Below are 72089 nucleotides of genomic sequence, written 5' to 3' on the forward strand. Positions count from 1 at the left end.
GAAGGAAAAGCAAGCCCTGTCAATACAGGAATGGTTGAGGGAGGTAGAAAGGACAAGAAACATGGAAGAGGAAATATCCCAATATAAGGAACCTAACCAGGAAGAGGTCGGGACTGGGAGGGGTTGGGCAGAGTTTAGACAATCCCAGGTTTATGTAGATTACATGAGCAGGGAAGAAAATACCTAGGGAATTTTGGCTTGTCTAGTTTAAACTAGGTATAGTGGGCTCCCTCTTCCTCGGGGGGGGGGGGGGGGGTATTGGGGGTGGGGTTCTTTTATTTTTTATTTTTTTCACAAGGAGATTTTGAGGCAAAAATGGGATATGTTATGCCCCCTCTAAAACAGAAAAAAAATGTTTTATATATTTTTGGGGGATATTTATTATAGCAAAAAGTAAAAAATATTATTTTTTTTTCAAAGTTTTCGCTCTATTTTTGTTTATAGTGCAAAAACTAAAAACCGCAGAGGTGATCAAATACCACCAAAAGAAAGCTCTATTTGTGGGAAAAAAAGGACGCCAATTTTGTTTGGGAGCCATGTCGCACGACCGCGCAATTGTCAGTTAAAGCGATGCAGTGCCGAATCGCATAAAGTGGCCGGGTCTTTGTCCAGCAATATGGTCCGGGAGTTAAGTGGTTAAAGGTCCAGTTCACTTCTAGTCCATTCACATTGTTTTCAATCAAGCCCTGATGAAGATAGCATTTTTTTCAAATGCCAAATTGCGTTAGCTACTCTTAAGCCCTGTATACACTTTGTTTTCCCTGACGAGATTATTGGCAAGAATCTCTTGCCGCCCAAGTGTACAGACTCTCGTTTCAAAAGAACCGCGGTTCTCTTGAAAGGAAAGAATGCTGTGACGTCATCACGTACGACTAGCATGCGCTTGTCACATTCGATGCCGTCGCCGCCATCTTGCTGCACCCTACCTAAAGTCATTTTGAGCATGTGCGGGTTTCCACAGGACAGGTAAGTATACACACTCTTGGGTTTCTCGGCAAGAAAACTGCAGAGAAGCTCACGATGAGAAAAATAGAGAACATGTTCTCTATTTTTCTCGTCGAGATTCTGGGCAGATTTCCAGATGAGAAACCTGAAAGCCTTGTACACACGCTCGGTTTACTCGGTTTACGAGTGTGTGTACGAGGCTTCTGGATGTAACTTAGATTTTTATTGGAATAAAGTTTTATCTTCAGTGTTGTGGCGCTTCAATTTCTATTTTATTTTTCTTAAGATTCTGGGGTTGATATATTAAAGACAAATAAGTTGCTCACTTTGCAAAGGAAGTTGCGCTGTGCAAGTAAATTTTCTCCAGCGCTAAGTAAATGTGGTGTAATTTCACTTTGCAAAAACTACCCAATCATATGCAAGGAAAAAAAAACAGCAATTTTCTTGTACTTGATTAAATGATGTTAGTCAGCAGAGGTTCACTCCTTTCACTAGACTAATCTAAGAATAACCCTACTTGCAAAGTGCAACTTTCTTTGAAAAGTGAACAGTATTTTCCTTTAATAAATCCACCCTACTAACTCAGTGGCCATCAAGAATAAGTATAAATAAGGCAATACATTTAACTTATCAATAGGTCAATCAAATTGAAACAGGGTGAAGCCCCTTTAGTGACATTGCTCTCGACCAAAAATGGAGTGCCCTTTAGGGAGGGAACCCAAAGTTGAATATTCATGCATATAAAGTCTAATGAGAGTACCAAACAATTAGTCTAGGAACTAAAGGTCTTTTAAAATTGATAATATTTTAAAACAAAGAATCATAAAATAAGCAACACTTTTCAGGAGTTTAAGGATGTCCCCCTTCTTTATGACTATAAAGCAGATTTAGAAGGGATTGTAAACATATTTATTCCTATTTTGGTTCAACTGATATATTTTAATTCATAAATAAATATATAGATATAAGACATGATAAAATATGCTAAAACAACTCAAAAACATATTCAATTGTAACCAATATAATACAGAATAAATCAAAAATAGATACCGGTACTTATAAATTGTATAACAAAATAGATTTCTTGAAAAATTGAAGATTTAAAATATAATGTTCATTCTGAAATATTTTATTTCAAACATTTTAATTAGATCTTTTTGTTCTATTGCCTGACCATCATACTATTTTACTATAACAAAGTGGGATAATGAATGTAAATGAAGGCTTTTTGTTTTTTTTTACAGGTAAAGACCAGGGCTCAAGTCCTGCGGGAACGCGTGGGAACGGAGTTCCTGCACTTTTTTCACAGCAGGAACGCAGTTCCCTTTGCAGGACTAGAGCAGCCGAGCCACTCGAGCCGATCCTTCACTAAGCGGCGATGCCCAGCTCGAGTCACTGTCAGGGGCAGGCGAACCTTAGTAATCCTTTATGTTACTGGCCGCTTCCTGTATATGGATTCCTCGGGTAGTGTGCGGGTATTCCGTCACTTCCTTGATGCCGCAATGTCTCCTGGGAGCTTTTGTCATTGTTCCCAGGAGACATTGCGGAGGTCTGCTGCGAGTTATTGCGGGATTTAGAAAGAACTTGCGTTTTTCTGCGGTTTAGTAATTATGCATATGAGAGTTATCATTTATTTATTTTTTTGGTGGGGGAGTGGATCTTGGGTGGGAGTTCCCACACTTTTTTCCCCAGGACTTGACTCCTGGTAAAGACAATCTCTCCGTCTGTCAAGTAGAGCACTGTGAATATTCTGACAAGTACTGCATAAACATTAAGTACTAATAAAATCAACCTTCACCAGATTTACCAATCAATATATTAAAACCAGAAGTACTGTAACGCTCAATAACCATTTTCCCCATGTGATCTATCTACAGCAATATATTTTGACAATGAAAGTTTTAGTACAACAGACAAGTTGCAAAGTAAATGGATTTTGATTCTTCTTTCTTGTTTAATGTTTGTACTGCAGCAGTAAATCACAGTTTCCCTTGATTTATAAAGATTCTCTTTCTGCCTCTTCTTCCTTATCATATGATTAGAGGAATCCAAAGCTTTTGATGTGCTGCTTCAACACCTTACAAGTGTACTGATAACCCAGTTCCTCTTTCCTGGTTCCTTTTATCTGGACTAAAATATTAAGGGTTGTCAATATTTTATATTTCCTGCTAGTTTTAATTTACTTTCTACATTCAATCACTATTTTACCCTTAAAAACAAATACACTAAATCTGCCTTTAAGCATGAGCATTTTATTCCTGTAGGCAAAAACAAACCACTCTAGAGCCAAACTTCTCAATGGAGGAAAGCAGGGGTGATAACATTAACTAAATAGGAAGAGGGCAGAGCTCGTTAACCCCTTTCATGCTGACCATGGGGCCACATATTTGATCTAGGTCAGTGTCAGTGTTAGTGTTTGGGTTTAGGTCTGGGTCAAAGTGATATCACTGTGATCACCAGGAGTAGGAAAATGTATTTTGGGCTGTTCTTTGGTTATGGTAGTAGCAATAAATACATTTTTTTTTACTATTTTGAACAGTTTTCTTTTGATAATAGAAAAAAATCAGGAGATATCCATTACCATTTACCACCAAATGAAAGCTCAATTTGTCCTGAAGAAAAAGCAAGGTATAATTCTCCTGGATGCACAAAGTCGTTGTGATGAAATGTACGGTTTTACTAACACATATCAAAATTGCAAAATTGGGCTAAGGCATTTAGATTTGTTTTACCCTTAGGAGTGAAGGGGTTAATAACAGGGAAATAACAGAAATCATGACAGCTTTTAGATTCTGTCTCATTGCCTGTTTCTTTAACAGCAGTCAGCAGCATCAGAAAGAGCCACCAAATATAATACTGCTGATTCTGCCAGTCTTTCTACCCTGACAAAGATCAAGCTGTCCAGCAAAAAGTTTAAAGCTAAAATCTAGACAGCCATAAAATATAAATAGTATGTGTCCCTGTACATACAGTATATATATATATATATATATATATATATATATATATATATATATATATATATGTATATATATATATATATATATATATATATATATATATATATATATATATATATATATATATATATATATATATATATATGTATGTATGTATGTATATATATATATATATATATATATATATATATATATATATATATATATATATATATATATATTATATTAACAGACAGGTGAACTGCATATGCCACATACAGTGGGGAAAATAAATATTTGATCCCCTGCAGATTTTGTAAGTTGACTCACTTACAAAGAAATTAAGGGTCAATAATTGGTATCATCATCGGTGTATTTTAAATGATAGACACAGAATATTAACCAAAAATCCAGAAAAAAAAACACTATACAAATGTTATAAATTGTGTTGCAGTTCAGTGAGTAAAATAAGTAATTAGTACTTGGTGGAGAAACCCTTGTTGGCAAGCACAGAGGTAAGACATTCCCTGTAGTTGGTTACCAGGTTTGCACATATCTCAGGAGGGATTTTGGTCCACTCTTCATTACAGATCTTCTCTAAATCCTTAAGGTTTCTTGTCTGTCGCTTGGCAACTCGAAGTTTCAGCTCCCTCCATAAATTTTCTATAGGATTATGGTCTGGAGAATGGCTAGGCCACTCCACGACCTTAATGTGCTTCTTCTTGAGAAATCTTGCATGGAGCTCCAAACAGAGGGCGATTTATTGTTATTTTGTATTTCTTCCATTTGCGAAAAATAGCTCCAACAGTTGTCTCCTTCTCACTAAGCTTCTTGCTGATGGCATTGTAGCTCATTCCAGCCTTGTGCAGGTCTACAATCTTGTCACTGGCATCCTTTGACAGCTCTTTGGACTTGCCCATGATGATAAGGTTTGACTTGAAGCTAGAGATTCTGTGGACAGGTATCTTTTATACACAAGTTGTCATTAGGAGCACCTTCTTAAATGTACAGGACTAATTCATGTACCACATAAGCACATACTGTAGCCAGTCTGTGGGGGCCAGAATTATTGTTGGTTGGTAGAAAATGAAATACCTATTTTACTCACTGAACTGTAACTCTGTTTTTTCAGGATTTTTGGTTGATATTCTGTCTCTATCGTTTTAAAATACACCTATGATAAATATTATAGATGCTTAATTTCTTTGTAAGTGGGCAAACTTACAAATCTGCAGGGGATCAATAATTATTTTCCCCACTGAATATATACAGTATAAAAGAATCAAAAGCGAAAGCACTCCACTATAATTTATTCCACAAAAAAAAAATATGTACAGTATTTTAAAAGATTCAACAGTTTTGGGTCAATATAATGATCCCTTCCTCAGGCATGAAACACAAGTCTATATAAACGATTGTAGAGTGCTGCAGCCCATGGGCTTTTGCCATATTACTTTTTGCCTTATATCTACTTTTACTACTATCATAAAATTATATGAAAGCTTTCCATGCAGTAGTACCTAGGCAGGGACACATTTTATGTGAATATTAGGGGGTCTTAATGAAGTATTAAACCCACAAGGAAACATTTATTATATTGTAGCTTACCCATTTTTAAATTTTATGGCTACATTGGTTTTATTTTCTTTAAGCTTTCTTTCGTTTATTTTCAACCAGATTATCCAGTCAGTAAGTCTGTTGTTTTTTAAAAGAACAAGCTCTCTTCCAAATGTATCAGTTTACAGGGATTAAACAAACCATGTAAAACTGGCAAAGTGCTTACAATGATCAGCTTGTATTTATTCATGTAAAGTCTTTATCACAAAACTGTTGCTTTAACACTACCCCCCCCCCCCCAGGCTGACAATGCTGCTGTCTGCTGTGCCACTCTGTGCTCATTCATTCAGAGTAGGGACCCTTTACTACAGGAGGTTTGTTTTACTGTCACCGGGTAACCTGCAATAAGTAAGTAAGCTGCAATAAGTTAATATTTTGGTTTGACTTTAAAGCAGTTGTATACCCATTTTTATTGTATATCTTTACCTACAGGTAATCCTATAAAAAGGCTTACCTGTAGGTAAAAACCTGTATGGTTCAGGAGATATTAATTTTGCATGAAGCCGCTGATGTCGGCGCACTTGCTGTGAATGCCGGCTGAAGGTCCGGCAAACGCTGATGGACCTTCCTGGGAAGAAGACTCCTGCTCTCATGAGCGGGAGTGACATAATTGCGGCTCTGGCCACTCACAGCACCGGAGCCGCAAACCCAGAAGACACGCAGAGGGCAAAATGTCAGCTCCCTAAGCATAGACCGGGATTTGATACCGACGCCTCGTTCTAAGGTAAGTATTTAATATTAAACTAGTATGCGGTGCATACTAGCTCATTATGCCTTGGCCTTACCGTTTTTTTTTCTGCGGGTATACAACTGCTTTAATACTACTTTTTTAATGGACCCCAAATTTTTCTAGTAGTTTCTACTCCGGTGCAGATTAGGAACCAAGAGCACTGTCTGGCCTGCTTGGGAACCTTCTATTGGCCATAAAAGGAATAATCATGCAGAAAACTTGATCAGTAATCACTCCAAGTGATTATCGATCAAGTATCCAGGTCTTCCACAACAGATTGCAGCTCCCACCTGGAGATTTGAATGATAGACAGAGAATTTTGCAGCTGCGGAAATAAAACATATATGCATTTACTCCTAGCAAGGAGCACTTGATGAGAGGACATTTATGTACAAATTTCAGGCAGAAGGGTGTGAGATGTGAAAGTATAAATGGGTTATGAATGTTAAAGAATGTCCATCAGCAGACATAGTTCAGACTTTCAGAAGTACATGCCATAGAACTAATTATTTTAGACTGTATCTAGGGAAAGTTGGAAGTAAAACTTTTCACTAAGCACCCCCTTTTAACTTCCCTATGTACCTAATCTGCCTTATACAGAAGTGATAGTTAAACAACAGCAATGTTGACTTTCTAAAAGAGTCTTCATATCAGTATATCAGTAACAGTTCTAAAGGGCACCAACCTAGTAGTGTGAAAAGATGAAGAATAATGAAATATTGCTTTATTTATTTAACAAATCAATAGTTACTGAAAGGTCAGATAACTAAGGGTTTATTTCTCATGGTTTAGCAATACAAAAAAAAGAAGGAAAAAATTGTCTAGATTTATTCTTGATTTGTAAGTGTCAGATTGAGAGAAGTAAAGCTGAAAGTGATATTATACTAGCAACATGTTCTTGCTTTTACAGAAGATTGCAACAAGTAATGGACATTCTATTTAGGGCCTATTCAATCTATGAGTAGTTATCTGTGTTTTTAGCTATGCTTTTTTTACTTTGCACATTTGTTGTTATGCGTTTTTTTTTTTCACATTACCAATTTGTCATGTCCCTAGTAATCACTCATAATATATATGAGTCAACCATCATGTTTTCATTTAATTTAATGAATCAATCTTATGTAGTATTCACAGATACTCACATTTAATATATCTTTCTTTTTTATTATTAGTTTTACTTTCTAATTCACAATATAATCATCTAGGGAGGTGTTACCTGCCCTAATTAATTTATTATTGTTAATATTCAATACGCAGCATACATTGGTCATTACTTTAACTCACACTATGCACATACAGAAAGAATCAGTTCATTATTTTTATAAGATATATAGGATATGCTAGGAATTTTAATATACTATACTAATCTGGGCTTGCCTTGATATATTATCAACAGCTGGAAGAATTTTTGCTGGTGCCGTGCTTTTTACTTTCCTCTTTGGGAAGGCATAGACCGTGGCTTCTTGCAAGCCTTCTGGGCTGAGCTCTTTCCCTCTCCGGGGATGGTAGTAAAGTCCACCAAATCATCCAACTGATTTTAGATTACTAGCTCTGAGGCTATCCATTCCAGCTTTTAGCAGTAAATATAGCAATGTCCATGTACATGTAAATTGGTGCATGTTGAACATTTCAAATTTAATGCATTTTTGAACATTTCAAATTTAATGCATTTTTTTTTTTAGAGCAAACTAGAAGAAGACCATGACCAAATATGTCAAAACGTGTCTGTGTTTCTGACTTGGCAATTAATGTAATGTACAGTAGGTGACCGCGATATTGTATCAATCTCGCTCCCTTTCTCGGCAAGATTGACCACCTACGAGCCCCATCGCGGGAGCCAGCGCCGAGCTGGCTTGCCGCGATGGAGACAAAGCCGTCATAGAAGTGACGGGGATCCAACTTGGATTCCCGCCAATTCTAGCTGCGGCATTTGGTATGTATTCCCAAGAGGGAGAACTCCACGTCAATTTTTTTTAAAAAACCGACATGGGTTCCCCCCCCAGGAGCATACCAGGCCCTTAGGTCTGGTATGGGTTGTAAGGAGACCCCCCCCCCTACGCCGAAAACCCGATGTAGGGGGTCCCCCTACAATCCATACAAGACCCATATCCAAAGCATGCTACCCGGCCGGCCAGGAAAGGAGTGGGGACGAGCGAGCGCCCCCCCTCCTGAGCCGTACCAGGCCACATGCCCTCAACATGGGGGCATTGGGTGCTCTGGGGCAGGGGGTGCACTGCGGGGCCCCTCCCACCCCAGAGCACCCTGTCCCCATGTTGATAAGGACAGGGCCTCTTCCCGACAACCCTGGCCGTTGGTTGTCGGGGTCTGCAGGCGGGGGGCTTATCAGAATCTGGCAGATACTGGCCCCCCACCCTAAGTGAATGGATATGGGGTACATCGTACCCCTACCCATTCACCTGGAGGCAAAGTGTTAAAGTTAATAAACACACGACACAGGGTTTTTAAAATATTTTATTAGTCTGCTCCGGGGGCCCCCCTGTCTTCTTTAGCTCTTTCACCAGGGGGGGCTTCTTCTTCCGCTCTCCGGGGGGTCTTCTGCTCTCTGGGGGGTCTCCTCCGCTCTCCAGGGGTCTTCTCTGCTTTCTGGGGGTCTTCTCCGCTCTCTGGGGGGTCTTCTTCTATCTTCGTCGCTCTCCGCTATTGTCTCTGCGCACCCCGGTTCTTCTCCCGCTGTCCGGTGCCTTCTCCTTCAGGGCTGGCCGTCGCTATCCTCATGTGTTAGCTCAGTTACTAGCGGCGGCCAGCCCGCTGTTCTGTGACATCTTCTTCTTCTCTTCTCTTCTTCTCCTTTCTTCCGATGTTGACCCGACGCCTCTTCTCGCTGCAATGACAGGTGCGCGGTTTGCATCCGACTTAATAAGGCCTCACAGTCCCATCATGCTCTGGTACCTACCCACGTGTTTAGGTACCACGTGGGTAGGTACCACGTGGGTAGGTACCGGAGCATGATGGGACTGTGAGGCCTATATTAGTCGGATATGTTGAGGGCATGCGGCCTGGTACGGCTCAGGAGGGGGGGCGCTCGCTCGTCCCCACTCTTTTCCTGGCCGGCCGGGTAGCGTGCTTTGGATACGAGTCTGGTATGGATTGTAGGGGGACCCCCTACGTCGGTTTTTCGGCGTAGGGGGGGTCTCCTTACAACCCGTACCAGACCTAAGGGCCTGGTATGCTCCTGGGGGGGAACCCATGTCGGTTTTTTATTTAACAATTGGCGTGGAGTTCTCCCTCTCGGGAATGCATACCGAATGCCGCAGCTAGAATTGGCGGGGATCCCCGTCGCTTCTATGAAGCGCTCGCTGGAATGTGCTTTGTCTATTCCAGCGAGTGTGAGATGTCGGCACCATGTCGCCGAGAATCAGCGCGATGCTGTCGTGCTAGAAACACATTCTCGGCAACATCTACTGTAATGCTCTGTAATGTATATTTGCATTGCTGCATTCTGGAATATGGCCCTTGACCAGAGCTCATATTTTAAGGTTCAACATGTGATTCCAATTCACTTAATAAAGACTTTTTATACATTAAACAATTTGGATAGCATCATTATTGTGATATTGTATACTTGTTTTCACTTTACACAGCCTAATGGTTGTAGATAATCATTGGGGTTACCTGTTCACACGCCTGCTTTTGGTGAAACTGTATTACAGTATAAACTTTTAGCATCACAGAAAGTCATTACTGGCAGAATTAATTTCAGTGATCTTAATCTTCACTAATACTGTACATGTAAGATTCTTTGGGAGCAGTGATTTTAATAATGCTTAAAGTGAAACAATAAAAGTGAAATATTCTTTTAAATTTCGTACCTGGGGGGGTGTCTATAGTATGCCTGTAAAGTGACGCATTTTCCTCGTGTTTAGAACAGTCCCTGAACAAAATGACATTTCTAAAGGAAAAAAAGTCATTTAAAACTACTCGTGGCTATAATGAATTGTCGGGTCCTGACAATACAGATAAAAGTAATTGAAAACAACGGCATGGGTCCCCACCCCAGTCCATTACCCTGAATCAAAATCCCCCAAAAATGCATGGGGGTCCCCCTAAATTCCATACCAGGCCCTTCAGGTCTGGTATGGATATAAAGGGGAACCCTGCGCCAATTAAAAAAAAAATGGCTTAGGGGTCCCCCTCAAAATCCATACCAGCCCCTTTAGGTCTGGCATAGATTTTAAGGGGAACCCCACCCCAAAAATCCATACCAGACCCTTATCCGAGCATGCAACCTGGCAGGGTGCAGGAAAAGAGGGGGTATGAGAGAGCGTCCCCTCCTGAACTGTACCAGGCCACATGCCCTCAAGATGGGGAGGATGTCCCCATGTTGATGGGGACAGGGGCCTCATCCCCAGAATCCTTGCCTGGTGGTTGTGGGGGTCTGCGGGCGGGGGGCTTATTGTAATCTGGAAGCAAAGGGGACCCTCAGATCCCAGTCCCCATGTGAACTGGTAATGGGTACATTGTACCTGTACCATTTCACGAAAAAAGTGTAAAAAAAAAAAAAACACACAGACACAGCTTGGGACAAGTCCTTTATTAATACATGTCCCCTGGGGCAGGACCCATGTCCCCAAACACTTTTTATGACAATAACTTGCATATTAACCTTTAAAATTAGCACTTTTGATTTTTCACATTTGTGTCCCATAGACTATAACGGTGTTCGCATGCTCGAACACATTTTTTACCTGTTCGCATGTTCTGCTGCGAACCGAATCAGGGGGTGTTCGGCTCATCTTTACTCCTGATGAAGCATCTTGGACCGCAAAACACGTAACAAGAGCTCGTCAGTGACCCTCTTCTGCTCCCTCTTTGTATAAAATTTAAGTAGTATAGTAAGTAGATTATGACTGTTCTTTGTCCTTTTCTCCTCTTGGTCTACACAGGAATCTAGATAATTCAGGGATCACAAGAATGGATCTATTAAGTTATACTGTATTTTGTTTGGTGATGGCTGTATTTGTATTAGATCCGACAGGCATACGTCTTCGTACGCCGTTGGATCTTAGATGCAATTTTTTAGCGTCTACTAGGTGGCGTTCACGTCGTAATCCGCGTCGAGTATGCAAATTAGCTATTTCCGACGATCGACAAACGTATGAGCGGCAGTCGCATTTTTTTACGTTGTTTCCGTTTCGCCTTTTTCTGGCGTATAGTTAAAGCTGCTATCTGGTGGCGTACTCAATGTTAAGTATGGTCATCGTTCCCGCGTCTAATTTTGAAAATTTTACGTCATTTGCGTAAGTCGTCCATGAATGGGGCTGGACGCTGGACGTTCACGTTGAAAACAATTACATCCTTGCGACGTCATTTAGCGCAATGCACGGCGGGAAATTTTAGGGACGGCGCATGCGCAGTTCATTCGGCGCAGGGACGCGCTTCATTTAAATGAAACACGCCCCCTACCCGCCCAATTTGAAATCCGCCGCGAGAGATACACTACGCCGCCGTAACTTACGGCGCAAATTCTTTGAGGATTCAAACCAAAGCCAGGTAAGTTACAGCAGCGTAGCGTATCTCACATCTGCGCCGGGCGCAGCGGAGGTACGTGGATCTACCCCAAAATGTCTATTCACAAATACAAATTAACAATGGAAAATCACAGCATCCATCTAAACTACATTACAAAAACAGATGTCATTTGCACACTATTAGGAAAAATCAAATGCACACTCATAAGATAAAACAAGTCAATCTGGCAACTACAAACATAGTAACTGTTCTTAAGTAGAAATGTTCACTTGTCATAGAGTTTGAAATGACAATGCCAGAAATGAATTGCAGCCAGATCCAGCAGGGTTTACTCTTTGGTTAGAATTGTAATTCTTTGGCAATCATTATATTATCTGACTTCCACTTCTTTCTTCAAGGCTTCCTGCAATCTACTTTGAGTCAATGAAATCCAATATTTTTTTGGCTTTGTGTAACTAAATTGCAGAGAGGCTATACAACCATAATTAGTTAGTGATTGGTTATACATGCATGATCCAATCGGCCAATGATTGTTTTCTAATTATCTTTCCTCGGATAACCCAAGTGTAAACTTCTTATCTTGGGGAATTGGCATTGATTATCCAAAATAATTCAATTTGACATTAAGCAGGAAATTTCACCATAGCAATTTGTTAGGTTTAACATTGATCATATTTTTATGGCCACATTATAATGAGAGTTGAGACTCCTCAATTGGGGGCAGAAGAGTATGGTGTACTCAGAATACCAGAATAAGAAAAAAAAACAGGTTGCAACCTCTTTATTTGCTAGCTGCAATTTTCAGTAATTTGGAGTGTACCTTTAAGATGTTTCAGTAGTGAGAGCATTTCTTTACAACTGACAGAAATTGAATGTACATAACCCTATTTAGAATGACAATCTGGGCTGAATATAAGGCAATTATACAGTAAAGAAAATTACTATTAGTTAGAACAATTATGATTTAGGCATAGAGTTGGCATGTTTCCTCGACAGCCTACTGGATGGACCTTCTGTAGCTGACATGACATCAATGAATCTGTTATCTGCAATACAAACATATTTTACGCATACACATTTCCTTTGCTAGATGGTACGGGATTGGACTTGCTTGTCTCATTGGGGCAGAGGCTTTGCATTGTCAGATTTTTTTTCCTAGGAAGTCAAACAGCTAAATGCACCACGAGTCACAATACATTATGTCACATCAAGAAGCAGGTCTGCAGGAGTTGTCATATCCAGGGGATTCAAAAGCCCGTGCCAAAGCATTTGGCATGTTTCAAAATGTCATCAGTTTGATTTAGTTATAGATCATTTCAAATGATGTTGAGATAATTATTGGCTAGAACTCAGAGAGCAGTAGGTAGCCAACAAAGCACTCAGTGCACATATTCATCCAGCAGCAAACTGCACAGTCCACAGTTTTGCCTATACACATTAAACGTCCAAGTCTAACTATAGCTGCCACTTAGACGTAAATTATTCCATCCCATTCTTAGATTATAATGTACATTTTTTCTTGATTTATGTGTGGATTGGGTCATTAGTTTATAATATATCTGGCATCAGTGTCCCTCCTCGAGCTGTGCTGCAGACATTTTACCTTCAGGTACTTTGTATTCCACAACTGAAACACTGCAATTAATAAAAATAAAAATGTAGTTCCCTTTGCCGATATTCTTTTAGAGAAATTTTATATGGCCTATTATTGAGATCTTTATATGGATTTTATTAACCTGCTTCTCTAAATTAGCATCTGTGTTATATCCGAAGACTAAAAAGGAAGTAATTTATGGTGTGGTACTTACACAGTATGCTAAGGTACTCTAAATATTATCCAACATATTATGGACAAAAAATCATTAAGGAGTCTTAATGTACACCAAGTTGCCAAGGAAATTTAACTATAAAAGGATATTGAAACATAGGAGAATATAGTTAACTTTTTAGATTCGTTTTGTTTTGATTGGATAAAACTTGATCTATGTAACTTCAATTGCCATAAAAAAAAATTTAAATTGTTCTACCAGTTTGCATTACATAAAGGGTATCTGTGTAAATTTACTTACTGGAAAATGTACAGCACACTGAACAAAGTGCTCACCATGTTTTGTGTGCATTAAACATGGAACTTCATGCAGAGTTTTGAAGGACAAAGCTGCTCAGGTTCAATTCGCCAAGAGTTTGGGGAACCCAAAAATTTACACAAATCCCATTGAAACCAATAAGGGCAAATCTTGTGTACCAATACAAAAAAAAAGAATAAAAAGTACCGTAGATTAACACAAGTGTCTTTTCATGCGGCATCAATGGCAACATTGAACATTAACAAAATATTTTAAAACCTTGCTTGTGGAATGCCTTAAAGCTGTGTGAGGTGTTACAGAACATTGTACACTGGCAGTGTGTATTTGGCTGTGGATTTTTTTTTCTTCATTTATGTTTAGCTTGATTTACATACAGTAGTAGAACCCCAAACATTTCAGTTTTAAAAAAATAGCTTTTCCGGGGTGCTTTATCAGTGACACATGCATTTTCATCAAACAGTAACTGTCCCACTTTGCCTTAAACCACCTCAATACTGGGCGCTTTCACCCCCTTTCTGCCCAGGCCAATTTTCAGCTTTCAGTGCTGTCACACTTTGAATGAGAATTACTGAACCTAAATTAAATTTTAAATTTTTTTTTCCCACAAATATAACTTTCTTTTGGTGGTATTTAGTCACCACTGGGTTTTTATATTTTTGCGCTACAAAACAAAATATAATGCAAATCAGTGTATATTATTTGGTCTGTGTGAAGTTATATAATCTACAAGCTATGGTACCAATCATTGAATATTGATGCTGATGTACTGACAGCCTATCTCATTTATTGAGGCCCTGACATGCTAAGACAGTACAAATATTCCCTAAATCACCTCTTTTTGGAAAGTAGACAGTCCACGGTATTTAGTAAGAGGAATGCAAGTTTTTTAAAGTTGTCATTTTTTCCCCACAATTCTTTGAAAAATTAAGAAATATTTTTTTTTACAAAAATTTTATATTTACAACATATTTCACACACGGCATTGGTATACATGCAACTACACCCCAAAACACATAATGTTACTCCTCCTGAGTACCACATGTGTGAGACTTTTTCACAGCCTAGCAACATAGAGAGGCGCAACATCCAAGGAGTACCTTCAGCGATTATTTACTTTAAGACCAGACCTTATTCTGACACTTTTAAAAATCAGTATCTTTGCTAGAAAATGACTTACAGCCCTCAAACATTATGTATTTTTTGTAGCAAAGGCCCTAAATCAGGGGTAGGCAACCTCTGCCCTTCAGCTGTGGTGAAACTACAAATCCCATCATACCTCTTGAAGTCATGTCTGTGATTGTCAGGGTCTTGCAATGTCTCATGGGACTTGTAGTTTCAAAACAGCTGGAGGGCCGAGGTTGCCTACCCCTGCCCTAGAGAATAAAATGATGGGTTTTGCTCATTTTTGTCACACAGTATTTACGCAGCAGCTTTTCAAATGCAATTTTACACACCAATGTATAAATATATTTTAATGAATTTTAATGCACACAGAGACAATATAATACCCAATTTTTTGGTAAAATATAAAATATGGTGTTGCACTTGGTAAATAGATACCAAACATATCACCTTTTAAAATTGCACGCGCTTGTGAAATGGCGCCAAACTTCGGTAATTAAAAATCTCCATAGGTGAAATTTTATAAGCCTTTATTGGGTGCCAGTTTAGAGTTGCACAGGAGGTCTGGTGCTAGAATTATTTCTCTCCCTCTGATGTTCACGGCGATACCTCACATGTGTGGTGCGACCCCTATACAGGAGCAACGTGTGCGTTTGCCTTTGCACATGAGCATGGGGGGTGGGGGGAGCTTTAAATTTTTTATTCATTTATTGGTGGGACACTGGTACACTGACAGATGTTATTGTGCACTTGTACACTAGGACATGTGTTGATCGTTCAGGGGCAGAAACTGACAGATGTTGATGTCACAACGGAACACTATTGCACTAGTGTAGATGTTGTGCACTGGTACAGATGTGATGGGGCACTGTAACAGATGTTTTGCACTGGTACAGATGTTCATGGGGCATTGACAGGTGTTTTGTGCACTGGTACAGATGTTCATGGGACAAGGACAGTGACGCTTGGTGTACTATGTGTGGGGATGGCTGCAGTCTGTGAGATCTGTGACAGCTCTGTGTGTAAAATCATTACTTACACACAGAGCTTTCAGATTCACCCCCCCCCCCCCCACACACACATACACACTCACTGCACTGAGCTCAGCGGGGGAGAACTGTCACAGAAATGGTGCTCTGTTTACACTGTGAAGGCTGTAATTGGACACAGCTATCATGTGTTCGTGGGGGGGCAAGCAATCACAGCAACCATATCCTGATCTGTGCTTTGCTATGTTCTGTGATTACAGCCATAACAGGATCACCCTGTTGCATGCGAGCACTCAATCTGAGCGATGTACCGGTACATCAGGTCATAACAACAAACTCCCACCCCACCATTTATTAATAGTGGGAGGGGTGGAAGCAGTTAAAGCTCTCTTTAAGAATTGAGGGACCACAGATAGTGTAAAATTGGCCAGCAGCAGGATAACTTTAAATAGCAATCCTAGGCCCAATTTAGTCATCCAGGATTATAAAAAAAAATTAAGACACTATAGAGGATACAGTAGTGCAAAATTGACCAGCATTATGTGTATTATGCAAACTGGTTCATGCAAACATTTTTATTTTTTCCCTGGGATGCAGAGTTGAGTTGAAATTGAGCGATTTAACAGGACATGACTTAGATGCACATTGTTCTTGCACTTTTTTTTTTTCCAAATGGTGTAGTGGCATGAACAAAAGGCAGCTTAAAGAACATATAGACAGTAACATGTAAGTGTTTTGCTTCAAACCCCTCAAAAAGGCCCTAGCAACATAGAATAAGAATAAGAAAACACACAAAAGAAATTAAACCCCCAAAATACCATCCCTGAAACAAAAGCCCCAAATACTTCCAGGAAGACGAAGAAAAAAAATCACTTTAACCTAAAATAATGGCTTTATCAGCATAAGATAAAAAACAATATACCCCCACAATAAATGAAAACCTTGGAAAAACTACACTCTAAATCAACATTTTTTTTTATATAGAATGCCTTGCAGTTAAAAAAAAGTTTGCTATAAAAGGGGCAGTAGTTAAAAGTAAACAAAGGGACATGGTCTGGCTGCAGAGCAGAATAGCTGCATAATGGCATTGCTCTGTCCAGACGGGAGAACCGAGGCAACTTCAAAGCACAAGAGACCACTGAAACTACTTCCTGCTATATCCGTCAACATCGGGGACCACTGTGGACCCTTGGGGACATGTCCAGGAAGAATTATTAGCCCCATTTACTGTGCAAGCTGACCAAATTCTTCCACAGAGCGGCAATGGATTCCCACAATGGTGCCGACTCGGGAGCACTGCACACCAACTGCTGCCTCCCCTCCCACCTGACTCATCACTCCAAGCTCCTATGGATGACTCACCACCCGGGAGAACAGCTCTGCTCCTCTCCTCTCAATGCTGACAGGCACAAAAGGGCTGCAGACTCCTCTGCTCACTCTCCACTAAAGGCACCAGTGAGTAAAAACCATATGGGAGATGATGGATCTCTTACTAACCAGGAGGGGGGAAGATCTGGGCTCCCTAGAATTCATCCCAGCCTCTAACAACTCAGTCTCTGAGCACTTTCTAAAATCAATGATTTTAATACTCCACAAGAATATACAGGCAGAATTCTGCTCTTCCACTCGAGAATTGATCATGTGGAAGAGTGCACAGATCAAATTGAAAGACAGATGGAAGAAGTTACTCATGCTTATAACAAACTAATTGATTCCCATTCTGGCCATGCAGAAGAGATCCAATATCTTAAAGCTAAAGTTGCATACCTGAAAAAGGCGGAGCAATATTAAGTTCAGAGGGATACCTGAAACAGTCAAAAATTCAGACCTGGTTCCATTTATCCAGCAACTCGTCCTCAAAATGATCCCATCACTATCACCATTTGATCTGTTAATCGATTGAGCACATAGAATATATAAACCCAAGCATCTGCCTGCGTCTGTTCCAATAGATGTGTTAGCCCAGATCAATTTTTTCACATAAAATACCAAATAATGAAACTCGCCAGATCCGCACACATCCTCCCTGATACTTAAAAGTTGCTCTTTTTGCTGACATCTCCGCCATTACTGCGCAGATTCAGAAGGAATTATTTTCAATAATGAAAGCTGTCAGAGACCGCAACTTAGTTTTCCAGTGAGGGTACCCAACAAAACTCCTGGTCACCTATCAAAATTGAATTGTACCAATGCACACATCAAAAGAAACTCTTCCACAATTGTGGCATCCCTGTAGTGCCCCCAAAGCAACAATGCCCTCCGGGTCCAAACCCTTCCAGAATGCAGAGTTTCTGGTCCTCAGTTGGAAATACTCTTACTGGCACCCTAAGGCGCCCTCCTGATTTACATCTAGCTACTTTAACTCCTGAATGGACAACCACCTCTTGTTTCTCCACTCCCCAGGTTACAAGTGCACTATGCACACCATACTGTTTTTTGTTTCGCTACTTTGTTATTTAGCTATAAAGATATTATGTTCTTTATAATGTCACCTATTTTTTTTCATCCCATTTCTGTGCTTTTTTGGATGGAGTATTAGTATGTGATCTTTACCATGACATACCGAAACACTCTTGCTTTAACTCACATGTCACTTAAAAATGTCACAGACGATGTTAAAGGGCTGAATAGTCCATTTAAATGCAGACTTGTGTGGAAAGATGCTTTATCCCATAAAGCAGCTCCCAGTCTGCCGTCACATATCATTCCTCTATTGCTTTTTCGCCTCCACGGAGACTAAAAAGAGGGGAGTAATGTTTGCTGTACGAGACTCCATTCCATTCCAATTACGTTCAGTTGAATCTTAATTCTCTCTTCAGAAATCACCTCCTGGTCCTAGTCAACATCTATGCCCCTCATAAGCACCACAAGCTTTTTTTCAACTCCTTGACAAAAAAAACTCAACCTTTACCCTAAGAATCAATTAATCAAATGTTGTCACTCTAACACAGTCTTAGACCACTCCCTTGATTCATCTAATGTACTTAGAAGACACTCCACTGCCCTAGCCTCTTATATAGAAATGGAAGACCTCTATGACCCCTGGAGATGTTTTCATGCCTCAGAAAAGGATAACACATTCCACTCCTCCACGCAAAAGTCCTATTCCAGACTGGATCTCTTCCTGGTCAACAAACATCTACTTCAATGCGTGAGCGCCTCACAGATTGGTCTGATCATGCTCCATTTTCACTGGAACTTTATACCTCTTCATCTAAACCACTACAGACAACTTGGAGACTAAACGCCTTCCTCCTTTCCCATCCTACCTACCGGAAGGAGATCAGTGGACATCCTTGCCTAGTCCCGTTTGTGACAGCAAAGAGGAAGTTAAAGCCCCATTTACCTTAACTTGTGCAGTAGGCACAGTATAAATGCTTGCGGTCCATTTAAGCATTTTGTCTCCCAATCCTATATGCCCTAAAACAGAGAATATAAACCGCCAGCTAACCTGGTCAAAAGCCTTCTCTGTGTCTGTTCCAAGAAACACACATGGGTCTTAGTTGAGTTAGCTAGATAAACTAAATTCAGAGTTTTAATAGTATTATATTAGGCCTATCTTGTCAGGACAAATCTCACTTGGTCAAGATGAATCAGAGTAGGCAGTTGTTTAAGCAACCGCAGTGCTAAGATCTTAGTGAAAATTTTCAGGTCTACATTTAACAAAGATATTGGCCTATAGATCCTACATTGCATAAAGTCTTTGTCTTCTTTTGGTATTACCAAAATCAGGGCTATCAAAGATTCTGTCTGAAAGGAAGCATCTCCTAATCCATTGAGCATCTTAACCAAGTAGGGCACCAAGATGGGTAAAAAAAGTTTATAGTACTGAACTGTAAAACCGTCTGGTCATGGTGCTTTTCCCATCTTTGCTGATTCTGTCTGTGCGTTGGTTGTCAGACCTGCCATTCACATGATGCCAGATAATCCTCCATCGCAGATTATTCTGGTGAGTCCATGTTCAGATTATAAAGTGAGTAATAGAAATCACCAAATGCCTCAGCAATTTGTTTAGATATTTTTTCTCCATTGGCACCTAGGATAGATAATTGTCGTTGTTCACGGAGGGCTCTAGCTAGTAATTTGCCATATTTGTTACCAGACTCATAAGTACATTTACATCCTACTTGTAGTGAAATTTTAGCTTTATACTTAAGTAGATCGGTCACTCATCAGTTCTTGTTCTACATTTATGGTAGGGGCATGTTTATGAAGTGCCTCTAATCGATGAATGGTTGTCAACATTGTTGATAATTTTGCTTCCCTCTCCCTCTTAATCCTTGCACTGTATAATCAAAACACCTCGTTACACTGCTTTTTGGGTTTCTTAGATTACTCCAGGGGCACATTCTGGACTATCATTAACCTGAAAAAAAATCACCTCCCTCAGGACATCCTCTATAACCGAGGGATCCTGTAGGGGGCTTTTATTAAGTTTCCACATCTTAGGGCCTGAGAGTCGACTATCCAAGATATTATATTTCAAAAAGATTGGCGCATGGTCCGACCAGGTAATCGACCCAATAGAAACTTCGACAATGGTTATGAGGGATAAAAAAAATCAATACGTCAATATACTTTGTGTGGGGTAGAAAAGAAAGAATAGTCTTTTTCCCCTGGATGAAAAATGCTCCATACATCCACTATTCTTGCTCCATAAATTTCTTGGGAGATCCTCTTCCTTATACTAGGTAAAACTGATCAGACACCTGATGAGGTATCTTCTTTGGGTATCAACAAAACATTAAGATCTCCTCCCATGATCAATTGTTCTTCTGTAAACTCCATGAGTTTATTGAATGTATTTTTTAGAAAGTGGTCCTGCTGTATGTAAGGGGTGTGTAAGAAGTCAAAGTTTCCCTAGTCCCCCCGATTGTTCCCTTAAGAAATAAATACCTCCCTCTTATATCTACACAAGAGTCTATACAGGTCCACGGTACTTTATTGGAGATCAGAATAGATACTCCCCTAGATTTAGTATTGGGGTTAGTCGCATGGTACACCAGTGGATAATTTATATTTCTAATCAGGGGAAGACTATTTTCACTAAAAAAAGAATATTGAGTAAATGCAATGTCTATCCAAAATCTCTTTAAATCTTATAACAATATAAGTCGCTTTTACAGAATATTTAATCCCTTTACATTGAGAGACATTATAGAAAGGGTGTCCATCTTCCTTCTATTCAGCTACCAGGTCAAACACATGTAAGAAGCAATGGATACAGAGAGAAGGGCAACCGCCTAGAGGGAGGGGAGGAGAGGAAAGAAAAAGGCAAAGCAAAAAAATATATATATTTTTGTCTAGTGTTCTATATTCTGTTGGTGTCCATATATTTTTATCTAAATTGTGTTTTACGTAACATGTTTCCATACTAACCCATCTTTTTACGTTAACATTACTGCTTTGTAATATCTTTTTATACCTTGTCCTGCCAATCCCCCATGCATTTTATCTCTACTTATTATCGCATACTGTATCCTTGGCTTTCTATCTTGTCATATACATTTTACAATGATTTTTTTGTAAAATTCTCAGAAAATTATGAATCATTTGGAATTTGTATACCCATTTTTATTCTGTTTATCCTACCCATCCAGGATAACGGACAATTTGAAATTTTCTTTTTTTCTGATTTGATTCAATTTAAGTAGTGGGATAAAATGTTCTTGATACATTTCTGTTAAAAAAAAAAAAAATGTTCTTGATACATTTTATCCAATGAGGCAGTTAATTTTATTAGATATTTTAGTTCTTTCTCCACCCAAGTAAATGGAAATTCCTTCTTTTTTTTTTTTTTTTTTTTTTTTAAGTTGCATTTTTTCCACATGTTTGGGGAAAAAAAAGTTTTATTTTTTTTTCACAAAGTTGCAAATTAATAAGATATTTCTAACATATAGCATTGACAAACTTACAATTACACCTCAAAATACATTTTTCTACTCCTCCCAAGTATGGTGATACCTTGAGTTTGAGACTTTTTTTTACAGATTAGCCACAAAGAGAGGCCCAAAATCCAAGGAGCCCTTTAAGTTTTTTTTTTTTTAATTCTTTATTTTAGCTCTGTTTTCCTTTTTTTTCCACTGTAAATGGTTAATACTATAATGTTACATTTACAAACAAATAAACATTTCTGGATTCCGTACATTAATACAAATAATATTACATCCACTTCACTACCTCGGAATTTTTATATTTTACCGTGCACTTAACCACTTCCTATTCCAAAATAATCCCCCCCTTCCCCCCTCCCTTCCCCCCCAAAAAAAAAGAAGAAAAAAAAAACAAAAAAGGGAAAGCCCCATCCCTGGGTCACTCCTGCCCCCACCCCCCTCCCTCCCCTCCTGTCTCATAGCTCTCCTTCTCTGTATCTTGCATAGGGAGTCCATATCAATCTGTATTTCTCCTCTTGTTCTCTAATGCCCATGGTAAGCTTTTCCATTTGTTGGATTTCTGAGATTCTATTTAACCATTGCTGTTTATTTGGGATATTTGTACTTTTCCACAAGATTGGAATACAGGCCCTTGCTGCAACCAGTAAATGTCTTATCAGTGTACTTTTGAACATGACCATGGAGACTGGTATGTCTAACAGTAAATATGTAGCCGGATTCCTTCCCAGATCCACCTCCACAATGTCTTTAACAGTGTCCATGACCATTTTCCAAAAGTCCTCTAACTTCTCACAGGTCCAAAAAACATGTAACATGGTGCCCTTTTCCTTTCCGCATCGCCAGCAACTGTCTGAAACTTCCGGAAATATCCGGTTTAGTACTACAGGGGTTTTATACCATCTGGTTAAGATTTTGTAGCCAGCTTCCTGGTATCTGGTAGCCATGGAAGCTTTGTGCGTAAAATTAAATATTTTTGTTATCTGATTTTCAGAGAAAACCACCTCTAACTCCTTTTCCCATGCTCGTATAAACGGCAATTCACTCGGTGCTGTTTCCTCTACCCAGAGACTATACATCAATGAGAGACCGTGTCTCAACTCCTCTCCCTTAAGACACAGTTCCTCATATCCTGAAAGGTCTCTAAGTGGTCTCCCTTTTGGGTTCAAAGCTCTAGTGGCCGTTTTTAATTGGTTTTGTCTCATTGGATCAAGTTCCTCTCTTATTACCTTGTCTCTTTCCTCACTTCTGATCCTTGGGTTCTCTCCCTCAAAATGTATTACTCTGCTCCAGCCTGCTCTTTTTAGCGTCTTAAAATGTGGATCTATGATCCCTACTTGAAATTTCGGGTTACCTAAGACCGGCGTGAGTGGACTTGGAGAAATCGAGAGTTTTGTTTTCCTGAATAATTTTTTCACGACGCTCAGGGTTGCCCCTATGGTTGGGTGTTTCTTAACGACCCCTGGTATATCTACTTCTTGTATCCATACCAATCCCTCCAAAGGAATGTTCGTAATTTTCTGCTCTATGAGTAACCAGGGTTTATGCTTCTCCTGCATGCACCACTCGACCACTCTTGACATATGTGTTGCTTCGTAGTAACCTACTGGGTCTGGGAACCCAACTCCCCCTCTCTCCTTAGGTAAAGTTAATATTTCCCTCCGAATTCTCGCCGCCTTCCCCGACCAAATAAACTTCGCGAACCTAGATCTTATATCCCTTAGATAACTTGATGGGATCTTTACCGGTAGGGTTTGGAATAAGTAGAGTAATCTTGGTAGCACGTTCATTTTTAAGATGCTAATTCTCCCAAACCATGAATACGTCTCTTTTTCCCATCTGATGAAGTCAGCTTTCATTTGCCTTACCAACGGTATAAAATTCAATTCAAGAATTCTGTTTACATTTTTGGGGATTTTTGTACCTAAGTAGAGTATGTGAGAGTCCGACCATTTAAAGGAAAAATTTACTGTTAACAGATCCTTTGTTTGTTTATTTATTTCTAGCCCCATTGCCTCCGACTTACTATAATTTACCTTAAAGTTAGAGAGGTCACCGTAAGCCCTTATCTCTCTCATCAAAGGAGGTAGTGATAAGTCGGGAGCCGCTATTGAGAACAATAGATCATCCGCAAAAGCAGCTACTTTATGTTCAGTTCCTTTAATCTGAAATCCTCTTATATCTGCATTTAATCGAATTGTCCTCAGTAGCGGCTCCAATGTTAAAATAAAAATAATCGGGGAGAGTGGGCATCCTTGCCTAGTCCCATTCCCAATTGGGAATAGTACCTCATTCACCTTCACCCTTGCCGACGGACACGAGTAAAGGCTTGCAATCCACTTCTGCATGCCCACTCCTAGCCCTATATGTTCTAATGTAGCCTTCAGAAAGCCCCAGTCCACCCTATCGAAAGCTTTTTCTGCATCGGTCGAAATAAGTGCTAGTGGTTTATGGTGGACTTGGGCCCAGTAAATGGTGTTTAGCACCCTTTGTGTGTTCTCCCTACCTTCTCTTCCCGGTACAAAACCTACTTGGTCTGGGTGTATGAGTGATGGTATATTAGTTGCCAGTTTATTTGCAATTATCTTTGAAAATATTTTTAAGTCTACATTTAGCAACGAAATCGGTCGATAACTCGCACAGACTGTAGGATCTTTCCCTTCCTTGGAGATGACGGCTATATGAGCTCCTAATGTTTCTCTTCTCATCTGATGCCCTTCTTTCAGTGAGTTAAAGGCCTCTAGGAATTTTGGTAATAATTTATCTTGAAAAGTTTTATAGTATGCTAACGTATAGCCGTCTGGCCCTGGTGATTTACCTGGTTTCATCTCCCTTATTACTTCTTGGCATTTCTTTGCTGTGATCGGACACTCCATACTCTCTATAATTTCCTTTGGTATTTTAGGCATTTCTGACTTCATAAGGTATTCTTTTATTCTCTATTCTGTATTTTCTCTACGGCGGGTTGATTGTCTATTTGGTACAGGCCATTGTAGTATTCTTTGAAAGCTTTTGCTATTAAGTGTGAGGGGCTCACTAACTTATCTCCCTGTATTTTTATTTTCTCTATGTGTTTCCTAGATCTAGATTCCCTTAGTGCATTCGCAAGCATCTTACTAGGTTTGTTACAAAATTCGTAATAAGTCCTTCTGCATCTGTTCAGCTGCGCTTTGGCCTTGTCCATCAGTAATAAATTTAGTTTTTCTCGCAGCGATATCAATTTCTCCTCCTTGCTTGTTTTCTGCAGTCTCTTATGTTCATTTTCCGTTCTTTTAATCTCTCTCAATAGAGTATCTACCTTGGCCCCTAATTTTCTCTTCCTATGGGCCCCCATGGATATTAACATTCCCCTCAAATAACACTTGTGTGCTTCCCAATTGCAGAGTGGAGATGTCTCGTCGTCCCTGTTCCTTTCAAAAAATGTATCTATTTCCTGTCCTATCATCTCCTCATATTCTGGATCTTTAATTAAGGTTTTGTTAACCCTCCAATTCCATTCTCTAAATCCTGATACTCCCCAGTCGATAAGACAGTTAACAGGGGCATGGTCAGAAATTGTGATAGATCCGATTGAAGTATCCCTTAAATTCAATAATATGGCTCGGTCTAGGAAAATATAGTCGATTCGTGTGTAAGTTTTATGTTTATTGGAATAGAAAGTGTAGTCTCTATCCTGGGGGTGTTGGGACCTCCAACTATCTACTAGTTGCATATCATACAGTATATTTCTTGCTTGTCTCAGTTTAGAATTGGATATGCCATATGTTCCCTTGGAGGAATCTAGACTTGGGTCCAAAAGCATATTCATATCTCCTCCTAGTATTAGAACCCCCTCTTTGTTTTCATTTATTATTTCTGCGAATTTCCTCAGGGCAGCTACCGGGTCTTCATTGGGGAGATATATGTTTACCAGTGTAACCTTTCGGTCATTTATTGTCCCTTTTATCAATATGAACCTGCCTTCCTCATCAGTAACCACTTTCGATTCTTTCCAGATTAAATTTTTAGCTAAAAGAATAGCTACCCCATTTGCTCTTGAGGATTGGGATGCCCCCATATACACCACTGGGTATTTCTGATTCTTCCATTTTGGAGTCTTATCTTGTCTGAAATGGGTTTCCTGTAAAAACATTATTATCGCATACTGTATCCTTGGCTTTCTATCTTGTCACATACATTTTACAATGATTTTTTTGTAAAATTCTCAGAAAATTATGAATCATTTGGAATTTGTATACCCATTTTTATACCCATTTTTATTCTGTTTATCCTACCCATCCAGGATAACGGACAATTTGAAATTTTCTTTTTTTCTGATTTGATTCAATTTACGTAGTGGGATAAAATGTTCTTGATACATTTCTGTTAAAAAAAAAAATGTTCTTGATACATTTTATCCAATGAGGCAGTTAATTTTATTAGATATTTTAGTTCTTTCTCCACCCAAGTAAATGGAAATTCCTTCTGAAATGCTATTTCTTACTTCTCAGGCTCTGTACACACGATCGGACAAAACCGATGAAAACGGACTGAAGTTCAGTTTCATCGGTCCAAACCGACCGTGTGTGGGCTCCATCGGTCAGTTGTCCTTCGGTCCAAAAAAAGAGAACTTGCTTTAAAATTGAACTGATGGACGCCTAACCGATTGGTCAAAACCGATGGTTAGTACGCAAACGCATTGGTTCAAAACCTATGCATACTCAGAATCAAGTCGACGCATGCTTGGAAGCATTGAACTTCATTTTTCTCTGCACGTCGTTGTGTTTTACGTCACAGCGTTGGACTCGATTGGTTTTTTAACTAATGGTGTGTAGGACCGTTCTCGTCAGATGGACTGATCATGTGTACACAGCCTCACTTAAACTAAGATTCAAAATTTCAGATTTTATTGGGTTCATTTTGAAATGTGATAATTCCCTGTAAACCCTCAATTCTTTCAATAAATTCAGGAGTGTTATTCTAGGCTTAATTATATAAAATAATACATCATCGGCATATGCTGCTACTTGAACTATTCCTATGAACTATTCCTTCCAACCTCGCCCCTTCTAATCGCAGTTGGTCCGGATGGGCACCAGTGAAGGTTCCAGCATCAATAAATATAGAAGGGATGACAAAAGGGCATTCTTGTCCCTTTAAACATCTCAAAATGCAACAAGATATCTCCATTTATTTTACCAGCTGCTGCAGGGGGGTTATATAAACTTTGGATCCAATGAGTAATTTTGGGCCCCATTCCCAGGTTTCCCATTGTTTCCATCATGAATCCCCAGTCTACCCTGTTAAATGCTTTCTCTGCATCTATAGACCGGAGTAGATCTGGGGATTCCCTACCTCTATCTTTTTTAACAATAATAATAACATTCTTATACCATTGTCCATACCTTCACTACCCAGTATGAACCCCGTTTAGTACTCATGGATCCAAACTGGCATCAACATTTTTAGCCTAGTTTCTAGCACTTTAGAAAAAATGTTGTATCAACATTTAATAAAGCTATAGGTCTGTAGCTAAAGAATAGTGTAACATCTTTTCCCTCTTGGTATTACCATTATAAATGACTCTTTTCTCATCTCCTCCCTCTCATCTCCTGCTAAATCCATTCGGCCTGTGACTCTTCCCTGCGGCTGTATTGTTTATTGCAGTTCTAATCTATTCTTGTTATTGGATCTTCTAATGATTGTAACTTTGCTGTTGGTAGCTTTGGTCAATTTGATTTTTTTAGATAGTCTTGCATTTTTTCTCTCCTTTTTTTTCCAGCATCTTGTGTCGGCATCTTGGTATCTTTGAAATACCCTTGCAATTTATGTAGTTTCATATACCATATCCTCTTTGCTATTTTTTCATTTGTTCTATGTAGTTTGGTGATTTTTTCCAATTTAGAGCTTTTGCTCTATTTTCCTGGTTTATTTCCCCATTTGTATCTATCTTTTGCTACTTTATTTAAGGTGTTTCTAATTTCCTGTTCCAACCATGTGTTTATTTCTTCCTCTGCATAGGAACCTAAAGGTGTAAAAACAAAAAGTCTGAAGCTTATAGTTTTATTGTTTATGATATCTAGCCATATACATTGTGATCCTTTCTAATGCATTTCATTTAAAAGGAACTCAATTTCTTCTAGTTTAAAGTATTTTTGTAGTTTGGAAATTTTGGAAACAGCAGCTGATTTTATTTCTGTTGTATATTTTTAATAGGCTCTATTACCTTTGCCCTTCGCCATTATTTATTTATTGCTGTGCATTTGCTCACTGACAACTTTTTGTAGTCGTTTTTGCATTGCACTGACCACCTCCTGTGCTTCTCACCAAGGCTTTTATCTAATCTCAATGGACATTTCAATGGAATACGATATAAACTCAACTTTGAATACTGAGCACAACATTATGAAGAGTAGATTTATGTCATATCCAAGGCAACTGAAAAAAAAAAAAACAGTTCCTCATGAAGGACACAAACAATATGGAGAGCAGCTCGGAATATCAGGAAATGCAATGCTTAATTTTAAGTTAACATTGCAGTAAATGGAAGTTGTCTAAAGGACATGGAACTACTGAACTCTAGCATGTACAAATATCTCTAGAAAATAGAAAACCTATACATTTCTCAGACAGTGTGCAACAGTTGAGATTGCTGCCACAAGAATCTTGACCCTTGGTTTCAATTATAAGCAGGGCCCTCTCAATGGATTTGTGTATGTTATCCCTGTGTATATGTGGATTTCCCCATGGGAGCTTCAACTGCTTCCAAAAGTGCAATCACTTGCATTCCTCTGGCAAAATGAACCATATCTGTGAATATTTCTGTAACCATGCTAACAGAGGAGTAACTAAAAGCTGAGGAACCCAAGTGAGAAATCTGAGGAAAGGTTGTAAAATTTCATACAAAACCATTACAAAAATGTGTATAGGTAACATTAATTATATTATCAATGTAATCATGTAATATCTGTAAAATTAAGTTTATGCATCTACTAGTGGATTTATGTTTCATGTAATATCTGTAAAATTAACTTCATGCATCTACTAGTGGATTTATCTGCAAATGTTAGAATTCCCAAAGCTCTGTGTTAGGATGGGATGTGAGCAATATTTTCCACGTATGTACTGGAACGTTCCATACGTTACTCGCAGAGGAATCTCTCTTGACTGCCCAGGCAAACTCAACAAAAAGCTTCAGTCACACTCTGGAAAGGATGCTATGACATGGCAAAGACACTTTTGGTGGTGTATGAATTATTCTAATTAACTTCAACTGCATTGTCCTACCTGTATTTTGGGATGTTTTTTTATCTGTCCCAGTGGTTAGCAATGGCTGGTATCCTGAATGACTCCAAACTGTTTTGTGAGCAAAACAACAGTTTCTGTTTTGCATTATTCCTTCCTCCTGCAATCACTTATTTAGGGGTAAAATGTAACCTTAGAAACATCATACAACTTGCGCTAAGGAGTACCAGTTCTTAAAGTGATTGTAAAGGTTTGCTTTGTGCAGTTGGTTTTGCCCAAAGCAGCCCAGATCCTCCTCTTCTCGGGTCCCTCTTTGATGCTCCTAGGGTCTCCCTACTTTGAGTGCCCCTCACCCAAGCTGAGTCAGCTCCATGTATCAATTCAGACACGTAGCCCCGACCCCTCTCTCCCCTGATTGGCTGATGGACTTTGATTAACAGCCACATGAGCCAATAGTGCCGCTTCTCTGTCTCAGCCAATCAGGAGGTGTACCAGATAGCTAAGGGGATCGTGGACATCACTGGAGAGAAAAGGAGATCAGGTAGGTAATTGGAGGGGTGCTGGGGACGCTGTTACACACAGAATGATTTACAACTCCTTTAATGGCATTAGCTGTATGTTTTGGGCCATTGTCCTGCTAAAGAAAATTATTTTTAGGACGGGCCCATGCGCGGGGCTCAGCTGGACGGACATGTCAGGCTGAGGCTCCGCTCCATGTACGAGAATACCCGTGGATAACCACCAGTAAATCAAGCTGAACACGGGCAGGAACACGGACACATCTCCCTGAGAGGTGAGAGACACCCCCTGAATATACAATGGTTCTTGGGGGAGCAAGGAGCAAGAATAAAAACGGCTTAGGCTGTGGAGCGCAGCAGACAGCAAATACAGCTAAAAAGGCGCCAGGCTCCACAGACAAAATCACCTCAGGGAAGGGGACAAAGAAACTGACAAAATCAGCAAAACTAATGCCAGCACATAGTGACTTGGGCTCAGAAAGCGAGGAGGAGGAGGTCATAGACATGACACCATCTAGTAACCAGGATTTAGCAATCCCCTCAGGATTACTGAAGCAATTTGAAAGAATGCTTCATAAAGCCCTAAAAGTTACCTCAGACCAAATTACAACTAGTCTCACAAGAGAGATAAGGGAAATTGGATACCGTACTGAAGTTCTGGAGACTAAAATGGAAGAGGTAGAAATATATACACAAGACTGCCTGACAGAAATAGATTCTCTTAAGGAAGAAAATGAGGTGCTGCAGAATAGACTGGAAGAGTTCGAAAATCGCGCCAGGAGGTCCAATATTAGATTCAGGGGGATCCCTGAGTCAGTCATAGACCTGCAGGGCACTGCAATGGCTATATGTCAAGAGCTAATACCAGGATTGGAGGTAGAAAGACTGGAAATGGATAGGATCCACAGGGCACTCGCACCCAGAAAAACTGACGGTCCACCTAGGGACATAATAGCCAAGTTCCACTTTTACAAGACAAAGGAACAAGTAATGGAAGCTGCCAGGAACAAAAAGAACCTGTCATTCCAAGGGTATGAATACCAAATTTTTGCAGACATATCACAGCTCACTATAGCAAAAAGAAGAGCCATGAAACCTCTCCTGCTGGAGCTGCAGCGCCACAATATAAAATACCAATGGGGCTTCCCCTTCTCCCTGCGATTTACACTTCAGGGAACGAAAATTGTCTGCAGAAACCCGGAGCAGCTACGCCAAGCCCTGCTGGATTTCAAGATTGTAGAAGGATCCACTTCAACAAATACGGTTCGCAGAAGAGCAGCATCTACCTCTTCACACAACAGCCCTTCTAACCAGGAGCACAATAACGGCATACAGCAGTCACATAAACGTGGCAGATTCGTTGCACACACCCAGGATCAAGAGGACACAATGGACTGAAGCTCCCTTGCAAAAATCCTCTGACTCTTCCATTTCTTTCTCCTCACAGATATGTAGCTTCCCTGAACTGACAGAACCTGAGAGAGTGAAAATCTTTCATTCTCACTTGCATTTTAATTTTATTTTTATATATGTAATTTAAGCTTACATGTCTATCACTCCCTTCATCCCCAAAACGTGACCACATGGGTAACCCCATATTCATCACAGGTCACATTACATGAACTTACAGTTGGATTTAACCCTCACCCCACTTTTGATACTCCTAGAGCAAGTGCCTGGGTAACACTTATTTTAATTTATTAATTTCCTGGCGAGAAAATTTCAAAACACCACAGCACCCTCTACTGACCACAACAAAAGTACTTAGTTCACTTCATTCTGTCGCATGCTTTGCCCAACCTCCGTTAATACTACCACTTTACTAAAATTACATTAGAATTTAGAGGCATAAATCTGCTGTGGTTGGAGCGGCAGTCTTCCTTGCCCCCCATACATTTCAAATTTTGCGCCCAGGAGCAAAGCCAGCTCGTTCAGTTCTCAACAGTTTATTTACAGCAATCACTTATAGGTATCCATATGGATAAGTTAAATATGTTTCAGTATGCGGGTCTCCATTGCACGGATACTACATGTGCCTCATTGAGCTCTCCTCTGGTCCTCGCAATAATATGCGGGGATCAGACAAGGGCACCCTTTCCCTTGAGGGGGTCACACCTTCCCCTTCACGGGACCTACTTGAATGCGCATTTAGAACGTTAAAGCCTAATGTTATAACATGTAGTAATGTTTCTCATTTTCTTTTTACATTATTTTTCTCCCAACCCTCTCCTTTCCCTCTTCCACATCTGTCTGCATGGAGTAGGCCGGGAGAAAACAGCTCATGGAATCACGGTAAGAATAGCATGTTGGTTTGGCTATCATGGCTCCGTTGAACATACTGTCACTTAACGTACATGGTCTGAACTTACCACAAAAACGCACAAAAGCATTTAGATACTTTCAGGCCAAGAAAGCACACGTGATTTGCTTGCAAGAAACTCATTTCACCCCTACAGCTACCCCAAAATACTATAATGCATCCTATCCACAAGTATACACTGCATCTGCTTCTGTTAAAAAGAGAGGTACCTTGATAGCATTCCACAGAACTACACCATTCACTCTGAAGTCAGAAATCAAGGACCCAGAGGGCCGCTACATAATTTTAACTGGTTACATTATGGACACGGAAGTGACTATCGTGTCCTATTACGCACCTAACACCAACCCATTGGCATTCATGTCACACCTTTTTCAAACAATCAACGCACATAAGATGGGATCCCTATTTGTGTGCGGGGACTCCAACCAGGTCCTCCTCCCATTCCTAGACAAAACGCCCTATTCCCCTCCGAGCAATCAAGCTAAATGGACTTTCTCTAATCTTTTAACCAAATACAATCTAGTGGACTCTTGGAGAGAAACCAACCCAACACAACGCAACTATACATATTTCTCTAATCCTCACCAATCCTCTAGCCGTATAGACCACATATTTTTAACAACGGGAATGCTGCCGGAGGTGCTCACTTCCAGCATCATTCCCATACCCTGGTCAGACCACAACGCGGTAATTACCACAGTAGCATCAGCGATCCCAAAGAATCACGATCCTACATGGTATCTCCCGGAGATACTGCTCAAACACCCAATCTACTGTGCAGAGATTGAGCACAGATTAAAAGAATACCTTGAACTAAATGCAACCCCAGAAATCTCCCCGCTTACACTCTGGGAAGCGCATAAGCCGGTCTTGAGGGGGATTCTACAACGTCAACTGGGAACCCTTAAGCGCGAACGTAAACAACTGGCAAAAAACCTCGAGACAGAATACAACTTAGCATTCCTGGCCTTCCAACATAATCATACTTCCAAGTCTAAAGCCCGGCTTGATAAAGCGAGATTAGAATACGACCTCTTCCTCACAGAATCCGCAGACAAAACCTTACTTAGGTCCAGACACTCTTTTTATAAAAACGCCAACAAACCTGGGACATACTTAGCAAGAGCACTAAACTCAATTAATAAAACCCACAATCCAATAAGACTAAAAATTGCAAATAAATATTTATCCAGTAACCCAATTAAAATAGTACAAAAATTCAGCTCACATTTAAAAAAACTGTACTCGGAAGCAAACTCGTTTAGCGAATCAGACGCAGAATCCTTTTACTCACAGATTAAATTACCGCAATTAAACGAAGCTCAAAAATCACAGTTAGACGAGATAATAACACAAGAAGAAGTAGTTGTAGCAATTAATGACCTAAAATTAAACAAACGACCTGGTCCGGACGGGTTCTCAGCTAGATATTATAAAACTCTTAAAGATCTAGTATCCCCCAGGTTGGCAGAAGCCTACAATGACTTATTGAAACAAAAATCCTTCAGGCAAGAGTCTTTAATGGCCACTATATGTATGATCCCTAAACCACACACAGACACCACTCTTAGTGAAAACTACCGCCCAATATCTATGCTGAACACCGACATCAAATTGCTAGGCAAAATACTAGCACGCCGTCTAAATAAATTTATCGGGTCACTGATCGATAGAGATCAGGTAGGGTTCATGCCCAAAAGACAGGCAGGGGATAATATAAGGAGGGCAACTTTAATTGCACACATAGCCAAGAAGAGAGGGATCCCAGCGTGTTTTGTCTCCTTAGACTTAAAGCAGGCTTTTGACTCTGTTTCCTGGTCTTACTTGGAATATAATTTGCGGAAATGGGGATTTGGACCTAATTACATAAATTGGATCCTAGAGTTGTACAAGAACCCTAAAGCGTATGTTAAATACGCGGGGTATAAATCAGATACCTTCAATGTACAAAGAGGTACAAGACAGGGTTGCCCCTTATCCCCTTTACTATTTGCCCTCCTTATAGAACCCCTCGCTCAAAAGATCAGGACGGAACCCACAATCCTAGGCATAGAATTGGGAGGTATCAAACACAAGATATGTTTATACGCAGATGATATTCTCCTTTTCCTCTCATCACCCCAGGTCTCAGGCCCCAACCTTTTCCCAATTTTGAATCAGTTCGCATCGTTTACAGGATTAGCAATAAACTCCAAAAAATGCAGAGCCTTAAATATTTCACTCTCATCCATAGAACTAAGTGCCGCCAAATCAGGTCTTCCCTTCGATTGGCCAACCAAAAGCATCCCATACTTAGGAATCCACCTTACAGCCGCTATATCCGACCTGTTCTCGCTTAACTACCCTGCTCTCCTAAAACAAGTAACCAACCTCATGAAATCCTGGACCCAACTTCCACTGTCGTGGTTTGGTAAAATAAATGCCATCAAAATGACAATTCTACCAAAACTACTCTATCTTTTTCGAGTGCTTCCCATCCCTGTCCCGGCTTACTATTTTAGAATACTCCAAAGAAGAGTCTCATCCTTCATATGGGGCTCCTCCAAACCAAGAATTAAACCCCAAACCCTTCATTTACCCAAGACTAACGGAGGCTTAGGCTATCCCAACTTCTTACATTACTATCAAGCAGCACAACTAGCAAATTTAACGAAATACCACGCAACGCACGAGACACCACTATGGGTATCTATAGAAGCGTTAGAATGCGACCCTATCTCAATATCCAATGTACTCTGGATCACCCCAAACTTACGTAAACATATAAGTAATCCCGTCCTTAAGCACGCACTATCCTTATGGGATAGAATTAAAACCAAGAACCGCCTACAATCCCCACATTCGCCGTTACTCTCATTCTTCAAGAATCCGGCTTTTTACCCAGCATGGGTTTACCCCGGCACTTTCAAAGAGTGGGTGAAAAGGGATTGCATCCAAAAACATAAATTTTTTTTTAATTCTTCCTCCATGATCCCCTTCCCTACACTATGTGAATCATACGGTATCCCTCAAAAGGAACTATTCAGGTACCTGCAAATTAAAAACTTTTTTTTACCCATGGCAGACGCACCTGCCCTACCAATTCAGCTATCAGTTTTTGAAACCTTTTGTACAAAAGACCCGCACGCAAGAGGCTTGATATCTACCCTTTACTCCCAACTAACCACGCAACCCAACACCGAGAAACTTTTATATGTCCGCCGATGGGAGGAGGACCTGGAAACAGAATTGAGTGACTCAGACTGGAGCCAAATATGGTCTAACACTAAAACAGCATCCCCAAATGTACTTGCGTCAGAGACGAACTATAAAGTGCTTTCTAGATGGTACCTTGTGCCAGCTAGAATAGCTAAATACACACATAATTACTCTGAGCTATGCTTTAGGGAATGCTCTAACACAGGAACTTATTACCACGTCTGGTGGTCGTGCCCGAAAGCGCGGACATTCTGGTTGGAAATATTTCAATTGGCTAACACCCTGACAAAAAAGAATATTCATCTAGACCCCAAAATAGCTTTACTCAATTTAAAACCTGATGAATTATCGCATACACAATTCATACTTATTAGGCATCTCTTCACAGCCGCCAAGCAAACTCTTGCAAAAGCATGGAAATCCCCAAATTTGTCAGTAATGGAAGTTATATCTAGAACAAATACAGCAATGGTTCATGCCAAAATGTCTGCCATAGACTCGGACACGATCACCAAGTTCGAAAAAGAGTGGAAACCCTGGATCACTTACACAATGTCAAATGCATTTAATGATGATGTGATGATGCCTTGGTAGCCCAGCCATCGTAGCAATAGCTGCATTTCTTGCTCAAGTAAAGTTGCCTCCCGGCCTGGTTCTGCAGACTCCCCTGACCTATCCATCCCCTCCTTCCCCCCCCCCCTCTCTTTTTTTTTTTTTCTCTTTTTCTTTCTTTCTTTCTTTTTTCTTCTGCTCCACTCTTCGCTTCAAAGATTTCAGTATATAATTCGCTTAAGTAATCTTAGGTGGACAACGGGAAAATGAAGCTTCCACGGTTTGACAAGATAAGATAAATAGACTTAATTATCGGGTTTATCAGTTTGGAATATACGGCATTAAGCTTATTTACAAGTTATACTTCCACAGAATTAACATGCTACAAGAATGGTATATACTTTTCCACTAAGGTTGCTTTATTAACGTTATTTGAAATCTTTCGAGATAACATCTTTATGAACGAATCTTCACCCTAATTGTAATGTTTTCATCTTACAATGTTTGAACAAATCTTTTGTCAATCACAAATAAAGATATTTTGACAAGGAAAATTATTTTTAGACCAATTACACGCCTCCCCGTTGGTATGGCATAATAGATAAGTATCTGCCTGTATTTCTCAGCAATAAAGACACCATTGATCCTGACCAAATCTCCAACTCCATTTGTAGAAATGCATCTCCATACTTGTAAGGAACCTTCACCATGTTTCACTTTTGCCTGCATACACTCATTCATGTACCACTCTCCATCCCTTCAGTGAACAAACTGCCTCCTACTACAGCAACATATTTAAAATATGAATCGTCAGTCCAGAGCACCTGCAGTCAATTTTCTGCACCCCGCTTTCTATGTTTTCATGCATACTAGAGTCGCTTAGCCTTGTTTCCACATTAGAGGTATGGCTTTTTTTCCGCAATTTCTCCATGAAGACCTCTTCTGGCCAGACTTCTCTGGACAGTAGAAGGGTATGTCTGGGTCCCACTGATTTCCACCATTTCTGTGCTAATGGTTTTGCTGGATATCTTCTGTTTCCTTGGCCAACCCCTGCATCCATGATCTTTAACATTGTTTCTTTGGATGAGGATTTCTATCTACAAGCACGTGCCCTACGTGAACACCTCCTTCTCAGGGGCTACACTCGCTCTACCCTTAGAAGGGCCTTTAACAAGGCCAAGGCACGCGGTAGATCATCCTTACTCTTTACTCAGCCACGAATCCCAGGTCACGATACGGCCAAAGTAATTACCAAATTCTCTGCACATCATGACCAGCTACGCTCTATTCTTAAACGACATTGGCATATGCTGAGTGATCATCATGTACAAGCACATACGCGCCACTCCTGAGATAGTCTTCCATAGAGCACATTCCCTTAAAGACCGGCTAATAAGTAGCCACTACAAACCCCATAAATCTACGGCCTCTGGTCCTCGAGGCACGTCAGCCTGTGGCCAATTCCCCCGCTGCCCCTGGATTTTCTCGGGGCGCAGGTACATACTTCCATACTTGGATGAAGTTATGTATATATTGTTGATATTATTGTAATTTCTGTGTTTTTAACTTATAGATTGTCTCCTGACGAAGCGATATTAATCGCAAAACTAGTAGAGACTCAAGATTGTCCATTACGTGACCCCAACTCCTCACCTGAAACCTCCCCCTCTTCGAGGGATTGCACGCCTGGTGATCAGTTTGCTGTCACGTCTTATGTATTGTTTTATTAATATATGTCTTGTTTTTAACTCTTGTTTTTTATACTATGTCAATAAATTTTGTTAAACTTATTTCAATGATAGCTCGATTCTAAGTGTATCTACTTTACCAAGTACCGCTATAGTCCTCCCCGCCCACCTTTACTGTTGATGTTTCAGGGTCTACGGGGGTTCCCTGAACCCTTCATTTATGTCTTGGCCACAGTGCAGGTGTTGCGCAGTGTACCTGCGGTTTTCATGTGGTTTCTCATAAACTTCTATTATGTAGTACATTTTTGGTAAATTTTCTGAAAGCACACCAAAAAATGAGGGACATAATAGAAGTCTGAGAAACCACATGAAAACCGCAGGTACACTGCGCTACACCTGCACTGTGGCCAAACTGCAGTATTGAAGTATACAGTTATCATTATCAATAATAACCCATATAGCCCATGTATAATATATTACATTTAAAAAAAAATCACCATACCTGCAATGAAATGAGGCAATGTGAAAGTGCCAACAGGTGTAATGTAGTTTCTTTTTTTTTTTATAAACACCATGCCTGCAACCTGCAATAAAACATGTTTCACATTGAAAATTACAGTAAATAGACAGAAAATACTGTACCCGTGTCTCCTCACTGTTCTTCCAGCTCTACTTTACTCGCGTTCTTCTTCCCCTCAGGGAAAAGCGCGCCAACCAGAGTCCTCTGCCAGCCGCGGCTCACACGTCACACATAGCAGTGCGTGCATGCGCCCTACCCTCCCATAGCAACCGATGACGTATTCGGTTGGCAAGATGCTTTCGGGAGGCCCGCACAGCCAGCACAGCTTCCCGAGTGCCTGTTGCAGAGGCAAGTGAGCTTTACACAGCGGACCGGCACCGCTGTAATAACGAATATTAACCAAGTGGCTAGAAGTAGTTGTGACATCAGATAGCTGCCATAGCTGACATATTGGGGGTCGTTTTGCCGCGGCACACTGATTGAGAAACGTTGCTCTAAAGGACACTTGTCTTTAGAATAAGCACATTAATATAACATAATAAACCATACGCAGATATAACAATGTGCCTGCACAAATGTTTCTGAAATATACTGTAATTACAGAATTTGACATTCAGATAACAAATATTTTACACAATTCCATTTAATAACATTCTACACAATTCCATTTGATAACATCTCTTTTCTATTTTTTCCAGACTATTTTTACAGTGTAAACATTACTTAAGAAAGGTATTCTTACAATACAGTCAGTATTATTATGAATAATACTAGTCAAGCTGTTCTTTCACAGTATCATTTAAAGCAGGGCATTTGGATTGTAGTTTATTCTTACATTTAAAAGTTGTTCTATAATAAGAACAATGGCTTTCTTGGACTAAGTATTGAATGCAGTTCTACAGTATAAATGGGTCAGGCAGACTGATATGAAATGAGGAAATGTCTGATTGCTTGAGCTGCTTGAAAATCAGCGTAGATGGGAAGGCTGAAATGCACCGTGATATGAGAAGATGGCAGATGGCCTCAGCATGCTTTCATGCTTGGTCAGGTGTTATTAATCTATGACCACTGAAGCAGGTGGCTGTCAGATATGCTACACATTTTCACAAATTACCTACAGCTCTTACACATGTAAAGATGGATACCTGGAAAAGAAAACTTAACATCTCAACTCATTTCACATACGTGTATGTATGTATTTTGATCTTCAAAATGTTGTCCAGTAAGAAGGTCCAAAAGGTTGTGATTATAAATACTTATTATTAGGTCGCTATTATCTTATTCATCTTGTTTTCTTTATAGGTCTCTTCAAACCATGCCAATCATTTTGTATCTGTCACTGCTCTTCTATTATAACCATTATTTTTAAGCTGCTCTGATGTTTAGTTATCAAAATCACAACCTGGGGTCCAGCCACCAGTTCCTCCAGACTTTGGTCTCCTTCAGAACAATGACCCCATCAAATCTGACTTTTGGGTTTGTTGGATGCATGGTCGCCCTACTGTGCTCTGTGGTTCATCCTGTCAGGCCCCATGTCACTACAAGATACAGCGTATGTGTAGGCACCAGTGCAAGAAACCACAGCTTACAGCAGGAGAAGCAGGCATTTGACCCTTATACAAGTGGCAAATGCAAGTTTCTTTAGGCAGCCAAAACTGGTAAGCAAAGAATGGAGGAAAGGGTGTCCAGAAAAAAATGTGCAAAAAACTATTTATGTAGCACTACTCCCGAAGGAGCTGCTGGTTTGTTTTGGGTGGTATGTTACCTCATGTTTCTCCGCCATCTAGTGTACTTGATGAGAGTGTATTAAATGCAATGTCCACACAACAGGTGTCTTTTCTGCGATTTTATTACCCAGCCGGGTAAAAACAGTAGAACTTAGTGAAAAATGAAGAGATAGTAGAAATGAAGAATAGCAGATCCAGGTGTGTGTGAATGGGAAACAGTCCTGCTTCCAACGACAAATTCTATCTCACCACTCTAACTGGAGTGGATGTAGCGCACCTGGATAGGCCTCTCTCACAAGTCTGGCAGCCAGAATGTCACTCGAACATGGGGTTAAATCTCTGCCAGAGACCCTCCAAATAGTTGAACACAATGGAGATAATAGTGGTCCCGTATCCTCCTGAACAGATTTAAAACGAGGATCTCCTTCAGGTAGTTTTGGTTTGGGTACCGGCTGATAGGCGACCCCCCGGCCCGGAAGGCCATCTTGCCGGGGGGCCGTGGTATGGCTACCCTGAAGGTGGGTGCCACATGGGAAGAAGACCCGAGAAGATGGTGTCTGCCCCATAAATACCCCTCCCCAGCATGCACAGCGAGGAAGCCTCCTCCTGATAGGCTGCTGGGGGGGAAACATCCAAATCCTTGACTCCACTGCTGCCACTTGTCGACCTGAGATGTGACCCGCACCCCAGAACCGTAAGCATGAGACCACAGCACAGCCAAAGCTAGGACAGAGGCTTCAAATTTAAACAGATTAACCTGGTCAGAGTCACTTAACTCTCTGACCCCCTCTAAATTTACACGAGCACCGGTTCTGAAAAGTAACCAGGCGCTAAATACTCTACTTCCCCCACTTGAATAAACACTGTCTCCAGTGTGTGAACAAAAATGGTGTTCAATCCTGAACACCTTACCTGAATTTGCTTAACAGTAAAATGAAGATTAAAAGATAAAAGAGAATATAAAAATATAAAACATTTTTACAATTTAGACAGTGGCACATTTGACATAACAATGCCTGTCTATCTAGCCTGCCCCATTCTCCGACAGTCTTGATAGATGATCAACAAACCTGCAAAACAAAAGTAGAAAAATATACACACAAAACATTTACATTTTTTTTTTACAGTCACTTAGGGTGAATCAAGCGGCACCTTTGCCATCTAAGGCAAAGCCTCCTTCCTTCCAAAGAGACACAAATAAAACTAAGTGCTGAAATGTTTTATTTTTTTTTTCAACTATAAAGGCCTGAGAAGAAAAATGTATTTTTATCAAAGTTGCAGAACACTGCTCCCTAGTGGCAGCATCCTGATATATCAAGTGCAGCATAGTCCATACTCAAAAAGTAGAACAAAACAGAAAACTTTCTCTTCTTTTACTTTGTTGAATGAAGCCCACAGGAACCTAATCTAAACTAGCTAAACATATTATTCCCTCCCCCACCCAAAGTTCGTCACATTGGCCAAATGTGGATCAGGAGAAGAAAAAAAAAATGGTTGTTCATGTCCAGGACTTCTTCAAGCTATAACAAAACAGCACTGCAGGTATTAGGCCTACAGGTGAAACCTGGGATCAGTCAGAGTGATAATGTCCCCCTGGTCATTCAATGTAGTAATAGAATAGACCCAATCAACTTTTCCAGGGCTCTTGATGACCACTCTGTCATGGAAGATGTAACGTTCAGGACTCCACTCCTTCAGACAACCAATGGCCAATAGAAATAAAAGCATATTCCGTGTTGTGATCAATCTTTGGCACACCCAAGTACTCCCATATGGCATCTTTACACCCTTCCCTCATCTTTTCGATCAGCGCTATGAGAACTGGGGGTACATAGGGAAACTACCTTCTTCATAACAATGCGTTGAAGGCAGGATAATTTTGGCAGCATACGGGGGTGTCCTAATCCCGGCATAACAAGGACATCCGGAGCTCTCTTTACAACAGGCAATGTAGTTGGGATCGGAGCAGTCTCTTTAGTGTCACTGGTTTTCGGCACTGTGACTCCCCAAGTTAACTGTGGGACATCCGCATGTGAAGCGGTATCCCGGGAACTTCCTTTAGGCCGCATACACACGATCAGTCCATCCAATGAGAATGGTCCGACGGATGTGCGTACACACCATCGTTTCCAAAACCGATCGGGTCAAAACGCGGTGACGTAAAACACACGACGTGCTGAAAAAAACGAAGTCAACTTGATTCTGAGCATGTGCGGGTTTGGAACCGATGCTTTTGCGTACTAACCATCGGTTTTGACCATTCCGTCAGGCGTCCATTGGTTCGATTTTAAAGCAATTTCTCTGTTTTGGGACCAAAGGACAACAGACCGATAGGGCGTACACACAGTCGGTTTGGACCGATGAAACTGAACTTCAGTCCGTTTTCATCGGTTTGGACCGACCGTGTGTATGCGGCCTTAGATTTGCGGGGTTTTGAAGCACTGGAATTTCTGCTCCACTGTAGCTCGGACTGCTCCGGCTCAAACCACTGGTCATCGCCCATATCGGAGGAGGAATCAAGCTCGGAACTGCTATACTCCTCCGCGGGCAGGCAGACACGTTCCAGGCACACTCTCTTAAGCCTCACTGTCACTTACTTCGGGGGACACCATCGGAGTGGCGACCGACGACATAGTGGCCGTAGCAGTAGTATTAGTAGTAGCATCCGCAGCAGTAGGTAGGTCCAAGGAACAACTTCCTCCGCGGTCACTGCTCTGGTGATCCAATCGACCCGGTATTCGCAGGGGGTCTCCATTGGTTGCTCCACTCGGAACAAATACTTGCCGCATCTCTTGCACCAAGCAAAGGGCAGAATCCTGACAGCCAGCTCTGCACATCGGGGACAAGACAAGCCAAGAGCCTCCACGCTGCCATTGTTAAACAGCACGTCCCCATTCAGATCCCGGTATTGGTCAGGGAAGCTTCGGTAACAGCAGACATCAGATTGACTCCTACCGTAGACATCGAAGGCCTCAATCTCTCAAACAGCGTCAGGGGCACAGACATGTTGCACGATCCTCTCTCCTGGGTGGGCAATCACTCTGTACTTTGGCACCAAACTCGCCCTACGTCTCACGCAGGGGTGGGTAACTCCCACTCTAAGTTCTTTTTCTGGGCACGTTGCAGGCACACGTCACTCCGCTGCACGTGCACCCAGACTTTAACTACCTGAAGTTAACTCTTTCCTCACCAGTACAGTACAACACCACGACAATTCCTGACTCTCAATGGAGTGATAAATTGCCGGACGACGCCCCCACGTGTAGCACTACCCCCAAAGGAGCTGCTGGTTTGTTTTGGGTGGCATGTTACCTCATGTTTCTCCGCCGTCTAGGGTACTTGATTAGAGTGTATTAAATGGAATGTCCACACAACGGGTAAAAACAGTAGAACTTGGTGAAAAGTGAAGAGATAGTAGAAATATAGAATAGCAGATCCAGGCCTCTCTCCCAAGCCTGGCAGCCAGAATGTCACTCGAACGTGGGGTTAAGTCTCTGCCACAGACCCTCTAAATAGTTAAACACAATGGAGATAATAGTGGTCATGAATCCTCCTCAACAGATTGGACACCGGGATCTTCTTTAGGTAGTTTTGGTTTGTGTACTGGCTGATAGGCGACCGACGTCCAGCCTCTCAGCACCCAGTTACACTGGTCCCCGGTGGATAGTCAGGGCTCTCTTGGAACACCAGTCTCTCTTGGTACTCCTCAGGTAGACTCTCCACCGAACAGCTTCCTCACACAGGATCGGACAGCTCCGGTCAATCACTGGGCCCAAGCCACAGCTTAGTTGCTCCGGGCCAACATGGTCCCGGAACCAGGGACACTGCGTAGCACGCACACCCTGGCCCGGAAGGCCATTTTGCTGGGGTGCCGTGGAATGGCTACCCTGAAGGTGGGCGCCACATGGGAAGAAGACCCAATAAGATGGCGTCTGCCCCATAAATACCCCTCCCCAGCATGCACAGTGAGGAAGCTTCTCCTGATAGGCTGCTGGGGGGAAGCATCCAAATTCTTGACTCCACTGCTGCCACCTGTCGACCTGGGGTGTGACCCACACCCCAGAACCGACAGCATGAGCCCACAGCACAGCCAAAGCTGGGACAGAGGCTTCAAATTTAAACAGATTAACCTGGTCAGAGTCACTTAACTCTCTGACCCCCTCTAAATTTACAGTACTGGTTCTGAAAAGTAACCAGGTGCTACACTTATTTTTTTTTTTTTTTTTTTGAGCTTTCTTATTTTAAACCAACAACAGAGTCTATTTAAAAAATAATCCGGCCCAACGCTTATACATATAAAGGAACAAATAGACTTGACAAATCTAAATTTTATTTAGATCATCTGATCTGTGTTCAATTTGAGATCCTAAGCTTTCTCAATAGTCTCAAAAAAGAAAAACTTTAAAATAACCTTGTTTTTTTTCAATAGAAATAACAAACAATTTATACTTACCTGCCCTATTGCAGTGGATTTTGGCAGGGCAGCCCAGATCCTCCACTTCTCAGGTCCCTCTTCTGTGCTCTAGCCCCCCTCCTGTCGAGTGACCCCACAGCAAAAATCAGCTTGCTATGGGGGCACCCAAGCTGAGTCACAGGGCACTGTGCCCATTTAGACACTGAGCTGTGGCCCGACCCCACCCTATCTCTCTCCTTATTGGCTGACTGACTTTTATTGACAGCAGCGGTAGTCAATGGCACCACTGCTGTATCTCAGCCAGTCAAGAGGGAGAGTCTCAGACGGCCGAGACACTGATGTCACCCACCTGCATCCAGTGCTCTATGCTTATCAGAGAGGAATATAGTATCCTCTCAATAGCTACACATCACACAGAGGGGTTGGGCCTTTGCAGTCACATGACCACATAGAAAGTAAAGAAAAAAGATATTTACATTACAATTTGTGCATCATTGTATGCAATGAGTTAGGGGCAGTGGGGTTAGTATCATTCAAAAAGTAAGAGTTATATTGCTTAAACTTTTACTTTAATATAGTCTTGGGTAGAGAAAGGAAAGGGGGACATGACCTGAAATTGGCAGGAGTATAGTTCAAAGCTAACCTTAGAAAACATTATTTTAGGGAAAAGTTAGTTCAAGCTTGGTAAGGAAATCCAGCAGAGGTTGTGAGTCAGTCAGCAGTAAAATTACACTTCTGATAAAAAGTCTAAAATGTCGGAGAATCCAATCGTATGTACACAGCATAAGGCAGTGGTACCCTATCTTCTAAGGAGCGTGGGTCACTTTAGCGTCCTGGTAAATGGTCATGGGCCACAATGAGCAGAGCGGGCAGATGACAGGTTCGTGTCCACAGCCTGCTCTACTCTATGGGCCCTCTAATACACCCTAACGAAAGGGAATGGATCCCCTTCTGTTTTTTTTAAGTGAATCGAATTGGAGATATGCGGGTGTAAATAGAATGGAGGGTCTGACTGGGTCCACAAGAAAGACAGACAGGCGGACCCGATCAGACTGATCATGTGAAAGGGGCCTAAGGCTACTTTCACACTGTCACACTGCGGTTTACCTGCGCCTCAACTGACCTCAATCTTCATTTCTTCCTCAGGATTCCTGCAGGTATCGCTGGCTGCTGCTGTCCTCCAGGCGGGTATGGCTGCAGGCTGCTGCTGGTTGTGCTCCAAAGCTGATACTGCTGGTGGGTACTGCTGGTGGGTACTGCTGGCTGGTACTGCTGTTGGGTTCTGCTGGTGTGTACTGCTGGTGGGCACTGCTGGCTGGTACTGCTGGCAGGTGCTGCTGACTGGTACTGCTGGCTGGTACTGCTAGTGGGTACTGCTGGTGGGTACTGCTGATGGGTACTGCTGACAGGTACTGCTGGCTGGTACTGCTGGTGGGTACTTCTGGTGGGTACTGCTGGTTGGCACTGCTGGTAGAGTACATTTTTTATCACTCCACCTGTGACAGGAGACAGCGCTATACAGGAAGAATCATCTCTGCTTCCTCCAACGCCAGCTCCGTTCTTCACACTGATGCTCGGGAATGGTGGGTCAAGAATATGTGATCTAGGCTTGCTGATCCGCCATCCCAGAGCAGGAGGTAGGCACCCCTGCTGTAAGGTAAGGTTTCTATAGTTAGATTTACAACTGTGTGGCTAGATTCACATGTACATTCTCAAAACGTAGTTATTTAACCACTTCCAGACCAGGGGCCAGATTCACGTAGGAGGGCTCATCTTTGTGCGGGCGTAGCGTATACTATTTACGCTACGCCGCCGCAACTTAGACAGGCAATTGCAGTATTCACAAAGCACTTGCCCTGTAAGTTGCGGCGGCGTAGCGTAAATGGGCCGGCGTAAGCCTGCGTAATTCAAAGTAGGCTGGTAGGGGGCGTGTTGTATGGAAATGAATCGTGACCCCACGTGATTGACACGCCTAACGAACGGCGCATGCGCGCGCATGCTCAGTATCACGTCAAATTTTCTCCGTAATTTACGCCGGCTCAATGCTTAGTCGACGTGAACGTAACCTATGCCCATCCCCATTCACGTACGACTTACGCAAATGACGTAAAATACGACGCTGTTCCGACGTTTCCGACATCCATACCTTAACATAACTTACCCATGCTTTATGAGGGGTAAAGTTACGCCGGTTGTATGCCTTACGTAAACAGCGTAATACGCCGGGCGCAAGTACGTTCGTAAATCGGCGTATCTAGCTCATATGCATATTCAACGCGGAAATATATGGAAGCGCCCCTAGCGGCCAGCGTAAATATGCACCCCAAGATACGACGACGTATCTTGGCAACAGTGAGGCGTATCTGATTCTATGAATCAGGCGCATAGATGCGACGCTTCACATTCGGACTTACGTCGGCGTATCAGGATATACGCCGTCGTAAGTCCTTTGTGAATCTGGGCCCAGGTCTTTTCTGGCACTTTTTGTTTACATGTAACAAACATAATTTTTGAATTATAATGCAAAAAAACACAATACATAACCCAATTTTTTAAAAAAATATAAAAGATGATGTTACGCAGAATAAATAGATACCAAACATGTCACGCTTTAAAATTGCGCATGCCTGTGCAACAGCAACAAAGGACGTCAATTTTACTATCTTTAGGCTTTAAGGGCCAGACCCTCAAAAGAGATACGCAGGCGGATCTGCTGTTCCGCCTGCGTATCCCTGTTTCTATCTTTGGAACTGATCCACAGAATCAGTTTCCAAGAGATAGACAGAAGATCCGACATGTGTAAGGGACTTACACTGCCGGATCTTAGGATGCAGTACCGCATCCGCCGCTGGGGGCATTTCGCGTCGAAATGCCGCTTCGGGTATGCAAATTAGCACTTACGGAGATCCACAAAGCTTTTACGCTTCGTTTTTTCTCCATAAGTATTAAGTTGCATGTGTAAAATTAGGGCTGCTTTTACAAAGTGTAAACTGTTTACACCTTGTAAAAGTAGACCCTTCTTACCCGCGACGCTGTTATTTTTAATTTTTTTATTTTTTTTTCCCCCCGACGCAACTTTTTTGACCCGGTGCGATTCACAAAGCTTGGTGTAACGTAATTTCGCGCTATGACAGGAGAGAGCTGCAGAAGGCAGGGGAAGGGGTGGACGTCCCCTCCCATTGATTGTAAAAGCAATTCAGCAGACAGTTAGCTGCTAGGATAGCTTATACAAGAGAGCCAACCACTGGCTCTAACAAATGGTACTGGGATGATGCCTGATGCTGCAGGCATCATCCCGGTATAGCCACTTGAAGTCAGGGTATGCCACTGGTCTGGAAGTGGTTAAAGAAAACATGTGGTATAGTTTCCTGCATGTGGAAACACATGATGCAAAAGCAATGCAGTTTTCATGCAGCAGTGTTTTTAAATAGGTTTCCGGAAACACAGTTTGCCTGTGTAAACCTGACACACAGAACCGCTTAGATATAAGTGTAGCAGGCATTTTATAATGCAATTTCTCCTTTTGGCCACAAGATGGAGACATAGAGATGCTGACTTGTCCTTCCAGAAAACTCAGAAACACAAAGCACGCTGAAAAAAAGGGGAGTTTCAGGAAGTGCTGAAGTAAATGGGGAGAAGGAAGTGCTGAGGTAAATGAGGAGAGGGGAGGACTGATGTAAAAGAGAGAGAGAGAGAGTGCTGACAGGAGGGGCCAGAGTGAGGAGAGAGACACACACTGACCAGAGAGATTGTTTGACCTATTATAGAAAGCCAAGCTTTCCAGAGACTGCCAGGAGAGAGAGTGTGGTGTGGTGACCAGACTGTGTGATGGAACTCCACCTGAAGAGAGAGAGAGAGACACGTTCTTCCTGAGACAACCGGGAGAGTGCTCCATGAAGGTAGAGGAGAGCCAGGATCAGTGTCATTCACACGTTCCGCCACCGCTCGGCTTTGGGACCCTGATCGGTGATCCAAGCAGCACCCAGCTCGGTGGAGACTACCCACACCGTTTCAGGGATTGTGATATCCATCCTGGTATCGGGTCTGCTGCTGCCTCTTCACCTTGTGAGTTTTGCTACCGCCCATCTCGATCGGCCCTCAGAAGAGGATCCAGTGTCTGACAACTTCGCTAGGACAGAGGATTGATGAGAGGGTGCAAACCCAACATCCTTCTTGACACCATACTGACACTGCATGCAGACACCAATTTCCCTTTTTAGTTTTGCGGATGCTTGTTTGGAAGCTTCCATCTCTAGTAGTTTGCCCTTTTTAATCTCTACCTAATGGAACATTCTAGGGCTGTGGTCATCAACCCTGTCCTCAGGGCCCACTAACAGGCCAGGTTTGCAAGATAACTGACATACATCACAGGTGATATAATTTGCTGCTCAGTGATTGCAGTATTCTAGTCTGCATCTCCCCAAGGTAATACATAAAATCTGGCCTTGTTAGTGGGTCCTGAGGACAGGGTCGATGATCACTGTTCTAGGGGATTACTGCTCCATGCAAGCCTGTTTAAATCTACAAGGACCCCACCGTTTGCTAGCAGAAGACACTAGTATTCTTCACCTCAGGACCAGCAACATTACAGAACTGTGTTTACTGTACTTGTGTAACCCATTCTTTTCTTTGCATGTTTGCCTCTTGTAACGGTCACCACCGTTTACGATTTTCCATTCCATCGCCCCATGACAGCTAATCCGACAATCCAGCAGACAGGACCCATTTCATTCCCCAGTAAGACGAGACACACGCTCTGTTTCTGGTTCCAAAATGAATGAATACTTTTAATGGTACACTCTCAGGTTTTCTTTTCAAACTTTTTATTAAGTATTCAAACACAGACTACAGAAACAGACGTTTTCATATTGTCACACAAAAGGATATGTCATGGTACAATCTTGATGAGACAAGTGAAACCCTAGCAACAAAAAATGCAGTATTCAAAACATGGACAGCTAATGTCCAGATCAAGGAATATTAAATACATTGTAGCAAAATAGAAGGACCGTAGGTCCAACATCAGAAAACGTATAAAGGGAATATCAGATGAGGGGAAAGTATTAATTCCTTATCAACGTACATTTCAGAAGAGTACTCCGTAAATGAACAGGGGAGAGGCCGTAAAATAAATCCAGGCAATAGTCTGTAGGTATGCCTGAGAGGATTCATTTAGGGCATTTCAGGTTAAGTAGAAAGCAGAGAAGGAAAAGGAAAGGAGAGAAAGAAAAGAAACAGGAGGGAAAAGAAAGACAAGAAAGAATAGGGAAAGATAGAGGGAGTGTCGGCTGGGTCACACGGACCCCAAAAGGGCGTAGTGTAATAAAACAAGATTCCTTTTTTTATGTTTTAGTGTTTTACTACCATATCCCTCCCCGCCCTCCGGGCGATTATGACACCAGCAAGGCAGTGTCGAATCCTGGGGGAAGAAAATGTTCCACCCAGGGGGTCCAGGTTTTGTCGTGTTGGGCCATCTGGTCCAGAATTGTAGCCTCTATTTTACTATGTATCATAGCTTGGGTCACCCTGTTCTTAACTTCCGCTATATGTATATTTGGGGTCTTCCAAGCCCTAGCTATAGACTGTTTGGCAGCAGTGGTCAGTTGTAATAAGAGTCTAACTTGGGCTCTGGTGTAGTCTTGTTGTATATGATTTAAAAGAGCCAGGGATGGGTCAGGTAGGAGTTCGTCATTTAGAACGGTGGAGGCCATTTGGAATATTAGTACCCAAAACCGTTGCACTATCTGGCACGACCACCAGATATGTTCATGGGTTCCCCTCTCTCCACAAACACAACGGTGGGTAGGATGGCAAAAATTTCGAAATCCTAGCGGGGACCAGATACCACCGCATAAGGACCTTGTAGTTGGCCTCAAGGGCCATTATGTTCTGGGAAGAGGACTTTGTAAGGGTCCAAATTTCGGTCCAATCCTCCTTATCCAGTGTAATCTGAAGGTCCTTGGACCACTGTGCAGCATACAGGGGAAGATCAAGCGAAGAAGTGGTGAAGTGACTATAAATTCGAGAGATAATGCCAGGGGCATGGGGATCCGACTTACAAATATTTTCATAAAAGGACATACTGTCCAGGGAGGAGCAATCACCAATTACTGAGCGGACGAAATGGGTTATCTGTAGGTAACGAAAGCATTCCCCGGAAGGAAGTTTAGCCTGGGTCTGTAGATCCGGAAAAGATTTGAGAGTAGTGTCATTGACAAGATCACCTATCCTGTGTAACCCTGCCTGACGCCAGAGCCGGAAAGAGTCAGGCTCTGTGTAGGCAGGATAAAACAGCGGATGGCCTAGAAAATAAAATGAAGCGCAGTGTGGGAAGATAGCAGTCGAAATCGTCCACATAAGCTATCCCAAAGCTTGAGTGAGTGGCAGTGGCGGTTCGTCCATAGAGGGCGCTGGAGCGCCGCCCCCTCTGGCTCTCACCGCCACTGAGTGAAATAACATAGATTCATGCATTGCACAAATCTATGTTATTTTCGCCGCTGCCGCTGTTATTCAGATGGTCGGCGCTCAATGTCCGGCCATCTGAATAACGCCAGCTGGTTGGCTGTAGGGAAATGTCTATCAAAGCCAACGGCTCTGATAGGCTTTCCCAATACAGCCCTCGGGTCCCGGAAGCTTATTCTCGGAGCGCACAGACTGTACGCCCCTTGAATAAGATGACAGGCGTCTCAGCCAATCACGTTGGCCGGTTCTGGCTACCTGTAACTTGATTGGCTGAGACGCCTGTCAGTCATCGAGGGCGGGAGAAGACATCGTGGGACGTGGATGCCTGACTCCAGTAAAGGTAAGTGGCGGGGGGGGGGAATAACGCAATTTACAGGGCACAGTGGGGACAATTGGCACAGCGGCGACCATTAAAGGGCACAGTGGCTGCGTTTAATGGCATGGCACAGTGGTGACAATGGATGGCACAGTAGCTGCGTTTAATGGCATGGCACAGTGGTGACAATGGATGGCACAGTGGTGACAATGGATGGCACAGTGGCTGCGTTTAATGGCATGGCACAGTGGTGACAATGTATGGCACAGTGGCTGCGTTTAATGGCATGGCACAGTGGTGACAATGGATGGCACAGTGGTGACAATGGATGGCACAGTGGCTGCGTTTAATGGCATGGCACAGTGGTGACAATGTATGGCACAGGGGCTGCGTTTAATGGCATGGCACAGTGGTGACAATGTATGGCACAGTGGCTGCGTTTAATGGCATGGCACAGTGGTGACAATGTATGGCACAGTGGTGACAATGGATGGCACAGTGGCTGTGTTTAATGGCATGGCACAGTGGTGACAATGTATGGCACAGTGGCTGCGTTTAATGGCATGGCACAGTGGTGACAATGGATGGCACAGTGACTGCGTTTAATGGCATGGCACAGTGGTGACAATGTATGGCACAGTGGCTGCGTTTAATGGCATGGCACAGTGGTGACAATGTATAGCACAGTGGTGACAATGGATGGCACAGTGGTGACAATGGATGGCACAGTGGCTGCGTTTAATGGCATGGCACAGTGGTGACAATGTATGGCACAGTGGCTGCGTTTAATGGCATGGCACAGTGGTGACAATGGATGGCACAGTGACTGCGTTTAATGGCATGGCACAGTGGTGCGAATTGATGGCACAGTGGTGCGAATTGATGGCACAGTGACTGCATTTGATGGCATGGCACAGTGACTGCGTTTAATGGCATGGCACAGTGGTGCGAATTGATGGTACAGTGGTGCGAATTGATGGCACAGTGACTGCATTTGATGGCATGGCACAGTGACTGCGTTTAATGGCATGGCACAGTGGTGCGAATTGATGGCACAGTGGCTGCATTTGATGGCATGTAACAGTGGCTGCGTTTGGGCACAGTGAGACTGCAATTTTTTTTTTCCTTTGCGCCCCCCCAAAAATTTTGAGCACCAGCCGCCACTGGTGAGTGGCGCGTAACCGGGTTAGTTATAGGGCCTCGGGCCAACGGAGGCAACCAGAGGAGATTGAACACTAACAACGGAAAAATATCCACGGCCTCTAAGCTAACCCATATAGGAGTTTCTGATAAAGCGTGGAAAAGTGAAATTTGAGCTAGCTGAGCGGCCTGGTAGTAGCGGGCAAAATTGGGAATGTTTAAAAGGTGATTTATTAAAACGTCAGTTGCACTCACATTTTAGCAGAAAACAATGGGCGTTTGTTGTTATATTTAGCCGGCTGGCTAAATGGGAGGAGCGGCGTGCTGACGTCACCATTTGTGTACCTTCACTGCCATCCGGAAGGACGAGCGGTACGAGAGAGCCGGCCGGCTAAATATAACAACAAACGCCCATTGTTTTCTGCTAAAATGTGAGTGCAACTGACGTTTTAATAAATCACCTTTTATTTGCAATACTGCTCTATGTTGTTGTTTTTTCCCTTTCTGGAGCATTATCCGTGTGGTGACCTGTTGGAGAGATACATTGTGAATACTGAGGTGGAGATCTTGTTGCTGGATTGACTGAGAATCAACAGGGCTGATGAGCCAAATGTGTTCATGATCTCTTTCATTAGGGATCCACTCAATTCGGTAAGCAGATTAGAGATAGGAGGTGGAGGCTTTCATCTATCCTGCTATACAGACACGGTTTCCTGGGATATTTTCAGCACTTTCCTGCGACTTGCATTTGAATTTGCATGGAGATTGAACATTTATGAACTTTTATTTGGGATTCATTACATGTGTTTTGCACTGAGGTTTATGCATGCACATGTCACTTTACTCAAGTTTTCTTTCATATGAACTTTTGATCATCATTATTTGAATGGTTGTCACGTACTTACCAGCATTATATGTAATATAATCTATGTTGGCATACTGATCACCTATTTTGATCCACTGTTCGCGCAGCGCAGCCTAATTTTTATTTATTTTTTAATTTTAATTTTTTTTATTTATATAATGTCAGTGGAGCTCCCGGCCCCGCCCCCGGACCTCTGTATTTCCCAGCCAGTATAGAGGGGGCGGGGCCGGGAGCTCCACTGACGCGCCCACTCTGATCACTGCTCTAACTACAGCCACTCTGTTCTGAGCATACAGGCTACATGGGGGGGTCAGTACATCTGTGGAGCTCCCACCCCCTCACTGCTGGCTAGATCGGGAATACAGCTTCCCGTGTCCTCTGTGCACTCTGCAAAGTCGGCATCGGGGCCCCAATTCATGGGTAGAGCAGGGCCCCCTACAAAGATTGAGCCCAGGGCAAGTTCCCCATTTCCCCTGCGCTAAAGACGGCCCTGTCTGCGATAAGTGTTTCCCACCTGTCACACAAAACACATTCCTTTACTAAACATAATTGGCATTCTAATTCACTACACCTGAGCAGTCAGACATCTGACCTTTCAGACTGCCAACACATATCTATCATCAATAGAACTTCCACACAATACAGTATCATTAGCATACACAATGAAAAGGTCTGTAGAAGCAGACCTAGATAGCATAGCATAATGAAATATCCTAGAAGCCAGTCTCAATTAACACCTCAACATTATGTGTGTCCCCACATGAATGAGTCACTCTGCTATTGACCTGTTGTAGACAGAATTAACCACCTGTAATATCTCAAGATATCCTGCAATATATAAATTATCATTAATGTCCCATCTCATGTTATCCGAGATATCATTTCTTAGTCATCCTATGCCCAAAAGGGACATAGGATGACCCTAGACCCAAGAGTCATTAGTGAAGCTGGCACAGGAGTACCCCACATCCTTCAAAAGTCTCTGGGTGTCACGGACCATTCAGTTACACCTCTCAAGGGTGTTTGCGGCCCAGAAGGAGCTGAGAAGTTGACAAGTCTTCTCTCCTCCCTCTCAACGCCTGTGTTAAGGGCAAATAGATTCCTTACCTGCAGTTGCCTAATATTGAGGTTGTCTTTTCTAAGGTATTAGTTATTTGTAGCAAGTTTTAACAGTGTTATACATTTCCATATGCTTTAAACCGTGCATATATATTTAACTTGTTTATCACTACCAGGTGTATGTCTAGGCAGCCTAATGAAAGTTTCAACTTCAACTAAATGTTTCCTTTTTTCTTCTGCTCATCCCTATTCTCCAATCATTTCTATAGGAGTTATAGGAAGATGATGAGTAATTTAACCCCCTGGTGTCCAACAAAAATATTAGCTTTGGGTAAACTGACCTTTCAACGCAACAATTAGTTTGAAATGGAATAAATATAAATACAGAAAATCAAGTCTTTATCAACATGTGCCAACCATAACACGCAGTTGTGGTCCTTTCTCATCTATACAGAATTTGAATCCGCATGAATCATCAAAAAAATATATATTAATTCCAGTGGTGCAAACTTCACTGCCAATCAAAGCGGACCATGAATGAGCCATAAATATTCCATCATCTCCACTTTCTAGTCATCAATCACGAAGACCTGATAACTTGTAGGGAATGTTAGACAGACACTTATCATATTGAAGCAGGACTTTGGTATTTACATTGCTGATAGTAAAAGTGTGAACATCAAAGAAGATGACAAGGGTTAGAATTTATTTTCAGGATGGGCAGAGAGAAAATGTGAAATTGCAGATTGGAAACAGAGTACTGCCTAGGAATGTTAATCATATGTACACAATTACAATAATGGGAGTCATGGAGTCACATTGCTGATCTAGAGTAAAGTAAAGCATGTCAGATGGTAATAAGATAGCAGTTGTTTTCTGCTTCCAAGTTTTATCATACCTTGAGCACAGAAATATGACATGGGTCTTGAAAGTACAAGTCCATTATCAATGTTGACTCCATTATCTGCAGTGTGTTTATTGCTACATGTAACCTGCATTGCCCCACATTAATATTCATATATTCTTGTTAAAGAGAAACTGATGTCATAGTTCTGAGGAAATACAGTACAATGTAGGAGGCTTAGTCGTTTTAATGAATACTGTATCTCTCAGAATAGATTTATTTTAAACAAATCCCTTCAGGACAGAGGTTAAATAGAAGGGACAAATTAAATCATAAAGAATAAGTTGCACAGGAGTAGAAGTGGTGTATTGTGAGCCATTTTACATTGTAATGTGTTTTGTCGAGAATACACATTACAGAATGTGCTAAGCTGACTATACTCTACTAGATTTTGGCAAGTAGCGTGACTTTCTGAGCATCAAAAGAATAATTGGGTAGTATGGTATTTGGTGGAGGCGGGATTATGGTGCAGGGTTGTTTTTTTAGGGGTTGGACTTGGCCCCTTAGTTCCATTGAAGGGAACTCTTAAGGTATCAGCATACCAAGACATTTTGGCCAATTTCATGCTTTCATTCAACTTTGTTGGAACAGTTTGGGGATGGCTGCTTCCTGTTCCAACATGACTGAGTGCACAAAGCAAGGTCCATAAAGACATGGAATGATCGAGTTTGGGGTGGAGGAACTTGACTGGCCTGACCTCAGTCCGATAGAACACCTTTGGGGTAAATTAGATCGGAGACTGCAAGCCAGGCCTTCTCGTCCAACATCAGTTCCTACCCTCACAAATGTGCTTCTGGAAGAGTGGTCAAACATTCCTATAGACAATCTCCCAAACGTGTGGACAGCCTTCCCAGAAGTTGAAGCTGTTATAGCTGCAAAGGGTGGGTCAACTCAATATTGAGCCCTATGGACTAAGACTGGGATGCCATTAAAGTTCATGTCAAAGTGTGTAAAAGCAGGTGTCCTAATACTTTTGGTAATATAATGTAAAAATGTGATTCTGCACCCTAGGAGGCGCGTGCCACCGGAAGGTCGCTGATGCTGTGTCTACTCACAGCAGAAGCCGATCTATGGGTGATGGGCACTGGATGTCCACCGGCCAGTGGTGTCCCATGCATTAAGAGCACATGGGCGCCGCCCCACCTTATCCTTGCCGCTGCCCCCTATTCATGCAACTGGCCCCTTTCAGGATGCCGGACGCATGAATTCCTAGAGCGGGGGTGTTTTTTTTTAAGCACCTGATTAGAGCCAGAGGCACTAATAGGCTTAAAAAAAAGTGGGCTTGGGGTGCAGAGAGTGCGCCCGATCCCACCCAATTGTGTGGCGATAGCAAATACATTTTCGCTATTTTTACACCTAAGGTCTTTCCCGCCAATCAGGAGGCAGGTTGTAAAACCTGGTTTCCATTGGCCAAAGTGCCAGGTGATCCTATTGCATGCCTAGCACTTAGGAAGAGGAAACACGCAGCTAGAGGAGCAGAGGAGACACATGCTGGAGGAACGGACACCTTCACCGCCACTGCTGCCCGCACTCTGGAGAAGACACAAGACTCAGAGGAGTAGACACTGCAGCCCAGCTAGGGCCATACCTCCCACAGGGAGGAGGTGCCCTCAGATTTTCGTAAGCCCGGGGGTGGCAGGGGGAGCTGTCAGTGCCACGAGCCCCTGGCCACCCCTGCTGATCTACTGATCTGTATACCCTGTTCTGTTTCATGCTGAACTATATACCCAGATCTGTGTCATGCTGAGAAATATACCCTGATCTGTGTCATGCTGAGCTGTATACCATGATCTGTGTCATACTGAGCTGTATACCCTGATCTGTGTCATGCTAAGCTATATACCCTGATCTGTGAGGCTGAGCTATATACCCTGATCTGTGAGGCTGAGCTATATACCCTGATCTGTGAGGCTGAGCTGTATACCCTGATCTGTGTCATGCTGTGTATATACCCTGATCTGTAACGCTGAGCTGTAAAACCTGATTTGTGAGGCTGACCTATATACTCTGTCCTGTAATGCTGAGCTGTATACTCTGACCTGTGATTCTGGGGCTGTAAAATCTGTCCTATGATGCTGGGGCTGTATACTCCTGACACTATGGGTGAAATGTAGGACATGGTGTGGGTGGATTCTATAAGGGGTTGAGCTTATGAAAAGTGTGAGGGGTCAAAAATGAAGGGCAGGGTCTGGCACCCCCCATCCTAAAACGTCACCAGCCGTCACCCGCTGATCATCAAGTGGAGACACAGAACAAAGCTCTGCCTATGTCAACAAAGCAGATCTTTGTTCTGACAGGGGGGAGGGATGATTTTGTGTCCCTGCAAAGCAGGAAATACAATCCATCACTTCACTGAGTAAAAGAAGCACACATAGTACAGTAAAACACTGGCTAGGCACACAGTTGACCCTTTGATTAACCCCTTGCCAGCCAGTGTTCTTAGTACAGTGACAGTGCATATTTTTAGCACTGATCACTGTATTAGTGTCACTGGTTCCCACAAAGTGTCAAAAGTGCCAGTTAGTGCCTGACTGTCTGTCGCAATATCGCAGTCCTGATAAGTCACTTATCGTCACCATTAGCAGTATAAAATAAATAAATAAATACAAATTCCAGTATACAGTTGTGTGAAAAAAGTATTTTCCCCCTCTAATTTTTTTTCATATTTCTCACACTTAAATGACTCAGATCATCAAACAAATGTTATTATTACACAAATATAACCCAAGTAAATACAACATGCAGTTTTTAAATTAGGGTTTCATTTTCTAAGGCAAAGAACCTGTCCAAACCTGCCTGGCTTTATGTGAAAAAGTAATTGACCCTTAAACCTAATAACTGGTTGTGCCACCCTTGGCGGCAACAACTGTAACAAAGAGCATTTGCGATAACTGTCAATGAGTCTTTCACATTGCAGTGGAGCAATTTTGGCCCACTCATCTTTGCAGAAATGTTTTAATTCAGCCACATTGAAGGGTTTTCCAGCATGAACGTCCCGTCTAAGGTTATACAGCATCTCAAGTAGATTTAAGTCCAGGCTTTGACTAGGCCACTCCAAAACCTAAATGTTGCTTTGTTTAAACCATTTGAAGGTGGACTTGCTGTTGTGTTTCGGATCATTGTCCTGCTTCATAACCCAAGTGCACTTGAGCTTAAGGTCACAAACTGATTGCCAGACATTCGCATTTAGGATTTTCTGGTAGCGCTCAGAATTCATGGTTCCATCAATTATGGTAAGTCGTCAGGTCCTGAAGCTGCAAAGCAACGCCAGACCATCACGCTACCATGTCTGATTGTTGGTATGATGTTCTTGTTATGAAATTTTGTATTAGAATTATGCCAGATGTAACGGGACGCACATCTTCCAAAAAGTTACATTTTTGTCTACACCAGTCCACAGAATATTTGCCTAAAAGTCTTTGGGATAACCAAGATGTTTTTTGGTAAATGTGAGATGATTATTTGTGTTCTTTTTGGTCAGCAGTGGATTTGGCCTTCCATGGACGCCATTTTTGTCCAGTCTCTTTCTTATTGTTGAAGCATAAACACTGATCTTCCCTGAGGCAAGTGAGGCCTGCAGTTCTTTAGATGTTGTTCTGGGTTATTTCATGAATTCCTGGATGAGTCATCATCATACTCTTGGAGTCATTTTTGAAGGCCGGACACTCCTGGGAAGGTTCACCACTGTTCCAAGTTATCTCCATTTGTGGATAATGGCTCTCCCCATGGTTCACTGGAGTTCCAAAGCCTTAGGCCCCGTACACACGACCAAACATGTATGCTGAAACTGGTCCGCGGACCAGTTTCAGCATACATGTTCGGTCTTGTGTAGGTGCGAGCGGGCCGAATTCCAGCAAACATTTGCCCACCGGGCCTTTTCCCAGCAGACAAATATTCCTGGACGTGTTTTAAAACCGTCCGCTGGAATCCTGCCCGCTCGGACATGTACGGTCGTCAGTACAGACCTACCGTACATGTCCGAGCGCCCGCCGTCCCTCGCATGTGTCGAATGACTTTGACGCATGCGTGGAAGCCTTTAAATGGCAGGCCCGCCCACGTCGTCGCGGCGACGACGCGGACACGCCCCGCGTATTGTTTACGCGCGGACTTCTGTACGATGGTTAATACAGCCATCGTACAGAAGCCCTCTGGCAGACATGTACGGTGAAAACGGTCCGACGGACCGGTTTCATCGTACATGTTTGCCCGTGTGTACCGGGCCTTAGACATGGCTTTGACACCCTTCCTAGACTGATATATGTGTAAATGACTTTGGGCCAGATCCACATAGAATTGGATAGGCGCAGCGTATCAGAGATACACTACGCCGCCGTATCTTACCTGGCTTTAAGTCGAATCCAGGAAGATTTTGCGCCGTAAGTTACGGCGGCGTAGTGTATTTCTGGCGGCGGAATTCAAATCGCCGATTAGGGGGCGTGATTCATTTAAATGAAGCGCGTCCCCGCGCCGATTGAACTGCGCATGCTCCGTTTCGAAATTTCCCGCCATGCTTTGCGCGAAATGACGTCGCAACAACGTCATTTTTTTAACTTAGACGTGACTTACGTCCATCCCTATTCAAGGACGACTTACGCAAAAAAAAAAATCAAATTTCGACGCGGGAATGACGGCCATACTTTAACATGGCAAGTCTATCTATACGCCGCAAAATAGCAGCTTTAACTATACGCCGGAAAAAGCCGACTAGAGACGACGTAAGAGAATGCGACGGCCGCGCGTACGTTCGTGGATCGTCTGAAAAAGCTAATTTGCATACCCGACGCGGAAAACGACGCAAACTCCACCCATCGGACGCCGAAGTATTGCATCTGCGATCCGAAGGCGTACAAAGCCGTACGCCTGTCGGATCGAACCCAGATGTCATCGTATCTTGGTTTGAGGATTCAAACTAAAGATACGACGCGGGTAATTTGAAAGTACGCCGACGTATCAGTAGATACGCCGGCGTACTCTCTCTCTGGATCTGGCCCTTTGTTTCTAATCTGTTCTTGATTTTTTTTTAGATTGTGGCATGATGTGGGGCTTTTTGTGATCTGTTAGCGTGCTTCACTTTGTCAGACAGCTTCTATTTATGTGATTTCTTGATTCAACAGGTCTGGCAGTCTGTGGAAAAAAATTCTATACATTTTATTTGGGTACAGTGTTGCATGACCGCACAATTGTCAGTTAAAGTAATGCAGTGCAGTATCTCAAAACAAATAGCCTGGTCATGAAGGGGGGGGGAAATCTTCCGGAGGTCAAACAAAGTGATGCCACTGCTATAAAGTTATTTTACATGCTAAGATATAAAGTGTTTTCAGATCTTATGCCACGTACACACGATCGGTTCATCCGATGAAAACGGACCGATGGATTATTTCATCAGATATCCGATGAAGCTGACTTTCATCAGTCTTGCCTACACACCATCAGTTAAAAATCCGATCGTGTCCAAACGTGGTGACGTAAAACACAACGACGTGCTGAGAAAAATGAAGTTCAATGCTTCCAAGCATGCGTCAACTTGATTCTGAGCTTGCGTGGATTTTTGACCGATGGATTTCCCCACAGACAACCTTTTTTTTCTATCGTTTTTTTAACCATCAGAAAATGTTAAAACAGGTTCTATTTTTTTTCAAGGATGGGAAAAAAAACGATGGGGCCCACACACGATCGGTTCGTCCGATGAAAACGATCCATCGGACCGTTTTCATCAGACAAACCGATCGTGTGTACAGGCAACTCGTGTGTAAGGCAACTTCATCCCTGATTAACTGCTTGCCGACCAGCTGACCAGATCACGTAGATCTACGTCATCTCGCCATTCAGCCAATAGGGACGTGCACTCCCGGTCCTGTTAGGGGGAGAAATTACTTATTGTCTGTTCATACAATGTATGAACAGCGATCTGTCATTTCCCCATATCAGTCCCACCCCCCCTTCAGTTAGAACACACCCAGGGAACATAATTAACCCTTTCCTCGCTCCCTAGTGTTAACCCCTTCCCTGCCAGTGGCATTTTTATAGTAATCAATGCATTTTTATAGCACTGATCGTTATAAAAATGCCAATGGTCCAAAAAATGTGTCAAAAGTGTCCGAAGTGTCTGCCATATTGTCACAGTACCGATAAAAATCGCTGATCGCCGCTATTACTAGTAAAACAAATATATTAATAAAAATGCCATAAAACTATCCCCTATTTTGTAAACGCTATAACTTTTGTGCAAACCAATCAATAAACGTTTATTGCGATTTTTTTTTACGAAAAATATGTAGAAGAATACGTATAGGTCTAAACTGAGGAAAAAATTATTTTTTTATATATTTTTGGGGGATATTTATTATAGCAAAAAGTAAAAAATATTATTTTTTTTCAAAATGTACGCTCTATTTTTGTTTATAGCGCAAAAACTAAAAACTGCAGAGGTGATAAAATACCACCAAAAAAAAGCTCTATTTGTGGGGAAAAAGGGACACCAATTTTGTTTGGGAGCCATGTCGCACGACCGCGTAATTGTCAGTTAAAGCGACGCAGTGCCAAATCGCAAAAAGTGGCGCGGTCATTGACCAGCAATATGGTCCGGGGCTTAAGTGGTTAATAGATCAATCTGTAGTTCATTGATATAGGATTGGGGCTCTTCACATTGCTGAGGGTTAGTTCACAAACATGCCAGCACTGTGATCAGCTCACATCAACAGCCCATGCATTTGACAATTATTATCATGCATTTGTTTGGCCATTTCAAGTGCTGGGAAGGCATATTTCATGCCTCTTAACAGTTCCTCCAGAATCATAAAGGTCTTTGAAATGTCTTTGTCTTTGAAACGCTTCTCAAATGTTTTCCAAATGTCTGCATGACACTTCAGAAACATTCTAACTGAGTTTGATTACAAGTGTCAGAAAGTGTCTAGTTCCCAAATGCGTGATCAGTATGTCAATTTTAATATAGTGGTCACATGCAGACTAGAGGCTTCATTGACAAAAAATTGAAGTCTTCAACCTGAAGATGAATACTGATACCTTAAGATTGCAGTGGCCTCTGTAGTGACATCAGTGTTATATGTTGCAATTGTCCAGTAAAAAACAAAAAAAATCCAAAACGAAAACATTTACATTTCACATTTAATATTTCACAGATTTTCAGCTTATAATAAAATAACATTTGTGAGCCAAATTGAAGTCTTATAGCTTGTAAAAAAAAATATTTGTAAAAACTAGGTAGGCTCCAATGACTTCTAGTAATGGAAAGCATACAAAAAAGTACAGTGTCTTTTATATATATATACATTTTTTTTTTTTTTTTACTATTTTTATTTAATATTATGCAATATTCTTTCCTGACACAGAATAACAGCATATACATATGGGTAGGCTCCGTCCCCTGTCCTATTCCAGGACTGGTTATACTATATAAGTGGACTTTCTGTTTGGACATGAAGCATGCAGATGGTAAGGCACAACATGGTGCACAAATCCATAGTATTCAGTTACTGATGCAAGTATGTTGTTAAACTTGCATCTCTGAAAACATATGTCACACATGTGAATTTTCCTGGCTTGTCCATAGTTTCAGTCTGTTACAATTGCCTCGCAGGTTGTGGTTTGTGTCTGTAATACTGCTAAGGGCCCTTTCACACTCACGGATCCTGTGAGGATCCGTTCCTTTATTATCCGTTTGCTCAGCAGGAATCGCTCCATTGATCCGGCAGATGACAAGGCGGTCCCCGCCCTGTCAGATCTCCGCTCTCCCTGATGGGGGGATCGGATGAACACAGACCATCTGTCCGTGTTCACCCCATCCGCTCTGCAGACGGAGGGAAAAATAGGATTTCCCTCCGTCTGCAGAATCGGACCATAGCGGACACTGATGAGATCGGGTGTCAGTGGATGTTCATCCACTATCTCATAGGGATACATGTATGTCCCATTTTCATCCGTAAACGGATGGATGAAAAAGCGGACATAAGGTCCGCTGGTGTGAAAGGGCCCTTATGCTGATAGCAGGTGTGCTGTGCTAGGCTGAAGCCATCCTATTAACTTAGCAAAGCCTGGCCCTCCAGACTTGATTTATTGTTTGCAGGTATGATGTTAGTTTGCATCACTGAAAGCATATATCACAGATATGAATCTTACTGGCTTTCCATAATGCCACTCTGTTTACTAATGTTTCACAGGTTGAGGTCTGTGTCTGCAGTATTGCTAATGCTTAGGCTGAGAACAGGTGATGCTCAAGCCTTTTCTTTTGATGCAGAACCTGTCCCTGCAGGATGGACTCACTGTGTATTGATGCTTGGTTGTGGTTTAATCCTTTTGCGGTACATGTGTCTAAGGTAGGTTAACCTGCTAGTGCTAATTGTCTGATGACTATTAACTTGTGCTGCTTGCCTGTGATTAAATTGACTCTACATTACGAATGACTGCTATGCATTTATCACTATGTATTTACATGCTGACCTTGATGCTAAAATAAAAGTCAAGATCTGCTTAGTTACATTTCCTTAGTACTTACCTCTGTTAGCAATGTGTAATTGCCTCTGTTATTTGTAGTACACCACAGAGGGATATGTGGTTTACTGCTTGTAGTGGTTACTACTGATGGCAAATACTACCAGGCATGGCTCTAGGCTTTCAGCTCATCCGTGGACCAGTAGCAATCAGCATTCCTAGAGACCAGCAATGTTAATTAAAGTGAGGGCAGGTAGATCCTACATCCTAAAAGAGTGCATATTATGGGCATAATGGATTGTAAATCTCTCCAACCCTCAACACCAACACCAGTCAACCTGCTTTTGCAACAAGGGAGAGGTACTCTTCAGCCCTGAAGGAACCACTATGTATTTAACTGCCAGAAGAGGCAGATCAAGAAAATCTCTGCAATAATCATAGTGGACTGGTGGTAACTGGTGTGTTGGCCAAAATGCAAAACCAAGTTGCAGGCCAGAGGCAGTGACAAATGGGCAGAAACTGAGAAGGCCTATAGCCACTAATGGTTCCATACCAAGCCTAATCAAACAGCTGTGTTTATTTAAAGGCAACCTCTACCTCAGAAGCAGTTGACCAGGGAGTCTTTATCAGACTGGCCAGATGGGTCAGCCTTAACTTTCTATGACAAGTTGACGTATCAGAAGCAAAAGGTGGATGTTTTAACTCTGTCCAAACTGACTGTGTAGAGCTCAGGTACTAAGCTTTTCAAACAAAGTTGTCTAAAGGGTACCTCTGCCTCAAAAGCAGCTGGCCAAACAGGTTTCATATTAATCATGGGTGACATTCTTCCAACAGAAAAACAATATCCTTTGCAGAGACCCTGGGACAGCAAATGGATCTGGAGATGAAGAAGGTTCATACTACTATTAAGTAGTGTTTTGTGACCTGCAATTGAGCTCACATTCGTAGCCAGACTGTCAGGACACCAGACAAGATGAAAGCAGAGTTCTGGTCAGTGATAATCTATATATGATGGTGAATCCTAGAGAGAAAATTAAGTAGCCAATGATGCAGTTCAGCCACTGCGGATACAAGACAAGACAAGATTGTTTCTGTGGTAGTTTGTTGTGCTCAGTTAACCCTTATAGCTCATTCCACAAGTAACACATACCGCTTTTAAGTCAGAGTAATGAGTGTTCAAGTCAGATCCGGTGATATCTAGACGGGGGTTTAATCCTTTATGTTAATTGCCAATGACCAGAGGATAGCCAGAAGGCAAAGTAACAAAGAGACTCAGAAAAATTTAGAAGTCCTATCTTTGCTGTCGAAGGAATGCAAGACTAGTCAACTTCTGTCAGAGGTATCACCCAGTCAGGTCTACTGGCCCTTTAGGTTCGGGTTTTCTAGAACCTCCTGCCAGATGGCGTAAGGTTCAAAGCCATTGGATGACAAGGGATGGTCTCCAAGCCAAAAAGCCGGTCAAGGAATCGGCAACAAGTAAGGCTATCAGTGTATTGATCTGACCTTAACCTGAATGGCTTCCCAGAGGGCGAAACAGAGAAACTACTGACATCCATTTGGGTCTGCAGATTGGCCAATATGTATATTGAACAAACCAATAGTCTCCAGAGTCCTTATCTAGATTCGCAGCCATTCAGTGGTGATGACAATAATTATAAAAACAAAAAGCCGCGCCAAAATTATAAAACTTTAAAACACCCAACTCTGAGAAAAGAGTAGGTTAGCAGGAAGTCCAAATAGTCCATGTAAATATTAAGATTAGCAGAAGCTGAAAAGTGCAATTCCTAAACACCAGATCATTGCTCCATAGGACTTGATGACACTGAAATGACAGATCTGATCCTCCAATCACCCGATGACACATATACATTCAGTGAGATCCCTCCACCGTAAGTGTGAGCAGCTTACCAGATGGCAAGTGATATAAGCAGTTGGCTATAACCCAGCCACGGTCTTTGGCTCCCCGGGGGTCTCAGACAGAGCAGACAGCGTCCCGATTATCCTGATACAGGCCACTCCAAAGCATATGTTTGTATGATAAAAAAGAAGACGCATATAGCGTAATTCCGCGGGGTAACACAATTTAATTAAAAGTATTGTACTTACAAGAGTAGAAGATAAAACAGCATGTGTAATAAATGAAAATGCCGGCCGGCATACAGGAGCCCTCCTCCCGAGCGTGGTGACGTCACTGACGTAGCCTCCCAGACGCGTTTCGTCACTACTAGGACGTTCTAAATGGGGGTGGACAATAATTGCCCGGTGGCCTACAGGCCATGATATCCGTGGGTACAGTCTCAGATTCGAGAACCTCCTATTCTCTTTCCTGAGATCTAACACCTCATACAGCGTGGCCAATGGTATCTTCCCAATTCAGGCAAGTTATACCTAGATGCTGGAGACTAAGAAGTGGAGGTCTCACCCTTAGTGTTTTAAATCCTATGGAGGTCAGAGTGCCTGCTCCAGACTTCAGACTTTTCAGAGAAAACCCTACACAATTTAAAGGATGAAATTCTCTGTTCCTTGCTGTAAGCATTGAATTGTATACAAGTAAGCCTAGAGACAGTGTTAAAGGATAGATGAAGCTTGGTTGTGTCCTCACTCTTTAGGATCCAGTAACTGTTGCATATCTTGCAAAACCAATTCTGAAAGACCTGGGCAGATTATTCTTCCCCCCCTGGTGTCTTCCAAATAGCATGAAACAAATTGTCTCACTCTCCATCCAGAGGGATAAGGCATCCTCAATATGGTCAGTAACACGGAAGAAGTATCTTGTATGGGTAATAGGTCTAGAAGGATCTCACATATTCAAGTGTCAAGCCATAAACTACCTTGTTGCTAAAAAATATCAGGCAAAGTGGATCTAGTCTCTTCCTCATTACTATACAGAGGTCTGCATCTTTGCAGCCTAGGTTAGAACATCATCTTTCTGGCATATCCATACTAAAGTGTTTTAAAGTACCACAAGCATTAAAAATAGATTCAAGGTTGAGGAGAGACACAGAATCTGCCCTTCTTCAAGGAGCGATCAATAAGCTATTCAGGCCTAACGGCATCAGAAGACAATCGCTGTCCATTAAAGACAACCGCAGTGGTGCGGATCAAGTTAGTCAAGGGGCTTAGATTGCTAGGACAAATCCATCATCAAATGAGGGCAGAGCCCGCACTTTCAGACGGATTGCGCATCCATGGATGGAATTCCAAAGGAGTCCCTCCAGAACTAATGTGTATACTATGACCTGGTCTACCTTCAACACGTTGGGGGCCCATTTTTGTGGACTCAGCAACCTTAGCTACAATACATCTCAGTCGTAAGTGGGGAATAGATCTAATCCTCGACTTAAACACTTCAGCAGTACCCACTCTTTTTGTCTAGTAAGTTGGTACATCACATACATATATGCTGTCATGCTGTGTCAGGAAAGAGGAAAATGTTATGCTTACCTGACAGGAATTTTCCTTTCCTGATTCAAAGCATGACAGCATATAGGTCCCTCCCGAAAGGGCTTCACAGTGATACCAAGTTATGAGAATATGACCTACAGGGAGGAGACTTACTTATATAGTATAACCGGTCCTGGAATAGGGCAGTGGGTGGAGCCTACCCATACGTATATGCTGTCAAGCTTTGCATCAGGAAAGGAAAATTACTGTCAGGTAAGTATAACATTTTCCTCTACCCAGTCTGCAGGTGGGCCTCCGGTCTCCTTTTTACAACATTAGTATGATTAATTTTATCTGTGCATATTTTTCAATTGTTTGCAGAACAAGAATGAATCATCAGATCACTGGCTCCTTCCCTATCAGGTGATTCAAAGTTTAACTCAGATGATGGAAACTGCAACACAAGCTACTCTACTTGTTTTATGAATAAACTACAGTACTCTGGAACCCTTTGTCATGTATTAAAAGTCTATTTTTAAAACAATAGCAGATATAAAAACAGCATTTTAACAATGCATCAGAAGTAAACAACTAAAACCCATTACATTTTTAAAAACAGCCAATTGCTGTTTTTCCACAAACCTTTACATTTACTGTATATCTAAAGTTAGACTGATAAAATCATCATACATTTGAAGTCTGTTTTGCCTGCTGATTTGACCAGCCTCTAATGTTCTTTTTTTATGGCAAGCTGAAAGCTGAACGCCAGACAAACAGCCAAATACAAAGTTGAAATGCATATATACTGTATATTAAATGAATAGCTTTAGATAAATGTTCTTTTTCATTTTGGATGGAGTAAGCTCCGTGCTCGATTCCCCCATCAACACAGTCAGTGGTAAAGGGAAATTTCTCCCACAGAGCTATTGTGTTCTCCCAGCAGGGGGTGGCAGGGGGCACAGTGAACCGTCCCTATTGGGAGAACACAATGATTATTGCTAACAACTATAGCCACTGGTAATAATCGCATGTTAAAATCTGAAATGCAGGTTGTACACAAGTTGATCGATGGATCAACTTGGGTACAATCAGCCAGCCTATAGATTGTTAAAATCTTGGCCAGTCCCTGTTGAACTGGCTGAGATTCTAACCATATATGGCCAGCTTTCAAGATGGGTTTTGTGGTGGAAACCCCATTAATTTTGTCCCATTGCTCAAAAACACAATAGGAAGTAAGCCCCTTTAGATTCCTGATTCTTGTAAAAATCCAAAATCTCAAATTGTCCCCCACTTTCAGTACCAGTGACAGTGTTTACCAGGACAAAAAGAGAGGGCGAACCTCCTTAGGAGGTATACACGAGGCAATCAAGCACTCCAGCATAAATAGAGCCACGCTCAAATTTTTCATCACAGTAGATGATAGCAAGATAATTTACCATATTTTTCTCTCCATAAGATGCACTTTTCCCCCCCAAAAAATTGGAAGGAAATGTCTGTGCGTTTTCAAATATTGACCAGCCCCCCTCGTCGCTGCTGCCATGTTAGAATAGTCAGGCCGGGGGCATTAGCTGATGAACGCTAAAGCGGTTGCATTTTGGGAGTTGTAGTCCACTCCGCATATGCTCAAGCTCCCAAAGGGTGGAGAAGCAGTGCAGCACAGCCAGGAAACTACAACTCCCAGGATCTTGGAGGCAGAGCATGCCAGGGTGTCAGAACTTGGGACCAACGTGACTGGTTTGGGCTGCAACTTTGCTTGACCCCAGGACAGGAGCACCCCCCTCCCCTCAGGACTGGAGGAGGCCGTGCAAGGACCTGCTCAGCTGGCACTAGATGAGAGACCCTGACACCCCCAGGGCCAGCTGACCCCCACATCCCATCTATCTCTCCCCCATACACCCAATTTACTCTGCCCCAGTGTCCACCCAGTAACCTCAAAGTAGCCCTTAATACTGTGGGTCCTGCTGGGAGCTGGCCATGGTCTGTAGGTCCTGCTGGCCTGTCAGTCACACTGGCCAGCTCCCAGCAGGACCTATAGGCCAGCAGCCAGCAGGACCCACAGGTCAGTGGCCGGCAGGACCCACAGGACCCACAGGTCAGTGGCCGGTAGGACCCACAGGACCCACAGGTCCGTGGCCAGCTCCAAGCAGGACCCACAGCCATTTGGTTCAGAATCTTGTTTTTCTTGTTTTCCTCCTCTAAAAACTAGGTGCGTCTTTTGGTCAGGTGCATCTTATGGAGCGAAAAATACGGTAGTTGCCAACCCAACCCAGACTCTGCTCTCTATTCCCTTAAAGGGGTTGTAAAGGTTTGTTTGTTATTTTCTAAATAGGTTCCTTTAAGCTAGTGCATTGTGAGTTCACAGTGTCTCCCCGCAGGAATGTAGTCCCAAGGGAGGGGGCGAGCACGCTCACTAACCCCCAGCCAGAACGGCTCAGATGATGGGTGCAAGCTTACTGAGGAGGAACAGCAAGTGAGAAATTCAGACAAAGAAGAAAAACATTTAGAAGGGAAATCGAAGGAAAAGGTAAGTGAACCAACAATGCACTAGCTTAACTGCTTGCCGAGGATTTACGTTGACAGAATGGCACGGCTGCGCAAGTGGGTGTATATATATGTCCCCTTTAATTTGTGGGCTTCGTGGTCGCGGGTGTCCCGCGATCGAGTCACAGAACTGAAGAACAGGGAGATGTTAGTGTAAACCCAACATCTCCCCGTTCTGCCTAGTGACATGTCATGGAAACCACACCCTCTAACAGTTAGAAGCACTCCCTAGGTCACACATAACCCCTTCAGCGCCCCCTACAGGTTAACCCCTTCACTGCCAGTGTAATTTTTACAGTAATCAGTGCATTTTTATAGTACTGATTACTGTAAAAATGACAATGGTCCCAAAATGGTGTCAAAAGTGACTGCGACGTTATGGCGGACACATTGTAGTCACAATAAAAATCGCTGATCGCCGCCATTGCTAGTAAAAAAAAATATTAATAAAAATGCCATAAAACTATCCCCTATTTTGTAGACGCTATAACTTTTGTGCAAACCAATCAATAAACGCTTATTGCAATATTTTTTTTACCAAAAATATGTAGAAGAATAAGTATTGACCTAAACTGAGGGAAAAAAAATGTATATATTTTTTGGGGGATATTTATTATAGCAAAAAGTAAAAAATGTTGCCTTTTTTAGTGCAAAAAATGCAAAAAGGCAGAGGTGATCAAATACCACCAAAAGAAATCTCTATTTGTGGGAAAAAAAGGACATACATTTTGTTTAGGAGCCACGTCGCACGACTGCGCAATTGTCAGTTAAAGTGACGCAGTGCAGAATCGCAAAAAGTGGTCTCGTCTTTGGCCAGCCAAATGTACCGGGGCTGAAGTGGTCAAAGGAACCTATTTAGAAAATAAAAAACAAACCTTTACAACCCCTTTAACTATGTTCAGGAAGACTGACCGCCTTGTTCAAAAATACATGTAATAATGTTTAATGCATACATAACTGGATTCAATTGTAATTTAATATCTGCCTTGAGTTTAGATCTAAATGGGTTTGAAACCCTTTGAGCCAGAACCACCACTGTATAAGTGAAAAATATCATTAATTAAATGTATTTGATTGAGATTGCCATACCATTTCCATAATACATAGGACAGAGACAAACATATGATTTTTAAGGATGGCACACAGACAAAATTTTAAATAAAGAAATGTAATGTACTGTAACACAAGAATTGGAGCCGCCAGGAAGCAAATGTTTAACTTTTTAGAAATATATGCTTAAGGGTCTGTTAAAAAGCCATTAGTGTTCCAGATCACAGAGATCGACAGTGGATATAAAATGTCCTGTGATAGAGCAGCAATTCCCATTGTGATGAATATGCTTCTGGTTTTTAATTATTTACATTTCAAATGGTTGACATTGCAGAAAGATACTATTTAAAAGCAAAGGCAGAGAAAATTCTATTTAAAAAAATGTATCTATCAATTGACATTTTGTAACAGGGTCTAGTGTAGCTAGTATATAACTATGGACTCTTTTTTTAATTATGTGGTTTGGGAATTGGTGGAACTGTGAAAATAAATACATAGACAAAAATAAAGGTACTTTTTCCATTACATTTTTTTTACAAATATATTTCTCAAGCCTTGTATACATGACTGGCTTTCCTGCCAGGAAAACTGCCGGTAGAGCTTTTGGCCAGGAGAACCTTCTCTCTATTTTCCCATTGGGATTCCCGTCAGTTTTCCTATGGGGAAAGACTGCGAGGGAGCATACACACGGCCGGGATTCCCGGCCAAAGCTCTCCCACAGTTTTCCTGTCGGGAAACCCGGCCGTGTGTACATGGGGAAACTTACCGAGCAGATTCTCGGTTTTCCTTTTGGGATTCCTGGTGGACTTTATACGGCCAGGAATCCCGGTCGTGTGTACAGGGCTTTACATATATAATCTCACTATAAAAAACAATGCTCTTTTCCTCTGTAATCTGAAGAACTATTCACATCAAAACACAAATCATCAAAACACAAAATTGCATAAATGTATAAATGTTTAACTTATTGTTGCACTTTTACCAGTAAATAAATTCTTCCCTTTGCCATCTGTATAAACTAACCAGCGTCTTAACATTTTTAAATAAAAGCAAACATCTAGCAGTTGCATCCTATGGTCAGTAAACAATTTGATCACCTAAATCTTTTCACCATGTTTCCCCTTCTGCTGTGTCTCAGTGAATGTGTACATTTCAAAAATAAGATGTACGGTATAATAAGACTTCAAATTATATAACTTATGCCTCGTACACACGACCGGTTTTCCCAACGGTCGTGTGTATGCTCCATAGCAGTTTTCCCGATGAGAAAACTGCCCGCAAAAAATTTGCTCCTGCTCTATTTTTCCCAGTCTTTCTCTCGCCGCGTAAACCTCTTGTGTGTATGCTTTTCCGAGGGGGGAAAAAAAGTGCATGCTCAGAATCAAGTATGAGACAGGAGCACTCGTTCTGGTAAAACTAGCATTCGTAATGGAGATAGCACATTTGTCACACTGTAATGGACTGAAAAGCACAAGACTGAATCGTCTCTCACCAAACTTTTACTAACATGAGGATCATTAAAAGCAGCCCAAAGGGTGGCACCATTTGAATGGAACTTTCCCGTAATAGTCCCGTTATACGTGTTGGACGTCAGTGCAAGGGTCAAGCGTTTTTTTGACTGAACATGTATATGCAAGGCAGTCTTGAGAGGACTCACGTTTGGAAAAACTTTGGGTTTTGGTATGTCAGGAAAACCGGTCGTGTGTACAGGGCATACGAGTTAGATATAAAGAAGTTCTCTGGTCAAAGCATACACTTTTATTTTGAAGCATAACAATACAAACAATAGTATTTTTTTAATAATTCAATATACGATTATTTAAAACAATCTCCTTTCATGTTGTGCTGCAGCCCATCTACTGGCCATCTCTTTCCACAAAGTCCATGCATGCTTTTCCTTTGCTGTTTACTTTCAATTTCTAATAACTACATATCCCATGGTACTT

This window comes from Rana temporaria, chromosome 4 (genome assembly GCF_905171775.1).
Source record: "Rana temporaria chromosome 4, aRanTem1.1, whole genome shotgun sequence".
NCBI lineage: Eukaryota > Metazoa > Chordata > Amphibia > Anura > Ranidae > Rana > Rana temporaria.